At 40.1% G+C, this 66,623-nt stretch overlaps 5 protein-coding genes across 5 annotated transcripts; 2 read left to right on the top strand and 3 right to left on the bottom strand.

Annotated features, from left to right (window-relative positions):
• Positions 1-4,596: 4,596 nt before the first annotated feature.
• Positions 4,597-5,544, bottom strand: OR10T2 (olfactory receptor family 10 subfamily T member 2). The gene has a single exon (XM_072759782.1). The coding sequence runs from the start codon at positions 5,542-5,544 to the stop codon at positions 4,597-4,599; it is 948 nt and encodes a 315-aa protein (XP_072615883.1).
• Positions 5,545-22,347: 16,803 nt separating this feature from the next.
• LOC112912978 (olfactory receptor 10K2-like) lies at positions 22,348-23,292 on the bottom strand. The gene has a single exon (XM_025989522.2). The coding sequence runs from the start codon at positions 23,290-23,292 to the stop codon at positions 22,348-22,350; it is 945 nt and encodes a 314-aa protein (XP_025845307.2).
• Positions 23,293-35,223: 11,931 nt separating this feature from the next.
• On the bottom strand, positions 35,224-36,168 carry LOC112910040 (olfactory receptor 10T2-like). Its single transcript, XM_025986270.1, has one exon. The coding sequence runs from the start codon at positions 36,166-36,168 to the stop codon at positions 35,224-35,226; it is 945 nt and encodes a 314-aa protein (XP_025842055.1).
• A 14,202-nt stretch (positions 36,169-50,370) lies between these two features.
• LOC112910121 (olfactory receptor 10K1-like) lies at positions 50,371-51,525 on the top strand. Its single transcript, XM_025986374.2, has 2 exons — positions 50,371-50,466; positions 50,590-51,525. The coding sequence occupies exons 1-2, from the start codon at positions 50,371-50,373 to the stop codon at positions 51,523-51,525; spliced, it is 1,032 nt and encodes a 343-aa protein (XP_025842159.2).
• Positions 51,526-57,336: 5,811 nt separating this feature from the next.
• Positions 57,337-58,278, top strand: LOC112910041 (olfactory receptor 10R2-like). The gene has a single exon (XM_025986271.2). The coding sequence runs from the start codon at positions 57,337-57,339 to the stop codon at positions 58,276-58,278; it is 942 nt and encodes a 313-aa protein (XP_025842056.2).
• The last annotated feature ends 8,345 nt before the right edge of the window (positions 58,279-66,623 follow it).

Raw genomic sequence — 66,623 nt, 5'->3', positions numbered from 1 at the left:
AGAGGACAGACTGAGAATTCAGCTTTGGATGTTTAATTTGAAATGCCCATTAAAATTCAGAATGGAGAGTTTAGACAAGCCACTGGGTTTAGGTCTAGAATTGAGATGTGTCTATGCTGAAGACACTTATTGGAGAGCAGTAACAAGTTGGAGAAATACTCCAGAAATACTCCACAATGTTTGGGTTAGCCACACCAACCGATGATTGGAAGACATTGTTGAGGCTGCTGGTCGGAAGCAAGGATTTTGTGCTGTGGGCAGAAGGGAAGGAGCGGCCTGTTCTTCCTGCTGGGTTGTGAGAGAAGCATCAGAAATGTCACAGAAACTGAGAATCGGCTTGCTCACAGGGGGACCCCAAGCTGCAAAGTTATAGGCCCAGAGATGGACAATATTTCAGTTTTGAATGTTGTGGGTTTCCGAGTATTTTGGAAATATCAGAAGCACAGAGCAATGCCCTCCGAGGAACAGAAGGAGACCAGGATGCATTATTACTCCTCCCTAACAAGAGAAGGCAGGAACTGAAAGTAAATATGTAGAAACTTTTACAATTCAATTGAATAATTTTCTGTATATAGATCTAATAGTAAGACAAAAGCAGTTCCTGTACGTCCTTTTAATTTTGGTTTTTAAATAATTCACTTTCATTATATTTTACAACATCACTCGTATGTAATAAATTTTTGGGAGAATTAGTCTTTCACCTCAAATAGGTTGAAGAGCAAGGACATAGAATATGAGGAGAGCATCTGGCCATAAATAAGAGTGGAACTAAGGAGCAGGACACGTAGGCCTTTGTGTGTCACGATGAATTATTGGGATGTGATCTCACAAGACACCCAATGTGTTTTTAAAAATATATTTAAAAACCCCTTAGTAAAATGTATCTCAAGCATGTGTCAAAATCTACTAATGTACTAACAGGCAAACCAGCAAGTTGTTGGCATAATAAGAAATACGAGTTTCAGGAAGGGTGTGGAACTGGAGGAGTGACAAGTTTGAGAACCAGAATACGTACCAAGTCAGAGTGATTATCATTTCATTTCACAGATTCATAAAAGCACGATGGCCAAGTGCATTCTTTATGCAGGAAGTCTGTAGAAGGATGATCTGAGATGCCAGGTGTGCAGACATATGGTCAGAAGAAGAAAAGCAATGAAGCAACTGATAGAGACCCAGCTTTGTCTAAAACTGGGGTAGCATGCTTGCTAATGGGAAAGCACCCGTGGGGCACACAGAGACCTGCAAGTCACAAGTTCTGATTTTCAACGTTGCCAGGGTTTTCCCCACAAGCTCGTGACACACGTCACCCGTTTCTTACTTGAGGATATTTTATTTTGCTTTTCTGACACAGGAACGAGTGTGTGATCGGGATGAGCTGCAGTGTTTCATCTTAGAAAGATACTGAGGTCCGTAGTGTAAAGGATGGAGTTAAGCGATCAAGACACATTTTCAGTGTTTACTGTGTAAATTGACAAAGGACTCAACCAAAGCATTGGGAGAAGGTAGGTCTCGGTGACACAATCCAACCCCAGCTAGGAGTTAAACAGCACACCGTTGGGGAAGAAAGCCAGTTTGCTTTAAGACAAGGGAATATCACTGTCTGTGGACTTGACTTCACTCTCCTCTGAAACTTAGCGGAGGTCATGCCAGTGGTTACAGGACAGGGTTGGGCACAGGGATTAAAGAAAGACAGAGCTGAGACCTGGGGTGTAGATGTGTGAGGAGCTTTTGCTTATGTTGGGACGTGGCTAACATCCCTCGGAGAGTCATGTCACTCGGGAGGCCCTTTGTAGGGGTGTGTGCACCTGGGCTGCCTGTGGGTCCTGTAGGGACAGCTCTGCAAATGGCACTGTGCATGGCAGTGAACCAGCCCACACCCAGCTTCTGTCTGGAAACCATTCTGACTCTCTTCTTAAATGTGTGCATCCCGGGGTTACTGAAAACTCCAGCCTAGGTCACCTCAAGAAGGAAGTAGTGTATTACTTGCTAACAAGGCATGTGTGGGATTCAGCTACAGAGATTGTATGACCTTTGTAATGCCATATAACTGTAAGATTGTATGGCCTAAAACAGCATTCAAGGACAATTAATCAACTGTCCTTGATCAACATATCAACATATCATATCAATGATATGTCCATCATTATAGCACAATCCTCCCCACTTTTTTTTTCTTTTTGGGTTACTATGTCTTTATATAATCCATAGGAAAAATAAATATTTTTACATCATTGAAAACATAAAATAGAAGCCCTTTCACCTGCCCCAAATAGGGTCAGGTAGTTGGTAGACTAATTCAAAAAAAGTCTGGTAGAGCGGAAAATGGAAAGAATGGCCTTTATATAATTGAAATGTTTTTATTTCAACTGAATATACACATATTTATAAATATTTTCACTTAGGGATAAAGCTTTTACTTCAAGTGTTGGCCCCTGTGACTGGAGCCCTTTAGAGCATATCTAGCAGAAGCCCACCCATAATTCATTAGAAAAACTTTCAGGAATTTACAGATGAGCAGGAACTTAGGGACGCTTGCAAAATAATCTAAGCAAATGACACCTCTAGGTTTTTATGATTTTCCTTTCTTCTGTGATTTTCTTGCTCATATTTTATTTTACCAAAACACCATCTAGCTATATTACAAACAAATCATCTTTACTGCAATCATACTTCACCAGGCCATGCTGCAAAATTACATGTCACAAGCAGAATAATTAGAATAATAAATACAACCGTTGCAGGTGATTTTGAGAACACACATAGACAATTTAACATGTATGGGCTGAACCACACAGACATCCCAGAAAACAATGTGCTGGACACGCGTGTTTATTATACAGAGGGAATCAGCGGGAGCTTTACACAGAGAAGAGAGCACGCTGTCTAACTTGTTATATAAAATATGTTCCCTGTTTATAAGTAATTTTCACAGTCACACAATTAAGGATAACCATTTTTCCTTTGGGTGATGAAACATCATCTTAACAAATCAGGGGATTTTTATTCTAGTATGGGTTGGGTCTCTGGGCAGAGAAAATGTCTAATTAATAGTAATCGATGCTCCCAGCAAGAAGACAAGCTATGTGCTCACTAGATAATCCACATATTCATAAGAAAAAAAACAAACAAACCCTCAGTTGTCAGGATGAAAACTTCAAGGCACATCAGTTTAAAGGGTCTTACATATCATCTGAAATTACATGGCTTGAAATAATAGATATAATAAAATAATTAATAAAAGAATAAAATAATAGATTTAAAATCAATTCCATTTAGTGTTTATAGTTCAAATTATTACAGTTGGATATTAGAGTCATTGTGAAGTTAGCATTATGACCACTGCAGGGTCAGTGAGCTGCAAGATCCAGGCCATTTGAGTCTTTCCAGAGCATTGTGTTCCACTTTATTTTTTTTTTAAATTTTATTGTCAATTTGCCAACATTTAGCATAACACCCAGTGCTCATCCTGCCAAGTCATTGTGTTCCACTTCAGCAGCAAATATGATGTCACTACTGGTTGTTTTAGGTCCGTTATTAAAATAAAATTATGTCCACTAAAAATTTGAACACATCACCATGAAAACAAAGCAAAATTACAAACAAAAATGAATGTGTTTGATTTATAATTAATATAATAAGAAACTAGTATTAAATTTTGAAAAAAAAATTCTGGTAATAGTGATCAATGCTTTCATCACTGGAAAACCCAGTTTGTTAGTATTGAAATCTTGCTCTTCATTTAAGGCCCACCTCAAATTTTCTTTCCCCTCTTCTCATCTCAGTTATTCCAAACTTTTTTTTTTCTTCAGCAGGAATAAATATTTATTCTTTTGGCTCTCATAACTCTTAGTTTATATCCATTTCATAGATCTGATTGCTGTGCATTGTCATAGTTTTCTTTCACTGTTCATGTTCCTGCCTCTCCTTCATCCCTATAAGCTATTAATTTCTCCTCTTAATTTTTCCATTTTGCATGGAACCTGGTGCATAGTGGGTTTACTACATAGATGCCTACGCAGATGCCTATGTCCTAGATAAGATGATGCCAGTAGATTTGGATCCTGTTCTCTATTCAACCAGGAAAGCTAACCGTGGCCATCTTTCAGTATGAGTGTTGTCCTCCCTTAAAAAGACTTATCCTTTTCTCTTTTTGCCAAGTGTGAGTTGTTTTTCAGTTTGTTTGTTTGTTTGTTTGTTTGTTTTGGGAGAGAGTGCAAGCAGGGAGGGACAGAGGGAGAAGGAGAGAGAGAATCCTAAGCAGACTCCACTCTCAGCAGGGAGCCCAATGCAGGGCTTTATATCAGAACCCTAAGATCATGACCTGAGCCAAAATCAAGAGTCCCATGCTCAACCCACTGAGCCACCCAGGCATCCCTGTCTTTTTGTTGTTATTGTTGTTGTTTTTTAGCCAAGCATTGCACGATGTGGCATGTAGACCGACTCATCCTTTTTCTGGAATGGGGAAGAAAGAAAAAGGGAACAGTGGTCTTAGTCTTTGGAAATGTTGACAGCATCGGGACAGGATTGGTAAAAGGCCAGAGAAAATGTTCTCCCTTTGACTTCTGTAGCTTTCCTCAATAATTTTAAGGTTTTTTGTTAGATTACCTTGGTTGCCACAGGCATCCCCAGAACTCTTTTGAGGGCAGTCTTCACCTCCTGATTCCTCAGACTGTAGACAAGGGGATTAAGCAGGGGAGTAACCACAGTATAGGTCACTGCCACCAACTGATCCTTGTCTGAGGCAGACTTGGATCTGGGCCTCAGGTAGATGATGGAGGCACAGCCGTAGTGCACGATGACCACTGTGAGGTGGGAGGCACAGGTGGCAAAGGCCTTCCTTTTCCCCTCAGCCGAGGGGATCTTCAGGATGGTATTAAGGATGAAGCCATAGGAGATGAGAATTAGCAGGAAAGGCACCATGATCACCAAGATACTGAGGCTGAATAGAGCCAGTTCTTTCACATGGGTGTCTGTGCAGGCCAACTTAATAACAGGTGCCATGTCACAGAAGTAGTGGTTGACCCTGTTGGGGCCACAGAAAGGCATGTCACAGATGAGATTGGTGGCCACCAAAGCAATGAAGAAACCTGTGACTCCAGACAGGGAAACCAACCCCAACCCTAGCCTTTTGTTCATGACAAGTGTATACCTCAGAGGCTGGCAAATTGCCACGTAGCGGTCATACCCCATCACAGCGATGAGAAAGCAGTTGGTGCAGGCAAAGCCAAGGAAGAAGAAAAGCTGGGCAGCACAGGCCACAAAGGAGATGCTCTTGGTGGCTGAGAGCAGGTGGACCAGCAGCTGAGGGATGATGACAAATGTGTAGCAGGATTCAGAAAAGGAAAGGATGAATAAGAAACCATACATGGGGGTGTGTAGAGTCCGGCTGCAGCGGATAACAGCCATGATTGTGGCATTGGCCAGTAGGATTGTCAAGTACAGGAGAAGGAAGATGACAAACAGCAGTAGCTGGAGCTCCCCCAGGCTAGAGAAGCCCACCAGGACAAACCGCGTAACCACAGTGGTTCTATTGACACCGTGCATCTGGATGACTTCTTTCTGTGAGTGAGTTTGGGAGAGACAAAAGGATGACTGTCATTGTAATAAAAACATTTTCCTGATGCTTTCTCTTTAAGTATCATATTTTCAGGCCCAGGATATTGATAAGTCTCTCTCTCTCTCTCTCTCTCTCTCTCTCCAGGTCTCTCTCTCTCTCAACAAAAATACTCCCTTTGATGACTTTTACAGGAAATTATTAATCTCCAGTAATGGAAGAATGATTAGCGATATTATAGAAATATACAAAGATTAAAAGAAATAACAAAAGAAGCAACTTCGATATTTCCATAGACTATGTGAGGACATGAGAAAGTCTTCTACTGTAATATGAGAAAAAGCAACATACAAGCCATATTTACAATAAGATACCAAGTCATATTTATGATAAGATTAGAGGTGATTTGGGTTTGCTTTCAGATATATTTTTATATTTTCCAAATATTTAACAATAAATATATTTTAATTTGATGATTCTAAATATACTTCACTTTTATGTATTCCAGAGTATTTCTACCTCTTTTGGGTAGAAAAAAATACTATCCAAACATAAATAAGAATGATTTACTGCTTCTAAATATGATACTATTATTTTTCCAAAATGAAAAAAAAGCTTTTGGAATGTCCACATATCTAAACTATGCATATCATTTATAACATCTGTTAGTGCAGATGATTACTGATAGCATGATACACCTGTCCTCTGACCACTGGCAGTCACAGTGGATGGCCTGCTAGGATGGGGGCAAGCAAGAAAAGCACATGTCACTGGCCAAATGTAATCAGCAGATGTGTGCAAAGATGAAAGCAAATACCATTTTTATTTTTTAAGTTCAAGAACAATTCCTGGCAGAGAACAGTCTGAGAATCCAGCTCATCATTTGATCTACATCAGAAGGCATGTTGGAGGGTTCAGAATGGGGATGATGAGGTGAAGAAAAGGTAGATTTCTCATGTTGCGATTGGGAAATGCAATTCCACTATTCCTCTCGAACGGGGCAGTGTGTTGCACTTCTGTTGTCAGAGGCAGAACAGAGACCTCAACAACCATCAAACCATATCTCCAATGCTCTCTCCACATCACACCCTTGGAAATTTTTCTACCAGTGTGTAGTTCAGTTAAGGTACAGAAGGAAGAAATAGTAATTGCCTCTTGAAAGCAAAATTTCTCAGCGTAGAATTTCAAACACTTCCTTTCCTTAATTTTCTAGAGTGCCATTTTATAACACATGCTTTCATTCAGGGGGAGACAGCTAGCATGTCTAAGCCATTTTATTGCTAGAAATGTTAGCAAAATAAAAATAACACCTATTTCATAATACAATAACATCCAGAGCCCTAAATCATCTTATTTTCAGAACCAGGTTCACGATTTAGGAGATACCAGCAATACTTGCACCACTCCACATCCCTCAACTTGTTGGATCCTCCAATGGCTATAAGTATAAGGAGAATGTGGGATGATGAGGACCCAGATACAGAGAAAAAACAGACCATATACATTCTCCAATAAACCTTCCCTGACTATTAGAGTCCACATAGATGCCTTTCCTCCTCCTAATATCTAGAGACCTTGCAATAATACTTATACGGTGAATAAGTTGGATATCATCTTGTGGTACTATATATATATATATATATATATATATATATATATATAATATATAATATATATTACCATATACTATACACATTCTATATTATGTATAGTATATAGATTATTATATATACCATTTATTCTATACTAAATACTATATATAATACAGTATATTATACATAATATAGTACATTATACTATGTATCATATATAGTATAGAACATATAGAGAATAAAGTCCATAATACATGGTAACACATACACACACCTTCTTTAGACTGTTTCTTTGGGGCAGGGACCACAGCAATGTGTTCTGGATAATCTGCAGCCCCATAACGGTACAGGCACATAACAGACTCTACAACCAAACCTTAATAAGTGATGGCATGCTTTAGTTCTCTTTTTTGTTTCTGAGTTTTCTCATAGACTGTGATTTTTTCTTCCTAGGATGTGCTCTTTGCTCTTCTACTACAATCTATATAATCCTTAAGTTTTTTAATTATTCGTAAAGTCATCTTTTTTTAAAAAACAAAATAGAAATCTATACTGATAAACTTCTAATCCCATTGTCATTACTTCTTTATTTCTGAGATTTTTAAGCATTTCAATTTGATGTAAAGTGTGGTATGCGTGCATATGTGTTTTTGTTTGTATGTGTATGTATACTCAAGAGTGGATACTTCTTTCATTTCAAGAAAAAAGCAAATTGAATTCTACTTTGATGCAGATTTTTTTTCATAATAATAAAAACTATTATGGAAATACATTCAAATCTGAAATCCTTAGTGGGGGCAGCCCAGGTGGCTCAGTGGTTTAGCGCCGTCTTCAGCCCAGGGCCTGATCCTGGAGACCTGGGATCGAGTCCCACGTCAGGCTCCCTGCATGGAGCCTGCTTCTCCCTCTGCCTATGTCTCTGCTTCTCTCTCTCTCTCTCCCTCTCTCTCTCTCTCTCTGTGTGTCTCTCATGAATAATAAACAAATAAATAAAATCTTTGAAATCCTTAGTGGAAAATGTTTCTTCAGACAGTAACTGACAAAGGAAACGCACTTACCCACTTATGTTTAAATGATTGAGAAAGTTGACGTATGACTTTGAGTTTAGTGGCTCAGAGTCCTGTAGGTCTTTTGGATGTTGAAAGAAGTAGCAGTAGAAGGTCACTTGGACAAACAATGACATCTGTCCTGAAAGATTAAGCAATTGAGAAAAAATGCACCTAAACATTTCATGAAGTGTTTATCTTGACACTTAAGATGTCTAAACCTTTTTGAGTCTTAAATAAGAGTCTGAAAATAGCACATTATCTATTCATATGTCAATTCAGATTCTATAATTAAGTTGGAGAGTATTTATAGCCTTCTGGGATTCTAAGGACTAGGGCCCTCTGAGACTTAGGGGAGCAAATGGGAGAGAGAAAATAAATGGCTGAATGTGGACAAAGGCATCTCATCTAATATCAGAAGAAATAATTCAGGTTGCAAAAAGCTTTCCATCTCTGTAAAGCACTAAAAAGGTAACTAAGTATTCTTTTAGCATAGGGGGAGTTTAGTTACTTTTAAGCAAAAAATGGTACAAAACACTGGGATGTCAAGAGAAACCAACCCCGAGATTTTTCCAACCCTGAGATTTACATGAAGACTGATTTGATAAAGTGTAAGAGGTAAAGGTGAGGGTTGGTGATAATGTAGGAAATCTCTGTCTCACTTCTCTATCCAAAGCCTGGATAAGAAGTCAGACAACTAGGTTTTTAAATGTCCTTCAGGGTCGGATTGTGAGGTAAAGACTTTTATTCAGCAGCCATTCATAGAGTGCAGTGATTCGCAGAGCACGACATTAGACATTATGGTGATTCAAAGATGAATGGATCACACTGATCATTCTAATTTAGCACAGAAGACAAATACAAGCACAGAGGCATGCCGAGGTGTGTGCCAGTGAACATGAGGGCCGCTAGAAAGACAGCACCTCCCAGTGAAGAGCCTCAAACACAACCAGGGCTGAGATTCATCCCATGACTTTATGAACAAAAACACTGGGAATAAGAAAGTGAAGTGGAAACTACTGACTGTTTTATACCAGGATATTCAAGGGAAAAAGACTGAGCAGCCCTATTTCTGGCAGTAGCCAGTCTGGGTATTCCAGCAAATCATCCTTCCTAAAACAACTAAGTTACTGGGGAAATATTTTTAAAATTTTTCGTAGATTGACAAGATGAAAGTGTCCCAGAAATTTTCAGGTCAACATCTAAAAGAAAGCAAGAATCTAGAGAGGTGAGTGGAGCTCTAGAAGTCCCTTCCAGTGTGAGGAGATTTACTTATCTGGAAGGAATGACAAAGCCAAGTTGATGATTTGAGCGAATCCCAGAATGTCACTGATAGAAATGAAAGTTCAGCACCCACCAAATGTGGATCAAAAAGTAGATCTTCCTCTTTAAGCTGTAACTCTGAAGGACGGTGCCTTAAGATAAGCATGAGGCAAAACTAAGCTCATCCCTTAGTTCCCTGTTAAGAGAAATAGTGGGAAAATCACCCCAAGGCTGACCAAAGGCATAGGTCAGTGTGGGGAAAATACATTCATTCAAGAGAGGTTGTGAACAGTTGGGGTTCATTCTAATTTACACCTCAAAATTGCATCACTACTTGGCTTAAGAAACCTTGAGCTCTGAATTTAATTTGTAGTGGATCTAAAGTGGTAAATTTATAGTGGGTCTATGTGGTAGTCTTTCTAAAGATCTGCAAGACACAAGTACAGATTATCTTTGGAGAAAGAAGACTCTGCCTCGCTCCCAGAAAAGAACAAACTAGAAATTATAAAAAATAAGAACACTTATTCCCAGATGGTATGATTGTCTACATAGAAAATCCCAAAGAATAGATCAAAAACCTCCAGGAACTAGTAGGTGATTAAAGCAAGATCGTAGGATAATAGAGTTGATATAGAAAAGTCCAGTTTGTGAAATTACAAAACACCGATGAAAGAGATAGGAGATTTCAATAAATGGGAAAATATTCCATGTTACTGGATGAGAAGACCCAATATTGTTAAGATGTTAGTTCTTTCCAACTGGATCTATACGTTCCAAGTGTTCCCAATCAAAATCACAAGTTATTTTACGTATATCAAGAAACTGACCGTCAAGTTTATATGGAAAGGCTGAAGACCCAGAACAGCCAACACAACAGTGCACGTTAACCACATTTTTCTGATTTCTGTACCTGTTGTTTTATTTTTTTATTTTTTAAACTGATTTTACATTTATTTATTTATTTATTTATTTATTTATTTATTTATTTATTTATTTATATTTTTTTGATTTTTTAACTTTTATTTTTTTATAAATTTATTTTTAATTGGTGTTCAATTTGCACTTCCCCTTCCACCACCCCCTAGTTCGTTTCCCAGAGTTAGGAGTCTCTCATGTTCTGTCTCCCTCTCTGATATTTCCCACTTATTTTTTTCTCCTTTCTCCTTTATTCCCTTTCACTAGTTTTTATATTCCCCAAATGAATGTACCTGTTGTTTTAACATTCTGGGCTGTGACCAGGGAGGGACTGCCCCCCTGGGGCTAGAGGATTCCAATTCCAGGAGATAATACTTTCCTTAGAGTATGCCTTTCATGTGCAAACTAAACAATCTAGGGCCCATACTCCCCAAATATCTGCTTTTTCAGGCTCTTTACATGATTCTCCTCTGGTGGTTATCCTAGGGCCAACCATCAGAAACTAGGGATGGCCTTGCACTCAGGAGCTCCCTGAAATGATCAAACTGGCCAGTCCTAAATCTGCTTAGCTTGCTTACCCTGCCTTGCCCATTCCTTCTCATGAAAACAAAAACAGCAGCACAAAGGAGGGGATCTTTCTCAGTTCCTCAAACCTTCTCTGCCTGTGACCCAACTCACCTGTATCTTGGCATGGCACCAGTGATGTGTGATCCCACAGGAACTGTGTGCAATAAACTATCTATTCAATGGCAATCGTCTCCTGATCTGTTGGCCTATTTGAATAAAAGTAAAATCTACATTTTAAAATGCATTAAAAGAGAGGAATAATGTTGGAAGACTGATACTACCTGACTTCAAGACTTACTATAAAGTAACAATAAATCAAAACTGCATGGTATTGGTGAAGGAACAGACAAATGGAAAATGAAACGCATGAAAAGACATTGAAGAATCTTAAATGCATATTGCTGAGTGAAAAAAGTCCATCTACAAAGGCTATGCAATTCTAGAAAAAAAAAATACTGAAAAGTTGAGGTTAAAACCAATGGAGTTAGAGGACAAAAATACACCAAGGACTGGTGCCTGATGAACTTCCCAAGCTTTTGGGTTGAGAAGTGCAAAGGGAACATCATGGGAATGAGGCAAATAAGTAGACTGGCTAGCTTTCTCAGAGCCCGAGCCTAGTTTAAAAAAGACTCAAATCCTGATGGACCTGAACCAAGATTTCATCTAATACCTGACCTCCATTGGTCCCTACTCTGACCAGTAGATCATGGCGGCATTCCTGGTCTTCTGGGATGTGCATAAATATACAGAGAGTATCTAAGGAACCCCCCCACCCCAAGTCTGGATATTTTCCTGTATCCAGTTCCCAGGAACTTTGGTAAATGATGAGTTCCCTCTGGGAAATACTAAGTCAAGATTTTCAGGATACAATTGTGGCCATGTTGCAGTGTCTTTCCTCAAAATTACCCATCTTTTCTCATAATCAAGGAGGTTCAGGAATTGGTGTAGTGCTGAAATTTAGGTAAGTGGCCATGGATCGCCATACTGGTACCTTGCACAGTCATCCATCAGGCATAAAATACAATCAAACAGTTTATTGAATGGCTGCTCACCTATTTTATTGCTAGAAATCCCTTGGTCAGCCATTTCCACAGATCTTTGCAGGTCATAACAGTAATTATCACCCTAAACTTCAACTTATATTGTTTATTGCCCACATCTTATCTCTAACAGTTCTGTGTGGCCCCCAGGGTTCCATCCTCCAGAATACTATTACTGTCTCTGACATCCGTGGACCCAATTGCCCATTCCTTCTCATGAAACAAATCAGTTCTCATCATTTCTAGTCTACAATAAGAATTACCATAGAGCTCTTTCAGGATGTTTATATTGCTATCACCACTGCATTTTATAAACACAACCAGGTCTCCTGTGTGATAGTGTTTAGTGGTTGGATGAGGAGGTCGTCTCTAGTTTTTCTATCCCAACACATTCATTTCCCAGAGCTTTTGGATTCCTTGATGATGTATTACAAAAACTAGTGGCATTTCCAATCTGTTAACCATATGTCAATATTTATTTCAGGCTTCTATTAGTTATTATAGCAGACAATTGATGCCATTGCTGGATGCATGAGTCAACAAATTGAATTCTGAATCCCAGGATTGAAATTGGTGTTTTTTCCTCCTCTGGTTTAAGATCTTTATAATTCTCTCCTGCATGAGGACATGGCCTCCTAACTCCCACTGATACAGATTGGCAGGATTTGTGGGTATTTGTTTCTGTTTTTGTGTGTGTGTTTAAACTACCCCAGAGCAGGCCCTGCACCTTTCTATCCAGATTGCATTGTGATCTGGTTCCCGTTGTAGGCCTAGAAACAAAGTTAGGTGATGGGGCAAATAACCCAGGTGCAACCACAGTCTTTTATGCAGAGGACGGTTGAGTCCCTTAGATGTGTATGTATGGGGGTGGGGGTGATATCTTCCTCAACAGATAAAGGTGGTTCAGGGGAATTGGAGGATCAAGATCTCAGCCTCACTTAGATCAGCTGAAATGTATCCATCTGGTGTGTCATGTCTCATAGCTCATTTAGCATAAGAGCTCTGGTCAGGTTGATCCTTCGAAGTTAAATATACCCTCAGGTCGCAGACTTCCCCCTTCTGTCCTAAGACTCTAGGACATGTGGACTCCTTCACATCTGTTAAGAGGACATTCTAATTTTCCAGACATCTTTTAAATTGTCAATTCATTACTTGCAACTTTGTTTTTATCTGTGTTCATGCTCTATAATTGTAAAAATGCCAGGAGCTTAAAAATTCTTTATGGCCACCGCGATTACCGTGTTACCTAAACTAGAGCATCGGCTTAGTGACCCCTGCCCTGAAGCTCACCAAAACCATCCAGGTTCCACAGCAGAAAGCCATGGCACCACTCCACACCCATCCTGCTGGAATTAGGATCAATGCGGTCAATAACCACCCAGCCAAACAGAATTTATATGATTTGGAGGAAGATGATGATTCCGTAGCTCCCATTCCTAGTAAACAGATGAAATTTGCAGCCCAATGATAAAATTTGATTGCCCAATGCCGTGGCCTCCCTCCATAATTCAAACTATGCCACAGTGGTGCTTACCTGAGTAAGTGAAATGGCATCAGATGTCAGAATGAACTCATTCCTTTTCACACTGGTGAGAGGGTTGTCTGTGTGCTCTTATATAGACAAGTAACCCAGTCCTGGAACCCCATTTTTTCCCCAAGCCATTTTTGTTCTCAGTCACTGATCAGCCAAGGTCCCAATGGGAAACAAACGGCACATTAGACTTAAGGAAAATCAAGGCATAGGAGAAATGCATAGACAATGGAGTTACCTGGACTAAGCAGCATCCTAGTTTTTATATCCTTCATAATTATATCCAGTCACTGTAATTCACACAGGTCAGCCTTCAGGAGAAGATAAGGTGAATAATCTGGAGTGAATATGTATATTACTTTTTTTAAAGATTTTATTTATTTATTCATAATTTCAATGGTATATTTTTATTTTATTTTTTATTTTTATTATTTTTTAAAAATATTTTATTTATTCATGAGAGACACACACACAGAGAGAGAGAGAGAGAGAGAGAGAGGCAGAGACACAGGCAGAGGGAGAAGCAGGCTCCCTGCAGGGAATCCAATGTGGGACTCGATCCCAGGACCCCGGGGTCACGACTTGAGCTGAAAGCAGAGCTTAACCATTGAGCCACCCGGGTGCCCCATGAGATTCGCTTTGGGGCTAGGAAATGTAATGACGGTGTGGGCCATGTTTAAAGCAGAAGCTTTAAGAACTATGGCATGGATCCACTTGCTCTTTTCCCTTCTACAATGAGAACAGTGGGAGGCAGGTAAGGGCTGTGTCTTCATCCTGGATCCCAGAAAAGAGGAAGCAGAGCCTAATGCGGAGGTGTAGCCACCTGATGTTCAAACACAACATGCTCAAGAAATAAACCTTTAGAATTTAGGAATGTTTGTTACTACAGCAGAACCTAATATGATAACCCCCCCCACCAAATAGTCAAGGCTTACAAAAACCAAACAGAGAAATACAGTGCTGGCTGAATTAAAATGTGATATTTAGGCTTTATAGCAAAACATTACCAATGATAAGGAGTTCGGTTTATAATGCATATTGTTTAATTCATTAGGAAGCTACTATAATTGGACCATATATATATATTATATAATGGATATCCATTATATATATATATATAATATTTATATAACCGAAAATTTTAAGAGAACTAAGAAAGAAATAAGAAACTTCATAGTCATTGGGGAGAGTTTAACACACCTTTCTTGGTGTCTGTTATAAAAAGTAGAGCACAGATTCGTAAGGATACAGAAGCACTAAACAATGATGCTAAAGCTTTCTATTTAGGAAAAAAAGAGCAAAATGCTTCATCGAACAATTGCAGAATGTATACCCCTTTCAAAGGCACAGGGACATTTACTATACACTGGACGATAAAGTTCGACTCACACAAAGGGATTAAAATCACACAAAACACGCTTTTGCCTACAATGAGGGTATCAATAATAACAACAAAATAAAACCCCACCAGGGCAGAGATGTTTTTTCATTCTGCTCACTGATCCATGTCTGGTGCTAGAAGGATGCATGGTGTATAACGATCAATAAATGTTTGCTGAATAAATAAATAGAAAGTGTAACTGGAAAATCTCCCCTGCATTTGGAAGTTAGGAAGTGCACTTCTAAGTAACTACTACTTTAAGAATTGTCTAGTGAGAAAATATCTTTAAAATATTGCATACAAGACTTGCGAAATTCAGCTACAATAGTACTTAGAAGGGAATCCACAGCCATAAAAACCTCTAAGAGAAAGGAAGAGGGAACGAAAGCTACTTGCATAGCCTTAAAATCACATGTTAGGAAAAGACCTAGAAACAAAAAGTACAAAAGGGAAAAGAATGGTTATGGTGAAGGTAGGGATTAAGATAGTTGACATAGAAAAGAAACTTAAAATATAGATGATTTAGCAAAGTCAAAAACTGTTCCTCTGAGAAAAACTGATCTGAAAGGTCTCCAGCAAGACTAATCAGAGGCATAGAAATGCCATGAATATTATTAGAAATGATAAAGGGATTTCCCCCACAGATGCTGCAGAGAATAACAAGTCAGTAAGAACAAACTGGGCAGAAGGTTATATCTACGTCTATGACAGTTAGATGAAAATCAGTGAAGTCTCAGTAAAACACGATCCATTCTGGAAGATACGTGCGTTTATTTAAATAAGAAACAAATGAATCATTTATAAGCTGCTTGATAACGAACTAGCCAGGCCCAGATGGCCTCAACCATTTCAATGATTCACAAGTTCTTCAGGGAACATGAACAGAGAGTACTTCCCAAGTCATTTTATGAGGCCGGCGTGATCTTGATAGTAAAACTCAGTGATGGCTTATAGAATGTCAGAGGGGACTCTCGAGAGAAGTGGAGAGATCATACGTTGTGTGTTCACACACACACACACACACACACACACATGCATGCACGTGCACGGACACACACGCCAGCACGTAACAAATATTAGCACATAGCCTGAAAGACAAAACACAATGACCTATATTGAGTTTAACCCCCCAAATGCAAGGGATTCTCCTTTTAACGGCAGAAAAATTGTAATATAATATCCCACCGTAACTGATGAAAGGAAAATGATATAATCATTCATAATAAGAGCTTATATCAAACTGGAAACAGAGAGCTACCTCTCAATCTAGTTTAAATACAAAGAAGCTAAAGCCAAGTATCAAATCTAATAGAAAAATGTTGTAAATTTTCCCTTTGAGATAAATATAAATAGCCCATTAATGCCACTTCTATTCAATAATTCACATGAGACTATGAAAGAATATGATAAAAGGATAAAAAGAAACCAAGGGAATAAAGATCAGGAAAGAAGAATCAAATTGTCATTACCCGCCAATGATGTTATTATGTGTGTAGGACCCCAAAAGAATTTACAAAAAATTTATTTGAATTAGTCAGAATATTTAGCAATTTTATTAGATTTTTTAAAAAGTGGTTTTACAGATCTATTGCATTTCCAAACATTCCAACAAGGAATTGGAGGGGAGAAAAAGACACCGTTTATAAATCCTCAAAATAAAAATAAATCTAAAAAAAGTATATGCCAGACTTCCGCAGGGAAAATTACAAAATCACATTGTGAGCCATTAGAGAAGGGCTGCATTGAGGAAGACGTGTCAGTCCTGGGCATGTGAGGACACAGCCCCTGATCCAAGCTGGTTCCCACTATGATGCTCAGGACAAAGGGTTAATACAGAGCGCAATTCCAACAGCATTTCCGCAGAGTTCACTGTACTTAGAGCCTTGCATTTATTAACCTGATGTAATCCTCACATCAATGTATATAAATAATATCCTATCACAACTTAGCAGATGGGGAAAGTGATGGACCCAGAGGTTAAGTAACTTGCCTACGGTCACAGAGCTGTTAAGGGAAGGAGCTGGACCCAGGCCTGAGGCTATAGAAGCCATACTCTGACTCTGTACACTGTGCCCTCCTCCTATGAGTTTAAAAAAAAAAAAAAGAAAAGAAAGAAAAGAGGGGCACCTGGGGGGCTCAGTAGGTGAAGCTCTGCCTTCAGCTCAGGCCGTGATCTCAGGGTCCTGGGATCCAGCCCTGCACTGGGGTCTCTGCTCCTCAGGGAGCCTGCTTCTCCCTCTGCCTCTGCTGCTCCCCCTGCCTGTGCTCAATCTCTCTGTCAAATAAATTCTTAAAAATTTTAAGAAAGAGAGAAGTATGAACTAGTGAAATATTGCGAAAAATGCAAGAACAGCCAATATAGAGGTGAAAAAAGGCAAAAGAGCTAAATATAAGTAATGGTAAAAATATTAATTAAAGAAAAATAGTTTGTCCCTTTGCCCTTCATTTTGGGCAAGGATGCTGAGACTTGGCTGAATGGATCGCCATGGGGGGTGGAGAGTGAAGAGTCGACACCTTTCTGAGTCACTTTGGCGTTAGCTACCTAACACAAGGCTGATTCTGCTCCTCCACTCAGCCACCCTGCTCTGGTCCCTACTAACGAGATCCCCAGCTGCTGTGGGAGGCACTGATAATACTGGCTATTATTTGTTGACCTAATATGGGCCAGGAAATTCCTTACAATTCCTTTGTGCATGCTGTCTTATGTGATCCTTATGACCTTTTCTAGGTGTTAATTCAGTTGCTTACACAGTTGAATTTTTTTTTCTAAAATTTTTTATATAATGGCTATATCTTCTTTTTAAAATTTCTTGTTCACTCATTTTTAGATTTTTTTTCAATTATTTGGCTTTACTTTTATAGTATTAAATTTTTTCTATACTTATATTCTTATAAAGAAGTAATTATTTTTATAAATGTTTAAATACTTTTGTTCATTCTGCCCTTTATTTTAACTAATAGCTAATTGATATTGTAGAAATCATTTATACACTAAAATCATTTCCTGTTTACCATTTCTGGTTTCATATTTAGAGAGCTCTTCAAGATCAGAGGTATTTACTTAAATTATCTTTTAAATTTACTATATTTAAAAATACTGAAAGCTGATTAATTTTTGGAATAAATTGTGAAATAAAAATCTAACTAGCATCCTTTTAATATTAAATGATGTGGAACTTCTTTTAAAATAACCCTTCCTCCTCTGAGGTGGGCACTTGACAGGATGAGCACTGGGTGTTATTCTATATGTTGGCAAATTGAACACCAATAAAAAATAAATTTATAAAAATAAAAAAGTCACAAAAAATAAAATAAATCGTTTTTAAAAATTAAAAAAAAATAAAACAACCCTTCATTAATTATTTTGCTGCATAATATCACTTTTGGATTTTTCATTCTGTGCTTTGATCTGTGGATCTAATTTGCTTTAATATCACACTAATTTAATAATTGTCATTCATTGTGCATTTTGCTGTTTGGCATAACAACTCTTACCACTGCTCTTTAGAATATCCTTGGATATATATCTGCTATTAGTCTTCCATTAGAAATGCAGGGATGTTAATCACACTATAGAAAAATAGGTATTTGATTGGAATTGATTTAAATGTAAAGATAAAATAAGGACTACATGGTATCTCTACAGAATCGGGACATCTGGGCCTTGTCCATAGTGTGTCTTTATTTTGTATCTCTCAGAAAATGGCTTTCTTTATATCTTAATAAGGTAAAGATTTCATTTTCCTAGGTCTTGACTAGAAATTGTGAAATATATTTCTAGATGTTTCACGAGGTAAATCATTTATTTTTCAGATATTTGCAAACACCTGTTATGTTGAGCTCCAGGAGGTGCACACATGTATCCCAGACCTGCCCCTTTCCTCCTGATAATCCTCATTTACAGGCTGTTTAAGGATTTGTTCTGAGACTTTCAGAGCCTGTGCACACATCCAGGGAAGCCAGCACGTCTCTCCACTGCCCTGCTTCCACTCTCTGGAATTCACGTCTCCTACAAATTCATTTTGGGTTGTTGCTCCACTGATGGCTGCCAGAGACGTCTCTTGATCTCTTGCCAAACAGACACAACATCTGCTCTGTGGTTACGTTATCACATCCCCTGGGAAAGATTAGTGCATTACATTTGACAGGAGCTCTTTCCACCTGGATAATAAAGATTCATCAGGGGAAATGAGCAACTTTCTTGACTGAGACGTAGCTGGGAAAAGGCAAAAGCAAAAAGCAAAATCACATTTCCGAAAGGTTTTCCGTAAAGGAAAGCTCAAGATAAAGTGGAATAGTGGGGAAAGTCATCGCAGGAAGTGCATAAGGTTTTTTTTGGGGGGGTGGGGTGGGGAAGATATCTCATCGAGCATAGAATGAGTTTGATATACACAGGAAGGGTTGAGTCAGTGCAGAAGGGATAGGGATAATCTGCTAGAAGATGGGGATTTCTGGAACCTGTTTTTTCCGCAAGCTGATCTCTCTCATCAGTTTAGACACACGTTGCCTGTATTTCTGGTCATTGGGCTCAACACCTCTTTGAGGAGGTGCACTTGTTCCACAGCCACACCTTAATTGCCAGGAGAGGAGGAGGAGGGAAGGACAGGGACAAAAGTGTTCAGGGTGCTCTTTTGAGCAACTGTCCTCTCAAAGGAAAGATATCAAGACGTGCAGAGCCGAGCAGGCCCACATAGAATTCCATCTTTTATTTCACAACGGCTGGTCTTCTGAAAAATGTGTGAAACTACTGACATCTCATTAAAGTCATCAAGAGAAATGAGAAAAGCATCAGGAGTTTAGGAAAAAATAATGTGTTGATTTTTTTCTCTGACAGTAAATACCCAATCTGATCAACTCTCAATCTTTGTGAATATTAATATCGTTATAAATTAATGAGTAGGAAGACACACATTTTCATTTTAAAATAATCTTTCACTGACTTCTGTGGAATGGAATTCCGTGGGGTGAGAGGATCTCTGCTGCCTGAACCAGACTTGTCCTCCCGTAGAGTGAGTGTCTCTGTGGATGAGGGTGTAGCTGCTGTCTCGTCTGCAGCCTTAACTCACTCTCCTCTCATCTGTTGATATCTTAGGTTGAGATGCTTAAAATTACATTTTCTTGAATAGTGGTTGACCTGCTCAGTGTTAGAGAGTGTCCTAGAAAATCAGTCCTCATGCACGAGGCCAGCCTGAAGACCACAGGTCCACCCTTACTGCTATTTCATTGTGTTACCTCCGAGGTCACAAAAAAAATTCCCTGATCTCTAATTCTGCTCAGTTTAGCCTTTCCCATGATGTATTCATGGACGACAATACTGAATGGAAAACAGAACAAAACAAAACAAAACATGGGTTTATTGTAAGCTCAGCTGGAATAATACCTTAGTCTGAAGGCCTAAGGGGCTTGGCTTTCTCACTAAAGCCAACCCCAGATCTGAAGATCTTACCACTTTCATGCATGATACATAGGAGTGGAGCTATAATTAACAGGAATGTGTGTGCGTGTGCGTGTGTGTGTGTGTGTGAGTGTGTGTGTGTGTAAGAGGAAGAAGGAGAGGATGTTGTTCAGTTCTAATCTATGAGGTCAGGCTCAAGGTCAATTGAATTCTTTCATCACATAAAAAAATAAAAGAGTAAGGATGAAGTGTCCAGAGAGCCATCAAACACACATGACCTTGTAACACACGGTGACCCCACTCACTTATGAGTGTTTCTGGTATCTGACTCCAAGTAGCAGAGTCCATGAGTCATGGCAAGACCAGAGGAAAAGGGGGAAGTTTCTTATGACTCCCACCCAACAATCTCTACCTTATTAGGGTGGAGGTTAGTGACACACTATGAGGTGAAGGTCATTCATGTCATCCATAGTTTATCTTTTCCAGATATGTCACCTGGCGTAGTCTTCTGTGGTTGGAGAAAAATACATATGCGTTCCACCCTCAACTAATAAAAAGATCATATCTTCACAGGAAGTCATGTGAGAGCCCTGCAGGGACCTTAAAGGAAGCAGATGATGTGGGCTTGGTAATCAATTCTACTCACTAGTGGGCAAGATGTTTTAATTCTGTAAGAGTCAGTTTCTCACCTATAAAATATGGATGCTACTGTGTACTTCCAGGCTGCCCAAAGTGCACATCCAGTAACAATTGTGAAACAGCAGCACATACTGTAGGTTTGAACAATTAGCACATGAAACAGACTCTCACTGGGGTTATCAGTTTATTTCCTTTTCATGAGATCTTGATAGGCTGGGGTCTGAGCTGAGCAACAGGCTTAAGGAAAAGAGAAATTAACTTTGCTTTAGTCTCTGTGCTCTTCAGACCTTGCTCTCAGCTAGTCTCAAGCTTCAAAGAAGTGGAAGAAGTGCAGTTGAGTTACAGCCTTGCAGACAAGCTCAGCTTCTCACAACAGATAGGGACTGCGAGTGAGACATCCTGTCCCCTCCCTCTTGCTGCAAGCCCTGGCAGGGATGTGTCATTGATGAGCATCTGGTGGAGGATAAGGGAGAAACGTGGAAGCAAAATGATCCAGTCAGGAGACCTTTATTGACAAGTGCATCTCGGAAGGAAGCGTATAGCCAGGAGGCAACTCTGCCCAGAGTGGAGTGCCCTGTTTGTTCTTACTCCTGCAGGAAGGCAAGAAAACAAAAATGTCTAACACAAATCCTGGTCTCAAATGCACACAAGACTCCAGAGCTGCACAGAGAACAAAAACTGTTTGCTCTTTACACAGGGATTTCTATTTGCTGAATAGTTCACGAAAAAGGGTTAAGTTTAGCCTGCCTTTCTTGGCCACCCTGTGAGGTTTAAGGGCGTTCTTTTTTAACCCATGGTTCTGCAAATATCTTCAAGAGATGCTAGCCAAATTTAGATTTGTGTCAGTGCATAGAAAATTAGAAAAAAAAATCAGTTCCCATAATACATTAGAAACACAGAAATGGATAACTTCTTGCATAATTTTCTTGCTTGAACTTTGCTTGGATACATCTTAAGCCCCCAACATCGTTATGCTCACTGTACAAGTGTAATGTCATGTGAGTGTTGTGGTCTGCCAATATTGAAAGACTGAGACTCAGGAAATATCCAGAAAGGGAGAAATATGGAGATAAGAGCTTCCTGGGTCCCTGAAACAGAGGGTCAGGGGTATGCGGTATTTTTCAGGGTTTATTTCCCATCTGGCTGAGACTGAATAATAGTATTTGCCAGAGTCTAGAATTCTGGACACATAAAAGTTGTCCTGTAATAGCCATCCATTATTTTTCCCTCAAATGAAAAAAACCTCATAAGCAATTATGGACATGATTATACCAAGAAGATGTGTTTTTCTCAATTTTATAAATGGAAATGAGGGAAATGATCTCTATTCTTGAAAACTGTGCCCTTTTGCTTGATCACTTCAGCTCTGGGAATTTTTCCTTGTACACCTTGCACTTTATTGCTTGGAAAAAGCAAGATCTCAATTAACATTGTGGCAGGGAAATGATTCTTTGCACAGCTCTGCGAAGCGCTGACCTGAACTCTTTATTTCTGAGGCTATAAATCAGTGGGTTGAACAGTGGAGTGAGCATGGTGTAGGAGACTGATATGAGAGCATCCTGGCTTGAGGAGTAGGTGGACTTGAGCCTTAAGTAGATAAAGGAGGCGCAACCATAATGAATGGTGACAACAATGAGGTGGGACGCACAGGTGGAGAAAGCTTTGTATCTGCCTAATGTGGAAGGAAATTGGACGATGGCAGAGATGATGTGAATATAGGATACCAAAATCAGTAGCAGAGGGATAACCAGGACCAATGCACAGAGCATGATAATGACAATCTGACTCAAGTGGGTATGTTGAGACGCCACTTTGAGGACAGGAGGGATGTCGCAGAAGTAGTGATGGAGCTGGTTGGAGGAGTGGAACGGCAGGTAAAACACCAGGGAGGTGATAATCTGTGCAATAGTCAAGCCACAGGCACAGGCAGTGGCCACGAGTCCCACACACACCCGGGGTCCCATGAGCTCTGTGTAGCGCAGAGGGTTACAGATGGCCACGTAGCGGTCATACCCCATGGCTGCCAGCAGGAAGGAGTGAGAGCAGCCGAGGAAGAGGAAGGTGAACATCTGGATGGCACAGCCCACAAAGGAGATGGTCTTCTTCTGGGCCAGCAGGTCCACCAGCATCTTGGGGACGATGACAAAGGTGTAGCAGGTCTCGGAGCAGGAGAGGACGGCCAGGAAGAAGTACATGGGGGTGTGCAGGGCTCTGTCCAGCACGATGGTGGAAATGATGATGGCATTGGTGCCCAGAGTGAACAGGTAGAGGGGCAGGAAGGCGACGAAGAGCAGCCTCTGCAGCCCGGCCAGAGAAGAGAAGCCAAGGAAGATGAACTCCCTCACCAGGGTCTCATTGCCCCGCTCCATGGAAGCTACACCATTCAGAGACAATCCAAAAGAGGAGGAGATAGTGTCAAGATAAACCTCTGAAAACTAGTAGAATCACAAGAGATTGGTCATCATAGAGCAGGTGTTAAGACTTGGGTTCTAAATCCATTATTCCTCCTCCATCCAGTTTGTATTTAAGATACAAAGAGGTGCCTATAATCAGCCTAGTGCATGTCCAACCTTGCATCTCTACAATTATTCTAACACCACAGTCAAACGGCTCTTGAAATTTCTCAGACCCAACTATCCTATCCCTTCGTCTCCTCATGCAGGATGCAGCTGTCGTTCACATTCGTTGTCCTTCACTCTGCTTATCCCCCAACCTGGCTGTTTGGCTTGCTCATCCTCACACCTGTCCATACCCTCAGGTGCAGAGTAATTCATCTCAATACACTACATGAAGAGGCAACCTTGTCTATGATCCTCAGCAGCTTCGCATTAGCATTCCCCTTATACTTACTCTCTGACTTTTAGTCCCTGTCTATCCATAGCCTGGATTGCATTCCCCTTGCCCCTGTTGACCACACTTCCTGACATGATCATTGGTGCACCTTCACATACTCTTATCACACTGGCTCTTGCTTTTGAACTTTCTTTCTGGTTCCCAATCTGGGAAAAGTTTTCCAGAATGGAATATACCTCTGCATCCTCCATGTCCACCTCAGAGTCTTTCCTCCTGCAGAGGGAACCCCCATCTTCCTCAGGACCCTCGTTCATTTCCACCACTTCTCAACTCCTACTGACACTCCGTTGTGCCCGTCCTTCCCGTTTCATCCCACATCTCTTCAATGCGTCTTGCCCCTGATGTCACGCTAAACTTCTGTAATATAAATTGTATCATATTGCTCCCCTCAGCAAAATTTCACTCATGACTCTATATTCCAACTCTTTGTGGTTTTCAAGGTCTTGTTTCGGAAACCAAACTACGCTTCTGTGGTCATATCAACCTTTATGGAATGCATCACTATCATGCAGATATGCTGCATCTCCCTTGCCTCTATTCCTTGCTTATGCTAGCTTGTTACCCATTTTTGATTTACAAATGTTTTACCATCATTCTGTAGCCTCAGCCAAATCTGCTTTTTGAGGGAGCCTCCTTGATATCTCCCCATAAAGAGTTGTTTCTCCTTCAGAATTTATTGCCAATTTGATATGTTGTTTATTTAATTTTGAAATACTGTGTTGCGTTTTTCTCATCTCTTTCCCATTGGATTTTGTACCCTTGAGAGGAAGATATAAGTTGCATGTATCTTCATCTGAATTCTCTTCAGTATCTAGAACCATTTTAAGTGTCTAATAGCTTCTCGGTAAACAATAATCATACAAATAAAAAAGCTAACTTGGCATATTTTTACTTACCTCATGATGTCAATAAGCCTTCGTAGAATGCACAGAGTAAAAGAATCCTCAGTGTTCTTCCCTACTGAGCATGAGGATTGTACGTGACCAAGAATGCCTAAGGATTTCTGTACCACAAGGAACTAAGCGGTATCTTTCAAACCAAAAAGGGCAGTCTCAGTATAGAATAGGAATATGGCACTAAAGAGAGCATCCCTGGAATTCCATGTATTCCCAATTCCTTGGACATTTGTTACTCTCTAGAGCATATGAGAATGCACGTAAATTGGAGGGAAATTATAAGGTAGACTTGTGTTTACCCCATTTAAAAAAATAGCATTCACAATTATTATCCTAACTAATAACAAGAACAAAAATTAATGGCAATGTACCATACCTTAGCAGAGAACCCCTAAATCAAGAATATCAGATGCTACACAAAAAGTATTAAGCAGTGTGATTATGACCATGTGCTGTGTGTTAGGGACACACATATAAATAAATCCCAGTCCTAGGCCTCCTGGTTCACGGTGAGGTGTTTGCAGAAGTGATTATTATAAAATGATGTGCAACTGTAATCACAGATTTGCACTTGCAACCGAGACCACCGAGGAGACAAAGCTTTTGTACATCCTTGGAAAATAATATGTTTTGCTTATTTCTAGGTTTCTTTCTATCTGTTATAGAAATATTGAACTAAAGCAATCTTGGGGAAATATCATGAGACAGGGCACAATTTAGTTTCTACCACTTTTGTCCAGATGTATAAATAGTTCAGGGAAGCACAGCTGCTGTCCCGCCCTTAACGTTTTGTGTTTCCATAGTATCAGCCCCACCCTTATCAGACCTTCTCTTCCTCCACCTTATTCCCCTGGTTCTTTGTTCAATGCCTGACACAGTGTTTTTTTTTTTTTTTTCCTAGAAGGCATATTTATTACCAGTATACTGTTATCTTTCTAAATCCAGATCCCAGATTATCAGGATTACTAATCAATTTCCATGTGGATGAGCTCAAATTTTTTACATGTGCTTTGTAAACACATGCAAAGTTGAGTAATGTAGGAATAAAACAGGTTTTGAACTTATACAGGGGTCAGCTTTAACTCTGAGTCTGGTATATTCTAGTGGTAAGATCCTAAATTCTCCAAGTCTCATTTTCTTATTTGTATGGTGAGAAAAGTAATTCCTGCATCCCAGGGCTACAGTGAAAATTCATTGAAATCATATATATTAAAAAGTCTAATTTAGTAAATAGTGAATGTTCAGTAAATACTTCCCTTTCATTACTTTATCATCGTTCTGTGGGGGACAGGTCCAGAAATATTGTCATCAGTGAGATAATGAGCATTTAACTCATGGCAAATTGATGAAACTGCCTTTTCCATGCTTTCCAAGGGACGGAAAATTTAAGAGGGGTTATCATTCCCCCAGGGCTCTCCAACCCTGACTGAAGATAATCTGGTTTTCCAAAGAGTCCTGTCTCTGCTGGAGGGAGCAAGGGCTAGACCTTGAAGGATGATGCCAGCCATTTGGTGTCTGGTTGCTCTGCAGGCAGAGTCACCAGTGTAGGTTATTTATGCCTCGTAGAAAGCAAAGGAGTTTTCCTACATTTTCCATTTTGGGGGGTGGGGGTGTTCAGTATGAAACAAATTTAGGAAATAAAATGGTAGTTAATTTTATTCACATATGAGGGATCCCTGGGTGGCGCAGCGGTTTGGCGCCTGCCTTTGGCCCAGGGCGCGATCCTGGAGACTCGGGATCGAGTCCCACGTCGGGCTCCCGGTGCATGGAGCCTGCTTCTCCCTCTGCCTGTGTCTCTGCCTCTCTCTCTCTCTCTCTCTCTCTGTGCCTATCATAAATAAATAAAATAAAATAAAAAATTAAAAAAAAATTTATTCACATATGAATTATAAACTTAGGAGTTTCTAATTACAAAAGCTTTATAGTTATCAATGATGTATATTTTATACAACATGTTTTTAGGTATCTATATTTTTAGGTATCAAACTCAACTATTCTTTGAACTCCTAAAGCTAGAATTCATTGTTCAGTAATTCTCATATTTTATGATTTCTACTATGTTTTAAACACAGAAAATTGTAAACATAAATAAAATGGCTGTTCCTTTCTCCGAGAAGAGACCGTCAAACAGCAGACATATTACAAGTCAGACCATCATAAGCATTACGAAAGAAGTACAAGCAAAATGGCCTGAAAATTTTGAGGAAAAAACAAATCAGTCCTAGAAAGCTTTGAAGGATAAACAGTGTTTCTATATCACCTGTAAGCATTTTGATAAAAATATGGGCACTACTGGCTTTACTCATGTAAACATTGTGATTGAGCTGATGACCGCCTTCTTCAGTGTAGACTGGCCCTTCCGAATTGTACGTTGCCTGCTGATTTGTTGTAAAAGCAAACAGAGACATACTATTTCCAAAGGAAATGCAGATGTTTAGACAGGTCTGTGAAACAAGAGACACTGATTAATCCATTTCCTTTCTTCTGTTTCTGTACCATAAATTTCATATTAAGGTCACAAACTAACTCCACCCCCAGTGTACTTCAGTTAGTTCTTTGGAGGAACTTCATCCCCACCATTAGTCCATCACTATTCCTTTTAATATTTCCAGGAAGAAAGAAATAGAACACAGTTTTGGTAATAGTTTACCAACCAAATTTTAGAAAGGATTTGGTAGGATAAAGAAAGTTTCCCTTTGCAGGACTGGGGAAGGTCTGTAGCATTAGCCCTCTTGCTTCCCCAGGAGGATCTACAAAGAATCAGAATCATAACTGTCATGGTCATAGGAGATCTTAAAGCTCTAGCCCAACGGTCTCATCTGGGAGATGGAGAAACTGAGCTTCAGAGAGCACTGTGAAGGCCCCCAAACCAGAAAGCCCCCAAGTAGGTGTGCTAGCAGCAGAAGAGAGGTGTTTGTCTTTCAGAATGTTATTACAATCGTGTCATTATGCCTCCTCAAAGTGTCTATTATGTACATACTAATTCCCTCTTTGTGCATCTCATGTTCTGTTCCTGAGCCCAGCTATTCTCTAGGAGCTTGTGCTAGTGTCTCTGACCGACTCTGATTGTGTGTTCCTGTGGGTTTCTTTGTCTTCCTGTCAATTATCATTGTTTGCAGGGCTCACCAGAGGGACTCACTAAGTCTTGGGACTTGTACTAGGTATTGTAACTGTCTAGACCTCACATTGTACAACCATTTCTGAAAAAGGTCCTTATTCAAGATTTTTGTGGGTATATATATATACACAATGGGATGTTATTCAGCCATTAAAAAAAAAAAAAGAATTCTGCTGTTTGCAACAACATGAACCTGGAAGACATTATGCTGTGTGAAGTAAGCCAGTCACAGAAGAGCAAATTCCACTTATAAGCGAGAGCTAAAGAGTCAAACCCACAGACACAGAGGAGAATGGTTATTGTAGGGTCAGGGGAGGGAAGGTGCAGAATGGCTGTTCCATGGCCATGCAAGATGAACACGATCTGGAGATCTGCTGCACAGCACCGTGCCTGTAGTTACCACTATGGCATTATGTACTTCACATTTACGAAAAGGTTAGATTTCATGTTAAGTATCCTTGATATAATGAACACAATATTTTGTGGTTAAATATTGTTGAGTGCCCTACTGACTTAAATCAGAACCAAGCCAGTGTCTATGTAAATTGAGAAAGCACAATGAGTCAGCTAACTTTGGATAGGTATAAAATTTATATGCACAGTTTTACAGAAGCTCACTTTAAAGCTTAAAGAGTCCTGGTTCATGTTGTTTGGAGACCACATCCTTACTCGTGGCAGTGTCTGATTTTATTTGCACTGCACCAGCATGGGCCCATCACCCTTTGTCTCTTACCTGAGATCTAAAACCATGGATCCCATTGGGAGCTAGATGTTTACTCCCACATCCTGTCCATTGTCCATTTTCTTAGTTTGATAAGGGTTCAGTCCAAGATGATGTCTCTTATTCAAAGATGGACTCCCATCTGCCCTCCTTTTTCCTTACAGAAGAGAGGCACAGAGGCTGTTGGAGACAGAAGCCAAGCTGGAGTGGAGAAAAGCAAAAGTCAAAATGGGACAGAGGCAACTGATCTCTACTCAGGGACAGAGATGTGATGATGGTCTGGGGACTTAGACCCCGACCAAAGGCAACCAGTTTCCTCCCGCCATTTTGTACCAATTGAACAAAGTCCACAACCCACTTCAAACACTGACCACAGAACAGTTGGCATTTCCATTGTATTTATTGGTAGCGGGCGGTTCTTTGCTGGGTCTCCTGATGCCAGAGTCATTGTCATGGAGACGTTGCACTGGGTTTAATTAACAGCTGTGATGATTGTGGAAGATGGAAGCAAGTCACCAAATGCCAAATTGCTCAAAATTGAGGCCAGGTGAGAGGGCTTGGGGAACAGAGGGCTCTCAGCAACTCTCAGATGCAGCATGCAGCAATTTTAGAAAATTTCAGTAATTTAAGTTGATTTCTCAATTTTACACATTACCAAATGGACAAGGAAATTTATGCAGAAAATTCATGATGATAAGTACATTATAAAACATGTTTGATTGGCTTTTGTACTCATAATTAGGAAAGTCTTTCCTGTCATGCTGAGAGGGTGGATTGAGCAATATTGCTTTTTATAGCGAAGGCTCTGATGGGAGTGAGCTGAAAGGACACACATTACACCACCCTGATAGAGTACATTTTTCTCCCTCTCCCCTCCGTTAACCAAAAAAAAAAAAACAAAAAAAACCAAAATAAACAGCATACTGTTCCGTGTAGCAGACATCAAACCAATGTGTCCAGAGTGTTGGGTGCATCAGTGGTCAGAGACAACATTACTCTATGATATGAATGACCTCTCAGTTTACATAAAAATGCCATCATATATTTTCTAATCTCCAAAATTTCTAGTTTCCTCTTGTCCTGTGGCCACATGAGGAATGAGTGCAATCTCAGCATCACTTTCCCACCCTACCTAGGTGGATCTTGAAAACCCCTAACAATGACATGGCACACAGTAGAGAATCATCAAGTATCTGGTAGTGAGGAAATAGTGGTTCTGAGGACAAAAAGGAGAATAAGAAAGAATGGAGAACATGAAGAAGGAGGAAACAAGAATTTAATCTATTTGAATTGGAATGCTGAAGTGTGTTTCATTGTTGATGCCCGTCACTCACTTCCACTACTTTATCAAGGTGTTATTGACCTGTGGAAAGCTGTGTATATTTAATGTAGGCACCTTGTGTATTTGGGGACAAATACACACCCATAAAACCATCACCACCACCAAGGTCATAGACTTATCCATCAGCTCCCAACATTTCTTCCCATCAATATTATTATCATTCTTCATATTATTGTTTTGTGGTAAAAACACAAGACATGAGATTTATCCTTTTAGCCAGTTTTCAGTACACAATATTATATTGTTAGCTGTGGTACTACTTGGTAGAGTAGATCTCCAGAGCACATGTTCCATAACTGAAATTTTTACCCTTGAACAACTTTTCCACATTTTCTGCTCCTACTAGCCCATGGCTACCACCATTTATTCTCCATTCTCTCTGATGAGTTTGGCTATTTTAGGTTCCACTTAAAAGGAGATCCTGTAGTATTTGTCCTTCTGTGACTGGTTCATTTCACTTATCACAATGTTCTCCACACTCATCTTGCAAATGATAGAATTTCCTTTTTTCCCCCTCTTTTTAAGGCTGAATAATATTCCATAGTATGTATTTACTCAGAAGTGGGATCGCTAGATCATGTGATAGTTATTTTTAATATTTTAGGCAACTCCATTCTGTTTTCATAATGGCTATTCCAACTACAATTCCATCAAAAGTGTGCCAGAGTTCCCTTTTCTCCACTTCCTTGCCAATACTTACCTTTTGTCTTTTTGATAAAATTCATTCTTTTAAACATTTAGTCTAGGCGTGAGCTGATACCTCACTGTGCTTTTCATTTCCATTTCCCTGATGATAAGTGATGCTTAGCAATTTTCCATATACCTCTTGGGTTTTTGTGTGTTTTCAAAGTGGGAAAAGGACAGTATTTTTAACCAAAGTGTTGGGAAAAACTGGATATCTTCATGCAAAAGAATGAAATTGGACCCATATATTGCAACATAGACACCAATCAACTCAAAATAGATGAAATAATTAAACATAAGACCCGAAGGTATAAACTTCTCAGAGAAAACAGGGAATGTTAACTTGATACTGGTCTTGGCAATAATTTCTTGGATCCCACACCAAAAGCACAAGCAACAAAAGCAAAAGTCAAGTATAGCAAACTAAAATGCTTCTGCATAGCAAAGAAACAGTCTGCAAAATGAAAAGGCAATTTACAGAACAGGAGAAAATTTTTGCAGAGTTTGTATCTGATAAGCAGTTAATGTCCAAAATACATAAGGAACTCACACAGCTTAAATGCAAAGAAAAACAAATAACTCAATTAAACAAAGGGTAAAGTACTGGAGCAGACATTTCTCCAGAGAAGATATACAAATGGCCACCCTTACTATCTTTATTGTTTTCCAGTTTTGGCCTCACTCTCATCTGGTTGCTTCACTTTAAAGTTCAGAGGAGAGCAGGTGACACGTATTAATCAGTCAGTCACTAGGTTCCCTCTGGCTTCAGGGTTTGGTTCAGGGTGGGTATGTGACTCAAGTCTGGACAAGCAGGCACAGCAAGATTCAGTGCCTTAACTTTCGTTTTGACATTTGAAGAAGTGAATTGTCTCTTCCTTTGGACTGGATTCTGCGAGCTGGAGGTGTCAGAGACTGTTGAGCTTAGGCTAAAAACAAAGCCGAGACTGAAGAAGCAGCACTTTGAGACACATCTCGAAGACTATTTGAGGATGACTGTTGGAATCTACATCAACCTGTACCCAAAACCATTGCAACACTGGACTTTTCAGCTTACATGACCCAATGGGTTTAGTTTTTGATGATATCAGTTTTAGTTGGATTACTTTTAATTTGTAACCCAAAGAACCTTAAATTATATGACCTTGTCCCCTTCCAGGATGGATTGAGATGATTTAAGGGTGTGCTGTGCAGGCAAGTATAAATATATTAATAAGAAGAAATTGGAACAAAAGTAAAGTAACAATATGTTAATAAGGTGAATTTGGGAGGAGTCATTAAGGAGTCATTTGGAAGGAGGAAAATAGAAATGTATACCCTGAGGCCAAATACATGTATTAATCTTGGACTCAAATTATGCAGTAAAATTTATACTGGTAATTCTAGAGACAATGAAAACAACTAAGAGCCATGTTGTTCACAGACATAAAACATGTGGGGGATGTGATTTCCAATATAGAAGTACTGATTGTTTTAATGAAGCCAGAAATCACTATTGGATATCTAAGCAGAATGCAAGAAGTTCTGCAAAACAATATGAAAACCTCAGACGTACTGCCTAAATGGGAAGCGTAGGTTTATTTACTTGGTTTCAGCCCACTCAGGTCATGAGTCTGGACTGAGACATTCCAGACCCTCCCCCAGGGTAGTTTCCATTCCACAACCCCTTCAAGGCTCATGTGAGTGAGGGATGACAAAAGGGATGACATCTCCGTCCACTTGCTGTCTCTCCTTGCCCTTCCATACAGCAGATGTGTGGCACCTCCCATCCCTTTCACCCATGTTGCCCACCACCCACCCTCCCACCCACAAGATCATAAATTCTTAAATAGTCTAGAAAATGTATTGCTTGACCTTCAACACTTAGTTCTAGTATCCAACTGGAGTTGATTGTGTGTATGATATGAGATAGAGATACTTTCTCTTTTTTCTCTTGTGGATATCCATTGATCCTGCACTATTTTTGTAAAGATTCTTTCATTCCGAATATAACAGAATGCACTTGATGCCAGTGTCACCTTTGCCAGAACCAGACGAATATATGTAGATTAGACTATTTCTGAGTGATGCTTTCTCTTCCATTGTTCACGTTTATATTTTTGCACCTTCATTATGCTATATTTTTTAAATGTAACTTAAGTATAATTTTGGTGATTGGAAATGTAAGTCCTCTAGAATAATGCTTTTTATTTTCTCTTGTTTTGTTTTTATTTGAATTCAATTAACATATACTGTTTTATTAGTTTCAGAGGTAGAGTTCAGTGATTCATCAGTCTTATATAATATCCAATGCTCATTACATCCTGTGCCCCTGTGCCCTCCTTAATGTCCATCATCCAGTTACCCCATCCCCTACCCACCTTGCCTCCAGCAGCCCTCAGCTTGTTTCCTACAATTAAGAGTCTCTTACGGCTTGTCTGATTTCATCCCTTCCCCTATAATCTTCTGTTTTATTTCTTAAATTCCACTTAAGAATGTGATCATATGGTGATTATCTTTCTCTGACTTTTTTTTTCACTTAGCATAGTTCTATCCATGTTATTACAAATGGCAAGGTTTCATTTTCTTGATGGCTGAGTAGTAGTCCATTGTCTATAATATTCTACATTTTCTTTATCCTTTCATCTGTTGATGCAATTCTGGGTTCTTCCCATAGTTTGACTATTGTGGACATTGCTGCTATAAACATTAGGGTAAAAGTGCCCCTTCGAATCACTATGTTTGTATCTTTTGGGTAAACACCTACTAGTGTAACTGCTGGGTCATATGGCAGCTCTATTTTTCAGATTTTTGAGGAGTTTCCATACTGTTTTCCAGAATGGCTGCACCAGCTTGCATTTCTGCCAACAGTGTAGAAGCGTTTCCCCTTTTCCACATCCGACCAACATCTATTGTTTCCTGAGTTGTTAATTTTAGTAATTCTTACCAGTGATAGGTGGTATCTTTTTGTGGTTTTGATCTACTGATCTAATTTAATCAATAAATCTATCATTCTGTCCATCCTTTTTTTTTTGCCATAAATGCAGCAATTTTGATATGTAAGATATGGTAAATAAAGTCAAGTCACCTTTGGATAAACCCCATTTGTTCATATAATTGGGTTGAACTTGGCTGCCTTAATCTAACCTACAAAGCTCTTCCTACAGGATTCTGTTCTCCTTATCTTTATTACCTCTGTCACCCCAGAGGTCTATTTTGGGTACACAGAGCACTTAAAAGTACGCAGCTGAGCCATCTAATCCTTCTCTGAGTCTGTGCACCTGCCCAAAACACTCTTCATCACTTTTTGCTTCCTTAGTTTCTACTTATTTTTCAGATCTCAATGTCAATATTACCTCATGAAATCCTTTTTGATTTCTCAAAGATTGAGGTAGATCCTCACACATATACAGCCATTGCTTCCCAAACAATTGTCATACTGCATTCTAATGCTTTTTAGTTTGTAGTGTTTTTCATTTTAGTTACTCTCACTGTGCCTATTGAGTGACAGCTGCCAAATAATTATTTGTTAGATAAATGAATAAAAGTAGAAAACACACTCTGAGTCAAGCATACAGAATAAATCTTTATTCAATAATGCATTATATAAATATTAAAGGTACCACTGAATATCCGGAAAAAAAATCCATTCCATTTTGTGATTATTTACAATTACAGGGAAATTAGAATAACTCAATGACCTGTCTTTTATCATCATTTATTAATTTAACAAAGATTTTTGAAAGCTTTGTGTGTGCTAAAGTGAATGGCTGAGAAATGAATATTTCTGAAATTATTATATATAATAAAGGTTTTTTTTGAAGCACATCTTTAACAAAATTCACAATAAATTCAGGGGAATTTGTATGAGGCACTAAAACAGGTAACTGATATTTGGTCATTTTTTGTAAAGGGATTAAAAGACTCTTTCCCTACAACACTGACTTTACTACTTTGCACACAGTAGCCAAATTACTTGCCCACCATATCTGTCATTTAGTACAATACTAGTTTATGGAAGAAAGAGGAAGATAGAGTGAAAGGGAGTAGCATTTTGTAATGTCTATACCCTCAATCAGACAAACATGGTATTGCATGGCATCTACGACTACTTTACTGAGTTCTTAAAACACACAATGGAAGAAGTATTGGGAGTCTCAGGTTATCCAGTGTATAACTGACCACAAGAGAGGGTAACCCTGGCTCATGGCATTTACCTGGAAAATGATCCAACTCAAGACCCAAACCCAATTCCTGTCAGTCAAAGTCTGCATTTTCTACTCTAATATCAGTCTTTTAGAACTTGAATTCCCTCCTCATTAATCCATAGGAAATTCATTCTTTTTATCTATAAATAATTTATTATAAATATTTATTTGTAAACCTCAAAATATAGAGAAAAGTATTTTGGAACTTAAAAGTCCTTTGCCATTGTATCTTTCAGTGTGAGAAGAGTATCAGCCCCTGGGCATACTCAGAAGGCGAATGCGTCAATTGTAGCATCAGCTGAGAGAACCTAGATTTCCAGTGCATGAAAATAGCATGACTGCAATGCTTGAGAGTTTTCACATTCACATAACTTTCTGGGGACCACTGGGTAAAGCCTCCATAGCAGACATAACAATCACAAAGCCTTCCCAATAAAAAGAATCAAGGTAATTGAAGTCCTCATTTCTTTCCCAAAGATAACTTTGCTCACTTACCAACTCATCATACAGTTTTGGGGAATGAGTACCTGCTGAGAACCTTACTCAGTGCAGTCTTGACTTCTTTATTTCTCAGGGTGTAGACAAGGGGGTTAAGCAGCGGGGTGATCACAGTGTAGGTCACTGCCACGAGCCGGTCCTTTTCTGAAGAGTACAGGGATGTGGGCCTCAGGTAGATGAAGGAGGCGCAGCCATAGTGGACGGTGACCACTGTGAGGTGGGAGGCACAGGTAGCAAAGGCCTTCCGCTGCCCCTCGGCGGATGCAATCTTGAGGATGGTGGAGACGATGAAGACATAGGAGATGAAGATCAGCACTAGGGGGACCAGCAATACCAGAATGCTGAGGAAGAAGATGACCATCTCCTTCACGTTGGTGTCAGTGCAGCCTAGTTTGATGACTGGGAAAATATCACAGAAAAAGTGGTTGATCCGATTGGAGGCACAGAAGGGCACACTAAACACCAAGACATTAACAACCACAGAGATCAGGAAGCCACAGCAGCTGGAGGCTAGGACCAGTTGCACACAGGTGGCTCTGCTGACAACAAGCGTGTAGTTGAGAGGGTTGCAGATGGCAACGTAGCGGTCGTAGCCCATTACGGCAATGAGAAAACAGTTGGTACAAGCCAAGCCCACGAAGAAGTAGAGCTGAGCAGCACACGCAGGAAAAGAAATAGTCTGACTCGTGGAAAGCAGGTTGGTCAGCATTTTTGGTACAATGACCAAGGTGTAGCAGGTTTCAGAGCAGGAGAGGACAAAGAGAAAGAAGTACATAGGGGTGTGCAAAGTCCTGTCCAGACGGATGACAGTCATGATGGTGGCATTGGCCATCAGAGTGGTCAGGTAAACCAGGAGGAAGAGGAAGAAGAGAAGGATCTGCAGATCCCCCAGGTTTGAGAAGCCGATAAGGATGAACTCCGTAATCATGCTCTGGTTCTGTCTCCTCATTGGTCAGTGGGAATCAGATTCAGACATCCTGAAATTGTGAACAGAAAGAATTTGACAAAAGGGACCATATTTGTGCTTCTGCATAAAGCTGAAAATCCTGGCTTGAAAAAGCGAGTGGCTAACCCCTCAGCACAGGATCATAGGATGGGGAAAGCAGGAAGCACCAGGAGAAGTGACCTAAGATAAGTCCCAATTCAAGGACATCTGAAGGTTCACACGCGGTGTGTTGAATCAAGAGGAGATTTAGAGCTCATCTCAGCTAATCCCATCATTTTATGGAAAAAGAAATGGAGGCTTGAAAGGATCAAGCCATGTGTTTAACCCACATGAGAGCAACAACCCTCAAAAATCACTTACCTGAGAAGCCACCTTATGAGAATCGGATTCAGGAAAAGACAAAAACCAATGAAAAGTGATCTGTCCAGCCCCTCCTATGTTTGGCTCAAATAGCGTTTGCTTAAATGCAATCAAGTATCTTCAATTATTATTATTGTTAAAAGTGTGGAGATTTATTTATGATGAAAATCAGTCATGAAGCTTTTGGGAGAGGCATAGAATGATCCCACATGTTGGGGATTTCCTGATTGTGATTTCATGGGAATGTGAGCTTAAGAGACTAAGGAGAGCTCAACCTCAGTGTAGACAGAGATGAGGTCTGTGTTCCTCCAGAATGTTCTAAGAATGACTCTCCCCATTATATGTGGGAAGATCTGCCATTTGGCCCGAGAGCATGTAGTGCTGAAAACTTACCACTAGCCTGAGACAACCAGACAATCTTTATATTAGAAGAAGCTCAGGAATCTCCTTCCTCCATTTGCACCCAATTCTGTGAACTTTTTCTATAAACCTGGGCAATGTGTCTAGTCCCCAGAGTCAAAATCCAGTTATAAGAAATCCCTGACGCAGCGAGGGGCTCTCTTGTTAGGTGTCTTGATTGTCGAGAACCTTTGGATTCGAAGATGAACCCAATATGTCTCCATGCTCACTCGCCCTTAGCTCTGCAAGTGTCCCCTGCAGATCTGCAAGGTTTTTTTTTGCAGCCATCACAGCCCTTTAGTTATTGGAGTAGTGGTCATATCCCTTTAGCGGTCTCATCTTCCTCCTGACTAACACTCTTAGTTCTCTCAATTATTTCTCACGACATCATGTCTGGAGTTCTGTGTCCTGATCATCACCTCAGGCGTTTTACTCCTGAGCATTACAACACAATTGTGGCCTCAGCTGTAGACAAGTGGCTCAGACACGGTCATCACACATCACTAATTTCTGTCCCTCTGTCTTTATGATTAACATTACATCTTTTTCTACTGTTCTGAATCCTCCACAGTTAATATTTATCCCTGCTACACAACCCCAGCTTACATTTACCTTCTGGAAGGCTTCTCTGAGTAAGTAAAGGCTTCGATTACTGTGTGTGTCTACTTCTGCATCCTTTGTTCAGGCCTGTGTGTTGGAATGGAAGCACAGAGAGCCCAACAAGGTCACAGGTCTTTGTCTCTGTCTTTCCCCCTGGATGCTGATGCTCTGACCCACTTCACCTGTGCATCGGAAGTCATTCTGCCTCTGAGTCTTTCCCTGGAGCCCAGAACTTTGAAGAGTGATTGACAGATAACGTTGCTTAGAGGAAAGCCTGGTGCTGCTGTCACAATGCAAGGGAAACACTTACATTTAGAGGCAGAGTTCCTGCCCAATCCCAGGTTTCTTTCTGTGTCCTGTCCCTTTATAAAGGGAGAGACAAACAGCCAAACTTTGTAAGAACCTCAAGCAGTGTTTTCTTTCTGGAATTGATTGGGGAAGGCCAGGGGCTATGAGTCTTTAAGAGGAGGGAAAGCTCTGTTTTCTGGATGGGTTGGAGCTAAGTAGATAGCCTCCATCTCACCAGCCCTGTGTTCCTGGAGGCAGAGGCACCAGAAAAATCCCTGGGTCTTATAGAGGTAGGGAACTCCAGGGGATTGGGGCCTTGGAGGGAAGTACTTTTTGGATCCGGGCATGAAAACTTGAAAAAAAAAAAAGAATCAAATAAAGTATGTACTTTACTTGATCTGTGTACAGGATGGGTAGCTTTGAATCCCATGATTTTTTTCAGTTTGTTTTGGCTCAAGGTTCCATTTGCTGAATGAAGTCTAATGAACGGTAACTTCCCTACTCATTGGTCTTATACTTCCTGAATATGGATTAAACTGTTTAAGGCCTTCTTTGACAAATATAAACATTTTTGCCTCTTTCCAGTGTGCTAGTTGAATAAACTAATAATTATTTTCTATATCTCTCTTGCTTCATGCATCTTGACTGTGCTTGCATTCCAAGAGGGCACATGTTCTAAACTTTTCTACATTTCTCTGCTTAGGTTCATCTTTTGAAAGACGCAAATTAAGGGCAGCCCTGGTGGACCAGCGGTTTACCGCCTCCTTCAGCCCAGGGTGTGATCCTGGAGACCCGTGATCGAGTCCCACATTGGGCTCCCTGCATAGAGCCTGCTTCTCCCTCTGCCTGTGTCTCTGCCTCTCTCTCTCTGTGTCTCTCATGAATAAATAAATAAAAATTTTTTAAAAGATGCAAATTAATTCAGACTTTCATCTATGCATTCATTAATGCTTCTATGCATTTAATCATTATGCATTGAGTACTGATGTCATTCCGGGCAGTCTACTGATTGTTTGTGGGGAAGGTAGAACAAAGAGTAGGGAGACATAGCCCATGATGGTGGTGTTCAGAGGCCACATACACTGAGCCTCCTGAGGCATATCAGAATCCATGTCTATCATGGATTTACCCAAGGTCCTCTGAAGAAAACCTATTGGAATGGGATCTGGGAATGTTTTGAACTTGGTTCCAGTGATTTCTTTTCCTCTTAGCAAATTTACAGCTACAGCCCTTTGTCTGAAAAGAGTGTGATGTTTAGAAGGAGAGTTGGAGAATTAAGGCAATGAGGGCTAAGACCAAGGCTTGCTGAGGACACTGCAGCATTACCATCTCTCAGGATCTAAACAGTGCATCTCAGACTCCTCAAATGTCCCTTACATGTCTCTCCCTTCAAATAGAATGTCTCTACCTCAAGGATTCAGGATTTTTCTGCTATGTAACAAGGAAGAAAACATGGATTTCTTTCTCATGTTTTAAGTTTTGATTCTGAGAATAAAAAGGTTCTCATGGATAGAAGTGTGCTATGGGCTAATGGAAATAGGGTCTTGTCAGTGTCGATCTGATTTATGAAGAAGAGGACACAGATACTTAAAAGTAGAAACTGTTTACATTGATGGGTTATTTTTGTGAGAGGGGGCAAACTCTGCCACAAGGCTTTCTTGCTACTCACTTCCATACTACAGCTCTGATCTTAAGAGCAGCTTTGTGAGCAGCAGCTGGGCACCATCAGTATCCATTCATCGCTGCATATAGGTTCTGTGAGCTCATCGTTGAGGCCACATTATGTTCACTTACAGAAGGAACCCAAGGAGAGCACAGTGATCCTGATGAGCTGAGTAGATTGGTGGAAAGTGAAGAAGTTGGAAGAAGTGAAGCAGCTATACTCTGAAAACAGAATCTCAGGGAGGTTGGACAATTTAGGGAAAGTGTATGTCACCCTCTGTCACCACACCAGGTTATTAGAACATTACTGATTCCATTCCCTGTGCTGTGCTTTTCATCCCCATAATCTGTTTATTTTATAACTGGAAGTTTGTACCTCTTAAATCCCTTTGCTGATTTTGCCCATCCTCCACCCTGCCCCTCTCCCAACCACTGTTTTTGTCTGTATTTAGGAGTCTGCATCTGTTTCTTCTAGTTCATTTGTTAGATTGATTTATTAGAATCCACATATTAAATAATATTTTTCTAAAAAAAAATCACACACAGAGAGCACAATTTAGAAACAGATGAACTAGATATCAAGACATGCTAGAGCAATGTTGACCAGTAACAGTGGCATAAGATTGAACACTAGAATCAGTGAAACGGAATGAACAATATGGACGTAGCACAAGGCATACATATACGGCTGATGGATTACCAACAGATTTGCTAAGGTTTTTCAGTGAAGAAAGGATAGTCTGTTTAATGTATTGTTATGGAAATATTGGATGTATATATTAAAAAGTACAAATCTTGCCTTTGCTAAAAGTCATATACAATTTAACTAAAAAATGTCAAAGCCATACAAATTTCAGGAAAAAAAAAATATACCTTGAAGTCGACAAATGTTTTTCACCCAGGAGACACAAAACACGAGTATTGAAAACCCAACACTTCCACAAACAAATAAACTGTGGTGTATTTGAAAATGGAATACTATTACAAAGTAAACAAAATACTCATAAATGCAGCAACACGAGGAAGCCTCAAAAACATTATGCTTAGTGAAAGAACCAAGATACAAAAATGAATATGATGTTTGACTTCATTTTTATGAACTTAAGAAAAGAAAAAACATATGAATAAAAGGCAAGATTAGTGTTTTCTGGGGGCCGAGAATGGGTGGATTGACCACAAAAGGATAGAAGGGATCTTTAGAGGTTGTACAAACATTCTACAACTAAACCTAATAGATGACCTTGGATGTATGCATTTTTCAAGACACAACAAACTGTACATTTAAATTGGAAGAATTTTAAAGTATGTAAATTAAATCTCTGTAAGGTTAGTTTTCAATAAAAAAGTACTTTAATAAAAATAAATGACTAAGTGGAATCCTTTGAATTCAAAGACCAAATGTAATATTTGAACCAAGTAGCCTTATAGACCTATGAAGAAAAAGAATTAAAAGAACCATAAGAAAATGTTATAAGTAGAAAATTTCCAAAAGTTGAATAAGAATATCTCATAAGTCTATTTATAATGCTGTAACATACTAATATGTAATCAAAGAAACATAAAAGGAGGAAAATAACATTTTTATCTTGACCAGAACTGAACGGTTAAAAAAAAAAAGGTGTTAATATGTCCTGGGGAAATTGACATGTTCACAGATAGTGAATTATATATTTATAGCCTTTGGAGAGTTTCTTGGCCAATATGATGTATATGAGATTTCAAATACAGAAAGATTTTGACTGAGCCATTTACATTTATGCATAAAGCTAAAATGATTAACAATTGCTCCAAGGACAATTTCATTTATTTTATTTACAAATCCAAACCTCTGGGAACTCTATTACATCAGTTAAAATGGCATTTATAGCATTATTATAGGTAAGAAAAACAGATCTCCGTGTCTATTGCAAAAATTGAGGCAGGATTATACATAGTTCTTCTCTGTATGTAAATCAGAATAATCCACTTGAGGTATTTAAACGAATGAAAGGTTTGATAGGGGCATTAGAGACTTCTACACGTGTTGAGGCTTGAGAGCTAATGGCAGGAAGGTTGGTCTTGACCTCTAGAATTGAAAGGATCTTAGGGAGCCCCTACCTATGGTGCTGACTAATGCAGCCCTGATGAGGGATTCTCAGGATATCAAAGCCAAGGGCAAAAGCCCATATCTGCCATCTGACAAGTGCTCCCATAACATGCTCCCATAGAAAAACCCAACTTTCTTCCTCTTCCATTATCTATAGAGTTCTAAGTAAATCTAAAATTCTGGCAAGTGTATGGGTTCCGGACAGTATCCCCTGTTGCTGCCCCAGAATGTGACACTTTGGCAGGTGGATGATTTTGAGCTGAAGGCACTTGATACCCTGTGGGCTTCAGACATTTATCCTTCCTTAACCACACAGAAGAATCCAAATTGGTGGTATTTCCCAAAATAAGGGTTGTTAACATATACATTTCATCTGAGGGATGCATCTACATGGTAGGGCAAACATCTAATTACCAAACATCTACTCCTGCCCTATGAAGTGCATTCCTTTCTCCTGCTCCCAGAGCCCCACCCTTCTCCTTAGATCAGAAAGACATAAATACCCCATTTTGCTTCACTGTGTTTGGAATTCCCATGTCTATGGGGATTCTCCATACGTTCACCTGTTGATTTTAACTGATTTTCTCCTGTTAATCTGCCTCATGTCCATTTCTTAATCCGGCTAGTTAGACCTTGGAGGGGAGGGAAATAGTTGCTCCCTGACACAAGGAATCTGGACAGACTCCAGGATTTTGATGATTTCTGTCCTTATAGAAGAGTACAGGAGAGACCCTTAGAAGTATTGCATATGAACTGTCAACAAAATATGACCAACACAGTTTTCATGCTTGGATGTTCAACAGCCATACATGCCCTTCTTTTCATCTTCACATTTTCAAACAGTAGGAATTAATATGATGCTAATATGCCTCACACAACGAGTATCTGCATCCGTCTTCCTAAAAAGAGGAACAGAGTGCCCCAGGTTAAGTATCATTGATGGTCTTCTTTCAAGATTACATTATAATTCCAAACACCAGCAACACACCTTACAGAGCCTAGCATATTAAGAGAAGGGGGAGGGAATGGTTCAATGTGAAAATATATACGTAATTAAGCAACCAAGAAAATAAAACACAACTACCGCAATCCTCATTTCTCAAATTCATTGCAAGACTGTCATAGCTATTTGTGTTTTTTTTTTTTTTCCACCTATTGAACATTCTTTTGAACTTAGATACCACCATATTTCCTAAGGCTCTAGCCTTTGGTAACTTTGATTAAGTGAAGTTGTTCTCATCAAAATTTGCCTTTGTATGTGAAGTAATGAAGCATGCCCTACCACCCTCCTAGATTCCAGATGTTCTCTACCCCATGCTAGTAGTGTAGTTCTTACCCTATTTTCTTTAAAAATTAGTACCCACAAGATGACAGCAAGAGAGGAAGAAAAAAAGGAAGAACCCAACTACAGAATTGTCAGAAACAATGAACCAGAGGGCAAGAATAAGTCTTTCCCTAGTTACTTTAAATGTCAAGGAAATAAGTCTTCCCAAAGAAAAGACAGAACACCAATAAAAAATAAATTTATTTAAAAAAAAGGAAAGTCAAAAACAAAAACAATAACAAAAACAAAAAAACAAGAACCAACAATATCCTGTCTCTTAGACACTTTAACTTTTAGGATGCACACAGACTAAGAGTAAACAGATGGAAAAAGATAATCGATTAAATTAATAACCAAGAATAGGACAGGGCTGGTTTTCTACACAAAGCCAACACTGACTAGAAGACAAAAAAGGGGGCACTTGAAGGGAAGAGCACTGGGTGTTATGCTATATGTTGGCAAATTGAACTCCAATAAAAAAATACATATACAAAAAAAAAAAAAGAAATCAAAACCACTGTCAAAAGATAAAAAATGTCATTATATATGATAAAAGTGTCAATTTAACAGGAAGATATCACAATTATAAAAAATGTTCGTTTTACTTTAAATCACCAAAATAGAAAAAGCAAATATTGACAGATCTGAAGTGAGAAAAGAGAGCAATAACATAACGGCATGAGACTTCAGTGCCCCACCCTCCATAAAAGGATCTTTCAGACAGAACATTGGCAGGGAAACAGAAGAATGGAGCAACACCATAGGACCAATGGGCCTGGTACAGAAATTTGTACCCAAATGCCAAGAATACACCTTCTTTTCCAGTGCATGTGGAAAATCCTAGAATGGTGGTGGCCACGGGCTGCAGGGAGGGGAAATGTAGAGATGATGGTCGGGGGAACAGGGGGAGAACAGTTGGGGACGAAGGAGGGATGAGTCCCAGAGGTCTAACATACAGCATGGTGAGTGCAGTTAAGAGCTCTGTGTTGTGTACGTGGAATGTGCTGGATCAGTGGGTCCTATGGATTCTCTCTTCACACTCAGATCATAACAAGGTGAGGAGATTGGATTGATAATCATGATAATCGGCTTTATTGTGGTAATCATTACACAATACGTACATATATCAGACTATCATATTATATGCCTTAAATATGTACAATGTTATAAAGTTGGAAAACAGTCTAAAATAAAAAATGAAAATGGACTACAATGTTTTAAAGAACTAAAAATCCTATCAGCTCTGTCTTCAAGAAAGTCATAGTCTTAGGTGGAAAGCAAATGATAATAATCTCTGTAACTAAAAATGTAAAAGCTTAGAAAAAGTCGATGTTTCAAAAGTCTGTATTTTTATTGAAATATTTATCTGTGATCCTCATGCTAAAGGAGACTCACAAAAATTATCTATCTATAACTTACAGATCTATAAGCTATATTTAAATATTCATATCAGGGAAATGTTTTAAGAAAAATGAAATCAATCCTTTAGCAATAAGTCTTAAAAAAAAAAAAAAACAAAAACGGAAAATTAATGACCCTGGCTGGTGCAGCAAGAACCTTTCTGGCTGCACATCACGTGTGCAGTACAACAAGGTAGACTGAGGTGGCCAAGGCCAAGCCTCCATCTCCAGTTTTGTGTTTCCAGGCAGAAGTGACACTCCTGAGAGAAATAACACCTCTAAACCACCAAGCTCAACCTTCTGTGTCAGTCACTCAGGGTGAAATGGAAGGAGTGGGTTCCAACTCCGCTCATACTGGTCCCAAACTCAGTCATGCTGCTGCTGGAGAATGGGCACAGGGCACTGTTTGCGGGTGGGCTAGACGCACAGGGCTCCTCAGGGGAGGTCGGGCTCTGAGCGCTATTACTGAGTCTTCAGGAGGCCATGTCTTTATTCCCCGAGGACACGTCCTTCAGGTGAGGAGCACACAGGGGCAGCCCGTTTCCCACTATTATTTAGTAAATAATCACACTTTTCTTACTGACATGTGAGGTCACTTCTGTTGCTAAAAGTGCACAACAGAATTTCTGAATTCTCCTCTGTGTCTCTCTGTACTCCTTACCTCTTCTTGCTCCCACAGCACACTTATCCTTCTTCTTATTATCACTGAGGCATCTTCTCCTGGGAACACTGAGTCTCTACATTACCCATCTGTTTCAAAAGTATCCTATTTTTTCAGGTAAACCTCATAAATCTGACTGTCAGGTTGCCCTCACTGTCCATGTTGTGATTTGGACTGGATTGATACTCATTTTGGATTTGCTTGGATGAAAGTGAGAACTTCAGGGTTAGTCACTCGACAAGAAGACGCTTGTCAACAGCAAGGCAGCCAATGATAGAACTCAACCTCGCTGAAGATGCTTGTTAAGATGTAGGTTTCTGCAGAGTAGCTTAGAGTCACTGATTAGAATTTCTATGGACAAGAACCTGAGATGATGGATTTGTAATTAAGTCCTCTTTTGACTCTTAGAAACACTCAAGTTGAGAACCGCTGGATGTATACAAACTTCCTGACTTAAAATTCAGTGAAAAATCCCCATGTGGGCTGTACAACACGGTTCCAGTTGTGGTCATCTGTCCCACAGAATCCACTACCTGTGGACGTAGCTTCCAATGCGGGCACGGGCTAATTATGCTCCTGGCTCCTTCTTCCCAGGTTCCTCAGAAAAGGCTGCCTTTGAGAACCTGGTGACATTAATTCTCCAAAGTAGACTTGACTTCTAATTAACCCCAAGACAACGTCTCCAGGAGCAGATACAGCCTCAGGAGTCCAACCACCACAGTACACCTTTCTAATAACCTCCCTGTGTGCTGGTCACCAGCGCCTCCACAGACCGCCAGTGTGGCTGGAGGGGCCCATGGGCCTGATGTAGGCAGAGGCGTCCTCTGTTGATGCAGATGAGAGCGTCTACTCCAGCGCACATTCCCTGCCTCCTGCTGTCCTGTGGTCGGTTTCTGAGCTGAGAATCTACTTGACAAGGGATCCCAGACACTGAATAGCTCCTTCTGTCTGAATTGAAAGGAGGAAAGCCCTGTGGGTACTTGCTGAACAGCAGGTAGTGGTGGGGTCTAGGGCTGTGTGGGGTGTGGGCCTCAGGGATGGGTCGTGTTGTGGATGAGGAGCCCCTCCAGGAGATCAGTGATGGCAGGTGCAGTAGAGGCAGGGTTGAGAAGAGAACCAGGGGACACTTTTAACTCAAGATCTGAGGAGTGTTTGGGTGTGGGCCATAGAGTTCTCTGAATCAGGATGCTCAGACTGCATCAGCTTTCTTCCCAGCTAGATTTTCTTTTCGTGTCTTTTTGGTTGCTTGACTCCTCGGTGAACAGAAACAGATCCTGAATGTCCACTTTTCTCCCTACTGGGTACTCGTGGAATCTCTTTTGATTTATAATTGACATCCCACGCTCAGACTCCTTTCAATATGCATGTTCATGGTCTTTGTGTGCACCTAGAAAGATGGAAATTTTACTTCTTTGCTCTTTGATGCTGCCTACAGAATTTGTCTCCCTTTACTGATTGATGCTTTTCTTCAGATAAATAGCTGAATATCTCCAAAGTGTTAAATATTTAGTTTTGTTCCCTTTTGCCGGTACCCAGTACCCTCTTCTCCTGAGTTACTATTTAAATTCCGTGTACATACTATCCCAACAGGGCATCTAAGGGGTCAGAAAACTCGGGTGTGCAAGTGCCATCTCTTTTTTTTTTTTTTTTTTTTAGTGCCATCTCTTTGAGTATTAACCTGAATGCCCCCCACAGGTTCTAGCATATAAGGGCCCTTCCGGGATCATCATTTAGAGAGTCTTCAACTTCCTGAACTGAAAGACTCTTGGAGTCAGTACTCCACTGGTGCCCTAAGCCAGGTCTCCTGCAAGCTAGTGTTCAAGGCCTTTCTGATGAAGGACTTTCCCACACATCTGGACAGTTTATTACAGTCCTTACGGACCCGAGCCAATTTAGTTTTAGAGTAAGGAGATGGAACAGCTTCACTTATGTGTGCCTTAAATGAAGTGTCTTGCTCAAAGTCACCCAAAGCTAGACTTAACATAGAGATCTTGTCCTGTCAAATGCAGGGGTCTTTGACTTTAAGTTGATGGTCTTGGGCATTGGGCAGGAAGATCTTATTCATGTTTCTGCTCTTACATCTTTCTATGTATAGTAGAGTTTGAGCTCTCTGTGCTCGTCCCGATGTTTTCTTGAGCAGACGAGGGCTGCCTCCTCAGCTGGATGGTGCTTGTGGGTTCTCAAACACCACAAGAAGGGCAGATACACCAATCTCACAATCCAGTCAGCTGTGTCATGGGTCGGAGTGAAAAATAATTTAGATAATTATTTTGGGTTTGCGTAGATCCAGGTATTCCTTCAGAATCGAGAGACTTCCAGCCTCTGTGTTCTACTCCACATGTCACACCCACAAAGTTGGCAGTGGAGGGGGGGGTTAGATGTGGATTATGTAAAAGGAGATGAGAAATATCAGTGGAAAGAGCTAGGGCAAAATGAGCTATGAGGATAAATGTCGATTTGTCTCAGGGTCTTAACAGACAAAAATCCATTTTCCTTGTGAGGCTGTTATGTAAACACACTGGTTTGTTTTTCTAAATATAGAAAACATGCAGCTATTATCCACCTGCAGATGTATCTATGGAGACCGACATAGTACAATCATATCTTATATTTTATCAGAAATATCTGTGCAGGTACATAATGAAAATGCCTATTATTTGTTAAAGCACTTTAAAACCAGCCTGTGTATTTCATATTAACTTCAAGTACATGAATAACTATAAGTATTGAGTTTAGGACCTGTTTCGAGGTAGTAAGGAAGAAGAAAAAAAATTTATCTCCCTGTTTCTAGAGATGAATACAATGGGTTTCAGAACTTTCTCATCATTAGAGGCACTTGGCTGATGCAGTAGGTTAAGCATCTGACTCTAGGTTTTGGCTGAGGTCATGATCTCAGGGACCCGGGGTCAGACAAAGCCTGAGACCCCATGCTTATCACAGAATCCGGGTAATATCTCTCTCCCTTCCTGTGCACCTACCACTTGTGTGCTCTCTCTGTCTCTCCCTCTCTCTCTCTCTCTCACGCACACACACAAATCTTTAAAAGAAAAAAAAGAAAGTTCCAAATATTTAATGTATATCCAGAATCTAAATTTGCTATTGGCTGGAAGAATGTAAAAATGGAAAATTCTGGTAGACGGTGCAAATGATTCCTCACTAGATGATGTAAGTTTATTTATTTATTTATTTATTTTTATTTTTTATAATAAATTTATTTTTTATTGGTGTTCAATTTGCCAACATACAGAATAACACCAGTGCTCATCCCATCAAGTGCCCCCCTCAGTGCCCGTCACCCATTCTCCCCCACCCCCCACCCTCCTCCCCTTCCATCACCCCTATTTCATTTCCCAGAGTTAGGAGTCTTTATGTTCTGTCTCCTTTTCTGATATTTCCCACACATTTCTTCTCCCTTCCCTTATATTCCCTTTCACTATTATTTATATTCCCTAAATGAATGAGAACATACAATGTTTATCCTTCTCCGATTGACTTACTTCACTCAGCATAGTACCCTCCAGTTCCATCCACGTTGAAGCAAATGGTGGGTATTTGTCGTTTCTAATGGCTGAGGAATATTCCATTGTATACGTAAACCACATCTGCTTTATCCATTCATCTTTCGATGGACACCGAGGCTCCTTCCACAGTTTGGCTGTTGTGGACATTGCTGCTAGAGACATCGGGGTGCAGGTGTCCCAACGTTTTATTGCATCTGTATCTTTGGGGTAAATCCCCAACAGTTCAATTGCTGGGTCGTAGGGCAGGTGTATTTTTAACTCTCTGAGGAACCTCCACACAGTTTTCCAGAGTTGCTGCACCAGTTCACATTCCCTTCAACAGTGCAAGAGGGTTCCCCTTTCTCCGCATCCTCTCCAACATTTGTTGTTTCCTGCCTTGTTAATTTTCCCCATTCTCACTGGTGTGAGGCGGTATCTCATTGTGGTTTTGATTTGTATTTCCCTGATGGCCAGTGATGCAGAGCACTTTCTCATGTGCTTGTTGGCCGTGTCTATGTCTTCCTCTGTGAGATTTCTCTTCATGTCTTTTGCCCATTTCATGATTGGATTGTTGGTTTCTTTGCTGTTGAGTTTAATAAGTTCTTTATAGATCTTGGATACTAGCCCTTTATCTGATATGTCATTTGCAAATACCTTCTCCCATTCTGTAGGTTTTCTTTTAGTTTTTTTGACTGTTTCCTTTGCTGTGCAAAAGCTTCTTATCTTGATGAAGTCCCAATAGTTCATTTTTGCTTTTGTTTCTTTTGCCTTCGTGGATGTATCTTGCAAGAAGTTACTGTGGCCAAGTTCAAAAAGGGTGTTGCCTGTGTTCTCCTGTAGGATTTTGATGGAATCTTGTCTCACATTTAGATCTTTCATCCATTTTGAGTTTATCTTTGTGTCTGGTGAAAGAGAGTTGTTTAGTTTCATTCTTCTGCATGTGGATGTCCAATTTTCCCAGCACCATTTATTGAACACGTACATCAGAAAAGTGTGTAAATAAAGACTGGATGCAGCCAATAAATAAAGGCTAAGTGACTTTGCATAGAAAACACTGTTGTTACTTCGTAGGCTTGGACAATTGGAGTTACATATATGCAAAGTTATCTGATGTGAGTCCTAAGAGTGACTCTGGAAACCCTGCTTTCTAACAACTTGTAGACCGTGTTTAGGAGCAGAATGTGTGAAGGGAATCTTACAGTGTTGACATAATCATCTTGTTGGTATAACAATATCGAAGAGACATCAAGTCTGAGGAACCTCCAAGTACCTGTACCTGGAAAACGGACCAATTGTCCCCCAGTCTTTCAAATGCTCTTTGATGAGCTCTGAGCCATTTTTGGAAAATTCCGTTCTTGGAGTTTTTCAGAGGCACAATCAGAAAAGGGAGGTGAGCTGCAAATGCCACCAAGGTAATGAGTCTCTTTCTACCTCCCTGGTGCTTCCTCTTTGTGGAACCAGGGACATTTGTCCTGAAACTGGTGTTTTCTGGCCTTCCACTCTTTGGCAAGGCTGCCAGTGTGGAGCCTCCAGGAGGGTCCCTCCCTCCTCTTAGTCAGTCTATCAGGCATGACACTAACGGTGTTGCTTCCTTGGATTTTGGGTTATTGCCATAGGTTGTTGACATGAAGAACTTACATGGTCATGATGTCCTTCCCACGTTTGCTGGAGGTCACCTAAACCTAACTTTTCTTCTCCCTTCCCATTTTACAGTTGGCTACACCGAGGTCCCATGTGGTTTCCAAACACCACTCATTCTTCACTGCACATTCTGACCCAGTGCAGACGGCTGGAATTGCACCTATTTTTTTCCATTTTGCAGAGCTAGTTTCCTTAGGCTTGCAGTGAGCAAGACAACACAGGAATCCCTCAGCGAGATGTGAGTGAAACCAGTGAGACAGATGCGTAATCCTTGGCTAGAAACCATGGTCGTGGCCTTCGGGAAAGCCTCCCCATTGACTGTCAGGTCCTCTGTTGTCTATGGAGGCTTAGGTCTTTTCTTCACAGACCTTTCTGGGGAGGCATGAAGGCCTGGGCTGCCTGCAGACCCTGTGTGATTGTTCCGCCCATTCCTGCTCCCCTTCCTGTATCCTGGTCTCTGTCTCTGTCCTGGGGTCTCCTCTCTGGGGGTGCTCTGCACGGAGTGGGGCAACGAGACCCTGGTGAGGGAGTTCATCTTCCTTGGCTTCTCTTCACTGGCCGGGCTGCAGCGGCTGCTCTTCGTCGCCTTCCTGCCCCTCTACCTGTTCACTCTGGGCACCAATGCCATCATCATTTCCACCATCGTGCTGGACAGAGCCCTGCACACCCCCATGTACTTCTTCCTGGCTGTCTTCTCCTGCTCTGAGACCTGCTACACCTTTGTCATCGTCCCCAAGATGCTGGTGGACCTGCTGGCCCAGAAGAAGACCATCTCCTTTGTGGGCTGTGCCATCCAGATGTTCACCTTCCTCTTCCTCGGCTGCTCTCACTCCTTCCTGCTGGCAGCCATGGGGTATGACCGCTACGTGGCCATCTGTAACCCTCTGCGCTACACAGAGCTCATGGGACCCCGGGTGTGTGTGGGACTCGTGGCCGCTGCCTGTGCCTGTGGCTTGACTATTGCCCAGGTTGTCACCTCCCTGGTGTTTCACCTGCCCTTCAGCTCCTCCAACCAGCTGCATCACTACTTCTGCGACATCTCTCCTGTCCTCAAGGTGGCGTCCCATCACACGCGCCTCAGTCAATTGGTCATATTCATGATTGGTGTGTGTGTGTTGGTTGTCCCCCTCTTCCTTATCCTGGTCTCCTACATCCGCATCATTTCTGCCATTTTGAAGATCCCATCCTCCACTGGCAGGTACAAGGCCTTCTCCACCTGTGCCTCCCACCTCACTGTGGCTACTGTGCATTACGGTTGTGCCTCTTTCATCTACTTAAGGCCCAAATCCAGCTACTCTTCAAGTCAGGACACGCTCATATCTGTGTCCTACACCATCTTCACTCCACTCTTCAATCCAATAATTTACAGCCTGAGGAACCAGGAATTCAAGGCAGCCTTTCGAAGAGTAATGGGCCAGACTTCGTATCCTCTTCACTAAATTAATTTGTTACCATGAATTTTTAACTGGTCAGTGAATGTATGCCTTTTATGTCACTTTGATTGTGTCAATTGTATGCCTATAGTCTCTCCTACTTTAGTGTTTTAATTATTTCCTCTAGCAGCTTTTCCTACGTTTGTATTAACATTTCAATAATTTTTTAATATTTTATATTTATTCATCTTAGAGAGAGAAGAGAAGCAGAGGGATAGGGACTAGCAGATTCCTTCCAGAGTAAGTCTGAGGTGAGACTTGATCCCAAATCCTGAGATCATGCCTTAATCTGAAACCAAGAATCAGACACTCAACCTACTGTAACACCCAGCCACTACAACATTCTGATGCTTTTGAGAAATTTCCCAGTTGTTTGTTTTCTAAAATCTTTAACTGCACTTCTCTAGGAATAAATATTTCATGTTATACAGTCATATGTTGTTTGTTACTACTCAGAGAATCTGTCATTATCTTTAAGGTTAGTCTCTAATGTTTTCCTTCAGTGATTTATTTTTTCTAATCATTCAAAGTTTTTATATTTTATTTTATTTTATTTTATTTATTTTTATTTTTTTAAAGATTTTATTTATTTATTGACGGGACACACACACACACACACACACACACACAGAGGCAGAGACACAGGCAGAGGGAGAAGCAGGCTCCATATAGGGAGCCCGATGTGAGACATGATCGTGGGTCTCCAGGATCATGCCCTGGGCCGAAGGCAGGCGCTAAACCGTTGATGCACCCAGGGATCCCCAGAGTTTTTATATTTTATTGACATAGTCACAAGTGTTTTTTATGTTATGTGAGTTGAAGTTTGAAAGGGGGTTTACTCTTTTACCTAAAGAATTATTTATTGAATAGTTACTATTTGTTGGGTTGAATCATCTCATGTTTATAAATATGTTGAAATTCTGTAAAACAATACAGGCACAGTATCTTTTCTTAGGCATGACCCTGCGGTAATGTCCTCTCTTTCTTGTAAGAAAATTGACTTCCACAACTATTTCATTTTTAGTGGATCAAATATGGAATTTAGTGTTCTACAAGATTACTGAATTCATCTAGACTTTCAAAATTCTTCGTAAAATATGTACGATATATTTGACATTTGAATATTTCTTAGAAATGTTTCTTTCCTATGGCATCATATACTATTTACATTTGTGCTTTAAAATTTTTTTTTCTGATTCATATTGTGGTAGTTTGTTTTGTCTGTTGTTGTCAAAGAGTTAATGTATGGGTGAATGAATGGATGCATTCTAGTTTTTCCCCCATCATGTTTTTTATTTTATTTGTTTTTTGTACTATTCTTTTTTGCATTTTTTGTTTTTATCTGTATATTGTGTTACTTTTCTTATGAATTTTCCTTTAGTTTGCTGTTCTATTTTATATACTGATGCTTTCAACAAACTAATTTTTAAAGTATATATATATAAATATATATATATATTTAGGAGATATATATATATAACTTATATATAGGAAATATCCTCTCATCTCTGCTTTAAACTTAACCCAAATATTTTTGCTACACATATTGTATTTGATATTATCTAGTGAAACTTAGTGCATTTTGCTTTATATTTCCCTTTTGACACAACAATTATTTAATAGATTTTAAAATTCTCTTTACTTTGGTCCTCATTGATAGCTTATTGCGCTGGGATTAAGGATGATTGTTTGCATTCTTAACCACTCTGTGACCTTGGTTCCAGTTTTTATTGTGACCTGATACACAGCCTATATTCATACTTTCTTCATGTGCCTTGAAAAGAACATGTGTGCTCTTTCATTACAACACAATTCCGATAAGTACTCATCAGATATGCTTCACTAGTATGAGCCTTAGACCTTCTATATTCTTAGCTATATGTTTTTTCCTGACTTATTTGAGCAGAGTGGTTTATGAAAGTTCTCCATTATAAGTGTGTCTCCTTGCAACATTTTACTGTTTCTTCCTTATGAAGGTTGCACCTCTGTTATTTGAGGGGATATAAATTCATATGGATTATAATTTCACTGTGAATCATAGTCATTAGCATTAAAATGATTTTTTTCTTACTGACTTTTGTTGTTCATTTAATACTCCTGGTCCGAATCATTTTTTTTAAGATTTTAAAAATTATTCTAGAGAGAGCATGCACCCTCAACATACCTTCCCATGCCTGTAAGGGAGGGGCTGAGGGAGAGACTTCAAGGCAAGACTCCCACTGAGTGCACAGCCCAATTAAGATTTCAATCACATGACACATGAAATCATGACCTTAACAAAAACCATAAGTTGGAAGCTTAAGCGATGGAGCTACCCAAACACCCCTTTAGGTCTGAATATTAAACTGCCAAATATGAAGATCCTTCCCTTCCTCGTTTGGTTTGTGAATGCTGGGCATTATTTCCTATCTTTCTACTTTTAGTCTTTTGAATCATTTCCATCAGTGTCTAGCATTTGCCCTATTATTGGCCTTAGTGTCTCCACTCACTGGGAGAGGAAATAGATATGCAATCTGAAAACAGGAGGACCTTTACCGAAGGAGATGACTCAGCTAAAACCTACCCATACTAGGGCATCTCCTCATTTTTCTCCATAATCTCATTTTTATTTAACTTTAATTTATTAATTATATGTTTATTATTAAAAAATCTAAAAATATTTATTGAACAAGTACTAATCATGTTCACATTCTATTCTAGGATCAAGTATGTTTCCCATGAGTCTGAAACACTTATGCTGCCTCTGCCGTTCTAATATTCTGTCCTTTATTTCTACTTGCTTCCCCTCTTACAGACGTCAGAAATGAGAATGCAAAATTCACATCTTCTTCCACCCGAGGATGAAAATTTAGAGTCATTAGGCAGGGAAACTCTAAGGAGGCCCTTCAAATGTCATTTGGTTTAACAAATGGTACCCAGAAAACTTCCAGCATTCAATGATTCCCCAGAGAATGTTGAAGGGAAAACTGACTAATCCCCATGGTGTATGAGAAACGGTCTTCTCTTTGGCCCACAAATTCTCTGAGTGTGTTACCATAGCTCTACTTGCTAATTGGAGAAATTATGGACAAGCATTGGGCACAATATGGTAATTAGCTCCCTATGGAGGAAGGGATCTCTGTTACCAACAAGGCACTGAGGTCATGCCAGTGCAGGATGGAAAATTACCCTTGATGATGCTCTTTGAGATATTAGCCAAATTGCCCATGGAGAAGAGGCACAGGTGATAGTTTTCTGTGGAGTCATGTAGGCAGTTTCCGTATGTAAGGAAACTGAGTTTATAAAAGTTGAAAGGAGAATGCTGGTTCTTCTTTCTTTATGTCAAGACTATTTTGGCAAATCTCACCTAGATAACTGCATAGAAGCGTTGAAGAAGTGTCTGAAAATAAAGAGGACTGCATGTCACTGCACACAAGCTCTATGATTTGAAGGATTATAAAATTTTTATTTTGATTTAGGGAATTTGATTTCCTAATTGAGAAGAATAATGACCATCCAAGCATTTCTTGTATGGCAAAATTACGTTGTCATGTTTTCTCATGAGTCCGTGATCTACTTATCCCACTATGATCAGAAGTGGGAAATTTGAAATGTCAGAAGGGAAAACTGGATGGTTGAAACTGTGGGGGTAGACATGGAGGTCACCATGAAGGCAGGGACACAGAATGAGCTCCATTGCTTCATAGGAGGGGTACAGAATTAGATATAGAAAGAAAGAAATGAGGGGTGTCTAGGTGGCACAATCAGTTAAGCATCTGACTCTTGTTTTGGTTTAGATCATAATTTCAGGGTCAAGGAATGGAATCCTGTGTCAGCCTCCACACGCAGCAGGGAGTCTGCTTAGGATTCTCTTTTGCTCTATTTATCTGCTGTTCCTCCCTTCAATAGATGATAGATAGATAGATAGATAGATAGATAGACAGATAGATAACAGAAAGAAAGTAGGTGATGTCTTGTGAGTGCTGTGGGGGAGAGTCACATAAGGGTCACCCAGAAAAAGGGCCTTTCTTACCTTCCCAAACCCCAACCCTCTATGCATAACAGGTCACAGCTCTTCCCGGGAAGGTCCTATAAAAGAACAAACTCAAAGGACAGAGACCAGGACACTGGAAAGGTGGAGATGACATCTCTGGAGGAGCACTGGTGAGGACTTTGCTCCAGTCCAATGCACGGTGTGTATTCCTTATATGTAAAGTTTAGGGACCGGCACTTCAAAGAGGGCAGACTAGGACTGAAACCTCTTGATTTTGGTCCCATTTCAAATTGGGCTTTGCCTTAGTCTAAGCAAAAGAGTAAGCACTGATAGAAGAAGTAATGTTATCTGCAAAAGTCTTTTAGACTCACAGAGTGTTATTTCAATTGAAATGCAAAAGTTTGGCTAGTTGATACAATGGAGGAAACCATGAAATAGTCAGAAAAGCAAATATTCTTTTTAAAAAAGATTTTATTTATTTAGGAGAGAGTGAGTGATAGACAGAGATCAAAAATGAGGGAGGGGCAGCGGGAGAGGGAGAAACTGGCTGCCCTGCTGAGCAGGAGCCTGACACAGGGCTCCATCAAGGTCTCTGGGATCATGACCTGACTAGACACTTAACCACCTGCACCACTCAGGTGCCCAGAGAAAAGCAGAAATTTTTAAGGGATCTTTTGTCTCTGCATGTAGAGAATGAAATTAGAGAGATTGTTTTATCCCAAAATGTTGAAGCAGAGGGCTAAAATTACATGGTACATGAATATTAAGGGAACAAGTTTGGAAAAGCTCAGGACTTAAACCTCTGGGGTGGACAGAAATAATTTAGACGAAACCCTGGGATTATAGTTCACTTATTTCTTCAGCAAGCTTTCAGGCATGTGGTATAGACGAGACACTGCTGTATCTGGTGACTGACAAGTTGTGAAGTTGATGACAAACGCTTAAGACTAGTGACCAATGAGATTCTAAGGAACCCAAGAGAAAGTGACAGTTTAGAAGTTATAGGGGGGACTCAATGTGCACTTCTTGCTTTAACTGAGAATCTGCAGAAGGTCCCATTACAATTAGAAAGAAACAACAACCACAGCTTAAGGCACGGACGATTCCCAGATTTAGAAGGTAGGATAACAATGACACGATTGTTCAAAGGTTCTCCATGCTAAAGCACATGTGAAGGAATACACCGTTAGATATGAGCAGAAAGGTACATTTGGGAAAAGTGTGAGACTCAGAGGAAGATTGCCTCAACTTTGTAGATAATACAGGAGTGAGGGCATGGGAATGGGGTAAAGGGTTAGTAATGATCAGGAGCTGCACGCTTCTGATGACAGCAGAGACACCAAGACAGATCAAGGCTGTTTCCCTACATGAGGAATGTGTCAAAAGAGGGCAGGAGGACAATCCTCAGACATTGGTGCTGTTGCATATGGAATATATGTGTTAGCAATAGGGAAAACTATGACCACAGGTAATCCTAGTTAAGATAAAGTTTTTTTTTAAATATTAATACCTAAGAATTAAGTGGAGACTGAGTAAACCTGGAGGACTGGAGTGGGGGCTAGTAGATAGGCTTTATGTGAGCAAATACCGTTCCCTTCGTGCGAACACTTACCCCAAATTCACTGCTAAGGTCATTGCCAGAGAAAATGGCACCATAGGTGCCATAATAATTCAACCAATTTTTGGTCAATTTGTGATCCTTTTTTTCTCCTTCCTGCCAGTTGTTTCTCTTTCACACCAGCTAGACAGCGCAGCTACCTTAGGAAGGAAAGTTTCTCTGATCCCTCCATCCCAACATCTCTGGACGAGATCACACTGGCTTTGTCCCTAGGAGTCCACCCTCCATGGCCAATTCTTCCCGGGTCACTGAGTTCCTGCTGCTCGGTTTCTCCAGCTTTGGTGAATTGCAGCCTGTACTCTTTGTGCTCTTTCTCGGCCTCTACTTGATCATCCTGAGTGGAAACTTCACCATCATCTCTGTCATCCGCCTGGAACGCAGCCTCCACACGCCCATGTACTTCTTTCTCTGTGTCTTATCCACCTCGGAAGTCTTCTACACAATTGTTATCCTGCCCAAGATGCTTATTAACCTGTTCTCTGTCCTCAGGACACTCTCCTTTATCAGCTGTGCCACACAGATGTTCTTCTTCCTTGGCTTTGCTGTCACGAACTGCCTGCTTCTGGGAGTTATGGGTTATGACCGCTACACGGCCATCTGCCAGCCTTTGCGCTACCCTGTTCTCATGAGCTGGAGGGTGTGTGCACAGCTGGCAGCAACTTGTATTGTCAGTGGCTTCCTGGTATCTCTGGTGGCAACGACGTTGGTCTTCAGCCTCCCTTTCTGTGGCTCCAACAGGGTCAACCACTACTTCTGTGACATCTCCCCAGTCATCCGACTTGCCTGTGCTGAAACCTACATCAACGAGCTGGTCATCTTCATCTGTGGTGTCCTGGTGCTTGTTGTGCCCTTGATCTTCATCTGCATCTCTTATGGCTTCATTGTCCGCACCATCCTGAAGATCCCTTCTACTGATGGCAAGCGAAAAGCCTTCTCCACCTGTGCCTCCCATCTTATTGTGGTCATCGTCCACTATGGCTGTGCCTCCTCCGTCTACCTGCGGCCCTCAGCCAAATCCTCATCAGGTAAAGACAGGCTGGTGACAGTGACCTACACCATCGTCACCCCACTGTTGAACCCTATGGTATACAGCCTTAGGAACAAGGATGTACAGCTGGCCATTCGGAAAGTGATCGGGAAGACTGCGGTTTCTCTTAAGACTTTATAGTTAGATATCCAACTGTCCCCACTTGTTTGAGTCAAATATGTCACTGATTTTTCAAGTAATGTTAGTTTCGGGTAATATCAGTCTACATCTCCTTCTCATCTTTTCCTCCTCTTGACTTGGGGTTCTCAAAACGCTCTTAAAAACCTGTATCTCCTAGTTTTTCTTTCACTTATTTGCCCCAAGCTGTGATTGTGCTCTTTCTTTAACGTTATGTCCAGCTTAACAGGAGGTGCTTGAGTCCAAAGGTGGCTCAGGTGTGAGGGATGACATGGAAGTCATTTACTGCACTAAGAAAACCTAAGGTTTCAGCCTGACCTTTGTTAAGTCATGACTTTAAGGAAGTCATGGTTGTTCTCTTAAATTAAAATTTTATATATGTTACATAAAGATAGTATAATTTTCCTTTTTTTTCACAGTGTTTTTGTTCGTATCTAATGAATAACATGACAGAAACTACGTGTAAAATGTACAACTGCACAGAGTGTAGCTCATGGTAATCAAAGCTTTGTGCATCTTCGTAAGGACCTTTTAATTCTTCCAATTCTCTAAAAATGATCCGTGTAGGTGCCTTTTCCAACTACCCCTTTAAACTACTTGTTATGGAACATAGAGATATGCTACTTGAGTGAGTGGGGAAAATAACCCACCATGCAGTCCCTGGAGAAAGGCTGGAGGAAAGGTCTCCATGCCGTTCCCCACGGAATGTGTTCAGAAGAGGGAGTGACCCAGTTCAGAGTGGTCATCAGGCCAGTACTTTACGAGAGACTGACTCTGGTGATCATCTTGCCCCACATGTCCCCTGTACAGAAGGTCCTTCCTCAGTACCCCTCATGGACCCCACCTTCACTGACCTGGTGCCTGCTGCTTTCCCTTTGCTGTGGCACATGCTCGTCATTCTATGAGTATCACCCTCTCTGTCTCTCGTATCCTCCACTGACTCCAATCTTGGCTCACAGATGTTTGAGGTGGTTACGACCACTGAGACCTTTCCCCAGATCTACATGACCTGAATTTCAGACACCTCATCTTCTTGCTTAGGCCCTCTGCACATGCTAGAGCCCATCAGTATTCTCTTTGAAGGCAAAGTGAAACTACTTCTCTCCTGTTAAGTTTATTTAGATTTTCAAATTAAAGTGTGTAATCATCGAGGTCGCCTGGGTGGCTCAGTTGGGAAAGCACCTGTCTCAGGTTCAGGTCTTGATCTCAGGGCTCTGGGATCAAGCCCCACATCAGGCTCCCTGCTCAGTGGAGTGTCTGCTTCTCCCTCTCCCTCTGCTGCTCCCCTTGCTTATGCTCTCTCTCTGGTTCACTTTCCCTCAAATAAATATATCTTAGAAAAATAAGGGTATAATCATCAATAATGCTCTTATATTTAAAAATTATTACCTGTATTCCTCCTTTTTCTCTCATTTTTCAGGTTTTTGGATCAAATATTTTTATATCATTTTCATTCTTAACTATTGAATACTTCAGGCATTTAAAGCGCTGCCTATCTCTGGAAGTATGGCGTGGGCCATCTCTGTTAATTCATTCTGATCTTTTTTATTTCCTTCCAAATGTGTTTCCAATATCACTTATTGACAAAATATTTTTTGGAATAAATAATTGTTTATTTATTATAGATATTTCCTTGGTAATATATAAGTAACTTTTGTTACTTATTTATACGTTTATGTGTTTGTCAGGGACAGTATGTGACTGGTATAAGTTCTATTCTTAGAATCCATTGCATTTTGTCCTTTTTCCATACGTTTTCCCTATGAAATACTTTTATTTGGATTAAAATCATATCATACAATGGATGTTTTTTAAATTCTGTGATTAAGCCATTTTAGTACTGGAGTTCATGATTTGTTTTATGTACAAGTCGTCATGGGTTCATTGTGCTGATTTCAAATACTTCACTGTTATACTTCTAACAATACTGACTTATACATTTTGTTGTGGAATCTATTTTGTAATAGATTTGTAAATGCTAAATAAACCTTTTGGGTCTCAACACATATATTCTTTCCTGAAACCCACCTAAACAATAAACACAGACGTACTCATCAAGAAGCAAACAGGAGAAGGGAACACAGGAAGGATGAGAAAAAAAAGTTATAGAGCCTAAAACAATGATTCTAAGGAGAAAAACAAAGCTAAAGGCTGGGAAGCCTGTACAAGGAGGGAAACCCACCAAAAGCAAACCAGGTCACAGCCCAGAACTGTGTCTGCACCTCTTCCTCTCATCAGGCCTCCCTGAGGCTGTGGAAAGAGCAGGATTGGTTAATGGCTCAGGAAGGAGCACAGCAGGAGGCTGAATTCATGAGTTTTGCAACTAGTGGCTCTCAAAGACTGGAGTTTAGGATTCCTCAGCAAGGCTGGGATAGAACTCCATAGATCCCTCAGTGTAGCTGGGAGAGAGCTCCAAGTGTGCAGCTGTCTTCCTGCAGAAAAGTAGCTGGTAACAAGGGGGCAGATGGCATGATCTGAGGATCACCCCTAGGTGCACAGAGAGAGACTGTCCACTCTTTTTTGGAGCAAATGTGTGAAAAGATGAATTTGCAGACTTGTCTCTCCAGGGACAAAGGAGCTGAGAGGTGTCCTTTCCTTCACCCTTCCTCAGCAAAAGCACAGAGACACTTGCTGAGGGCAACCAACACAGACACTGGTTGTCTGGCCTGCTTTGCTTCTCATGACACACTCTTGCACTATAGGACGATTGCCCTATTGGTCAAATATAGATTAGACCCATCTTGGCAAGACTCTCCCCCAGAGGACCCCTGCAGGTCCATGCCACATCAAGCATGTAAAGTATGGAGTTTGAGAATTCAACAGGCTTGGCTAGGATAGAGCCCAAAGTTTACTGCACTGTCCCAGCAGCCAAGCAACCAAGAGACAGAGTGAAAACAGCAACCTGAAAAATACTTGGGATGCACAAGGGAAATTATTTACTCTTCTGGGAGCAGTAAGCTTGGAGACCCCTTCTAGGGACAGACAAAGGAAGTAGCTGGTACCATTTCCCTCCACCACCTCTTGGCATAAACCAACTGCAGTGAACAGCACAGCACCACCACTGGCTGCCTAACCTGCTTGCACCAAATCCCATCCCCCTCTGTGCTGCTGGACTACCCATCATCTCAGATAACTGTGCCTAAGGACCAGTGCAGCAGGCCTCTACCACAGAGGACCAGCAGAAATGCCTGCATGTACTACATTGCCTGACCACAGGCCTCTGCGAGTCTTCAGTTCTAGAGGGAGTAGGATCAGGAGTTATTTAACAAGCATACAGAGGACACTGACTCACTTACCACACCCTGGCCGAGATCTGAACACTGCTCATGCAGGCAAGGAGAACCTCTGCAGATGACTGAGCTGAGGGATAGAGCAGCAAGGACACATTAGAGGAGCACCCACAGCACATGACAGAGACACTTCCTGAAGCAACTGGCCCCGGACATTCTATGACCTTTTCTTCATAAGCCATTACTCTCAGAACAGAAAACAGAACAGGCTCTACACAGTTTCTGCTCCCGCTAGCCCATGGTTACCACCATTTATTCTCCATTCCCTCTCATGAGTTTGGCAATTTATTTAACTTTATATTTTTTAATTTTATTTATTCATGAGAGACACACAGAGAGAGATAGATTTAGAGAGAGAGAGAGAGAAAGAGAGAGAGAGAGACTCAGAGACACAGGCAGAAGGAGAAGCAGGCTCCATGCAGGGGGCCCAAGGTGGGCTCGATCCTGGGTCTCCAGGATCATGCCCTGGGCCGAAGGCGGCGCTAAACCTCTGAACCACCTGGGCTGCTCTGGATTTGGCTCTTTTAGATTCCACTTATAAGGAGATCCTGTAATATTTGTCCTTCTGTGACTGGTTCATTTTACTTATTATAATGTCATCCATGCTCTTCCAGCTTGTTGCAAAGGACAGGATTTCCTTCCTGTTTTTTTTTTTTTTTTAAGGCTGAGTAATATTCCTGTGTATGTATATACCGCAATTCCTTTTCCATTCATCCTTCCATGTGGACCTTTTGTTGGTTTTTACATCTTGATTATTGTGAATATTGGTGCAATGACATAGGAATTATTAAAGGTTAGAAAAACAGATCTCCCGTTTCGATTGTAAAAATTGAGGCAGGATTATACATAGTTCTCCTCTGTATGTAAATCAGAATAATCCACTTGAGGTATTTAAATGAATGAAAGGTTTCATAGGGGCATTAGAGACTTCTACATGTGTTGAAGTCTCGCGAGCTAATGGCAGAAGAGTTGGTCTTGACCTCTAGAATTGAAAGGATTGTAGGGAGCCCCTACCTATGGTGCTGAGTAATGCAGCCCTGATGAGTGATTCTCAGGACATCAAAGCCAAGGGCAAAAGCCCATATCTGCCATTTCACAAGTGCTCCCATAATGTGCTCCCAGAAAAAAATTACTTTCTTCCTCTTCCATTATCTATAGAGTCCTAAATATATCTAAAATTCTTCTGGCAAGTGTATGTGTTTCAGGACAGTATCCCCCCTGTTGCTGCTTCAGAAGGTGACACTTGGCATGTGGGTGATTTTGAGGCTGAAGGCACTTGATACCCTGTGGACTCAAGACAAACTTTTATCTTCACTTAACCACACAGAAGAATCCAAATCGGGGGTGTTTCCCAAAATAAGGATTATTAACATATACATTTCATCTGAGTGATGCATCTACATGGTAGGGCAAACACCTAATTACCAAACATCTACTCCTGCCCTACCATGTCTATGGGGATTCTCCATATGGTCACCTGCTAATTTTAACTGATTTTCTCCTGTTAACCTGCATCATGTCCTTTTCTTAATCCAGGTAGTTAGACCTTGGAGGAGAGGGGAATAGTTGCTCCCTGACATAAGGAATCTGGACAGACTCCAGGATTTTGACGATTTCTGTCCTTATAGAGGAGTACAGCAGAGAGACCCTTAGTGTATGTATATGCACTGTCAAGAAAATATGACCAACACAATTTTCATGCTTGGATGATCAACATGCCCTTCTTTTCAACTTTACATTTTCAAACAGTAGTAATTAATATGATGCTAATATGCCTCACACAACGAGTATCTGCATCCATCTTCCTAAAAAGGAGACACAGAGTGCCCCACATTAAGCTCTTTGATGGTCTTCTTTCAAGATTGAATTATGAAGCAACACATAAAGCCTAGCATATTAAGAGAGGAGGGAAATGGTTCAACGTGAAAAGATATATGCAATTAAGCAACCAAGAAAATAAAACACAACTACATAAATCCTCATTTCTGGAATTCATTACAAGACTGTCATTTCTATTTGTGTTGTTTTTTTTTCTTTTTCACCTACTGAACATTCTTTTGAACTAAGCTACCACATTTCCTAAGGCTCTAGCCATTGGCAACTTTGATTAAGTGAGTTTGTTTCCATCAAAATGTGCCTTTGTATGTGAAGTAATGAAACATGCCCTACCATCCCTCCTAGATTCCAGTCGTACTCTTCCCCTCCCAGTAGTGTAGTTGTGACCCTATTTTCCATAAAGATTAGTACCCATAAGAAGACAGCAAGAGAGGAAGAAAAGAAGGAAGAACCCAACTACAAAACTGTCAGAAAACAATGACCCGAAGGGCAAGAATAAGTCTTTGCCTAGTTACTTTAAATATCTAGGAAATAAGTCGTCCTAAAGAAAAGGCAGACTGGTTGAATGAAAAAACAAAAACAAAAACAACGACAACAAAAACAAAAGGAGAAGAACCAACAATATCCTGTCTCTATGACACTTTCTTTAACTTTTAGGATGCTCATAGACTAAAAGTAAAAAGGTGGAAAAAGATAATCCATTACATTAATAACCAACAATAGGACAGGGCTGGTTCTCTCCATGAATCCAAGACTGACTACAAATCAAATAAGGGGGCACTTGATGGGATGAAGGGAGCTCTTGATGGGATGAGCACTGAGTGTTATGCTATATCTTGGCAATTGAACTCCAATAAAAAAAATACATATACAAAAAAAGAAATATTAAAAACTGTTAGAAGATAAAAAAGTCATTATATATGATAAAAGTTTCAATTTAACAGGAAGATATCACAATTACAAAAAATGTTCATCTTACATTAAATCACCAAAATAGAAAAAACAAATATTGACAGATCTGGAGTGAGAAACAGACAGCAATAAGATAATGGCATGAGACTTTAGTGCCCCACCCTCCGTAAAAGGATCTTTCAGACAGAATGTTGGCAGGGAAACAGAAGAATGGAGCAAAACGGTAGAACCAGTGGGCCTGGTACAGAACTTTGTACCCAAGTGCCAAGAATACATTTTTTTTCCAGTGCATGTGGAAAATCCTCCCAGATAGATCATACGGTATGTCTCAAAACAATTCTTAATAAATTCAAGAACAAAAATATTCCAAAATTTTTTTCTGATTTCAATAGAATTAAACAAGAAATCAGAAGCAATAAGAAAATGTGAGAATTCACAGATGTGTGGAAAACAAACATCACTCACTAACAATCATTGGGTCAAAGGGGAAAACAAAAAGGAACTTAAAGAATCTCTTGATAAAAACAAAAATGAAAATACAGTATACTTAGACTAATGGGAGGTAGTCAAAGCAGAATTAAGAGAAAAGTTTATAGCCATAAATGCTAAAAAAAAAAAAAAAAAAAAGTCACACACAACCTGAAATTACGCCTTCAGAGAAAACAACAAAAAAACACAAACTAAGTCCCAAGTTTACATGAGCCAAATAATAACAATCAGAGTAGATGTAGACACTGGAAAAACAATTCATACTGAGTGAAATAAGTCAATCAGAGAATGACAAACATTATATGTTCTCATTCATTTGGGGAATATAAATAATAGTGAAAGGGAATATAAGGGAAGGGAGAAGAAATGTGTGGGAAATATCAGAAAGGGAGACAGAACATAAAGACTCCTAACTCTGGGAAACGAACTAGGGGTGGTGGAAGGGGAGGAGGGTGCGGGGTGGGGGTGAATGGGTGACGGGCACTGAGGGGGGCACTTGACAGGATGAGCACTGGGTGTTATTCTGTTTGTTGGCAAATTGAACACCAATACAAAATAAATTTATTATAAAAAAAGAAAAGTTTTCAATGTTATACTTCTCCAAATAAAAATTATTAAATTTGAAAAAAAAATAAAGAAAGATCAACAAAGGGGTACTTTTTTTGAAATCAAAATGAGACCAAAATCTAAAAAAGCTTCACCCTACTAATTGAAGAAAGGAGAGAAGACTCAAATTAAAATTAAAACTGAAAGAAGCGTCAGATTCCTCAGAATCTGACAAACTGAAAGAAGCGTCAGGTTCCTCAGAAAGAAGCTGAAATTTAGTAATTTCAGCGCATGCCTCAGATTCAGAAAGGAGAATCAGGGACTACTTTGCAGAAAATACATTTGACAAAGCTCTACTCCCATTCATGAATAATACTCTTAACAGATTGGGTATAGAAGAAATTTATAGAAAATAGAATATCATCCAAACATGAGAAGTTAGGAAATCGCCCATGCCTGACAACAAGGGTGCATTGTGCTTTGTGAAACAAGCCATCCACCCAAAAATACATATTGATGTCAAATCTAAAGAGTCAAATTCATAAAAGCAGAGCCTAGAATGGTGGTAGCCAGGGGCTGCAGGGAGGGGAAATGTAGGGATGATGGTCAGGGGAAGAGGGAGAGAACATTTGGTGATGAAGGATGGATGGGTCCCAGAGGTCTAATGCACAGCATGGTGAGTGCAGTTAAGAGCTCTGTATTGTGTACGTGGAATGTGCAGGGTCAGTGGGTCCGATGGATTCTCTCTTCACACTCAGATCATAACAAGGTGAGGAAATTGGTATGATAATCATGATAATCGGCTTTACTATGGTAATCATTACACAATACATACATATATCAAACTATCAATATTATATGCCTTAAACATGTACAATTTCATAAAGTTGGAACATAGTCTAAAATAAAAAATGAAAATGGACTACAATGTTTTAATGAAGTAAAATCCTATCACCTCTAATGAGGTAAAAATATCCTATCTATCTTGAAGAAAGTCATACTCTTAGGTGGAAAGCAAATGATAACATCTCAAACTAAAAATGTAAAAGCTTAGAAAAAGTTGATGTTTCAAAGTCTACATTTTTTTTTCAAAGTCTACATTTTTATTGAAATATTTATCTGTGATCCTCATGCTAAAGGAGACTCACAATAATTATCTATAACTTACAGATCGATAAGCTATATTTAAATCTTCGTATCAGGGAAATGTTTTAAGAAAAATGAAAACAATCCTTTAGCAATCAAACTTAAAAAAAAAAAAAACTGGAAAATTAG

Source organism: Vulpes vulpes, chromosome 5 (genome assembly GCF_048418805.1).
Source record: "Vulpes vulpes isolate BD-2025 chromosome 5, VulVul3, whole genome shotgun sequence".
NCBI lineage: Eukaryota > Metazoa > Chordata > Mammalia > Carnivora > Canidae > Vulpes > Vulpes vulpes.
This window is presented reverse-complemented; position numbering and strand designations above follow the sequence as displayed.

Excerpts from the sequence above, each read along its gene's own strand:
- LOC112910041 (XM_025986271.2), top strand. The coding sequence starts at position 57,337 with ATGGCCAATTCTTCCCGGGTCACTGAGTTCCTGCTGCTCGGTTTCTCC.
- LOC112910121 (XM_025986374.2), top strand. The coding sequence starts at position 50,371 with ATGGTCGTGGCCTTCGGGAAAGCCTCCCCATTGACTGTCAGGTCCTCT. Across the intron at positions 50,467-50,589 it reads TCACAGACCTTTCTGGGGAG|TGGGGCAACGAGACCCTGGT; the intron begins GCATGAAGGCCT and ends CTCTGCACGGAG.
- OR10T2 (XM_072759782.1), bottom strand. The coding sequence starts at position 5,544 with ATGCACGGTGTCAATAGAACCACTGTGGTTACGCGGTTTGTCCTGGTG.
- LOC112910040 (XM_025986270.1), bottom strand. The coding sequence starts at position 36,168 with ATGAGGAGACAGAACCAGAGCATGATTACGGAGTTCATCCTTATCGGC.
- LOC112912978 (XM_025989522.2), bottom strand. The coding sequence starts at position 23,292 with ATGGAGCGGGGCAATGAGACCCTGGTGAGGGAGTTCATCTTCCTTGGC.